The 60,948-nt window shown below is 43.1% G+C and overlaps 1 protein-coding gene across 1 annotated transcript; it reads right to left on the bottom strand.

Moving 5' to 3' along the window:
- Positions 1-261: 261 nt before the first annotated feature.
- gprc6a (G protein-coupled receptor, class C, group 6, member A) lies at positions 262-29,755 on the bottom strand. The gene is made up of 6 exons (XM_059981344.1): positions 29,562-29,755; positions 16,114-16,417; positions 12,057-12,893; positions 8,862-9,065; positions 3,239-3,362; positions 262-1,346 (listed from the first exon to the last, which is right to left on the bottom strand). The coding sequence occupies exons 1-6, from the start codon at positions 29,753-29,755 to the stop codon at positions 262-264; spliced, it is 2,748 nt and encodes a 915-aa protein (XP_059837327.1).
- Positions 29,756-60,948: the final 31,193 nt, after the last annotated feature.

The following is a 60,948-nucleotide window of genomic DNA, read 5'->3' as shown; positions in this document are numbered from 1 at the left end:
TTTCACCCAGAGAGTGGTGGATCTGTGGAATACTCTGCCCCAGAAGGCAGTGGAGGCCAAGTCTCTGGATGCATTCAAGAGAGTTAGATAGAGCTCTTATAGATAGCGGGGTCAAGGGATATGGAGAGAGGGCAGAAACGGGGTACTGATTGTGTATGATCAGCCATGATCACAGTGAATGGCGGTGCTGGCCAGAAGGGCCGAATGGCCTACTCCTGCATCTACTGTCTATTGTCTAAATCTATTTCATCATTTAATCATTTACATACTGGCAAATCTCTTCCTTGAAACCCGATTGCTTTTGTTGTTATTGTTGAAGGAAATAGAACTTGAGTTTATTACTGGGGTTTGTGAGCTGTTATTTTCCAGGCACAAGGGGGGAAGAAAGCTAGGTAAAGATTTTGAGGAAGTCACATTGTTTGAAATATCTTTTACATTTTTCATGGAGTAGTCACAGAGATTTTTCAAAAATGAACTCTTGGTGTTATTTTCTTTCTTAAACAAAATAATGTAACATTTCGGGAAAAATTGGCAGCACAATATTCCATAGGTTGAAGATAGAATTGTAACCACTTCCACTGCAGGGAGAAACTGACCTTTAGTGGTGACATAGACAGGTACAAACGTAATCCACGAAATGAAGTATATTAACATGCTGAATGTAATAAACTTGGCCTCATTATAATTTTCTGGTAGTTTTCTACCTTTAAAGGCAAATATAAAGCAAATCAGTGCCAGAAATGCTATGTACCCCAACATAACTGCAAATGCTACATAAGAACCCTCGTTACATTCCAACAAGATTTCTCTGGGGTGTCTGTTAACATCCCGGAAAGCCAGAGGACCATTAAAGATTAACCACATTACACAAGTAATAACCTGAAGTCCTGTACAGAAACTTATGATGAGCCATGGATTGTAGAGAGTTTTCAAATAATCTTGATTGGCCGGGTTAAAGTTAAATGCTAATAGTATTGCGAGTGACTTTGTCAGAGCACATGAAACAGAGAGAGTGAAACTGATGCCAAATAAGCACTGCCTAATTTTGCACGTGACGTCGCTCGGCCTTCCAAGAAAGAAGTAAACACTTGCAAAACTGAGCATCAAAGAGGAGAGCATTATGAGTGATAGGTTACCGCCATTGGACTTAACGGCTGGCGTGTCAATATTCTTGATGAAGATAACAACTATTACTAAGCTTAAAACTATTCCCAGTGCTGAAAGTACCAGCAAGACTATAGAAAACGCATTCCTCCGCTCAAGAAATACGATGGATTTTTTGTTGCACGAAGCACTTCCCGATGGAGCCCACTCATCTTCTTGGCAATAAAAGCATTCCTGTGCATCTGAAATGAAGGGAAAAAATGATACAAGTTAGTATATTAAATTATTTGGTTATATATACTTTTAGTGCAGGGGTTCCCAACCTGGAGTCTATGGACCCCTCAGTTAGTGGTAGGGGTCCGTGGTATAAAAAAGGATGAGAACCCTTGTTTTAGTGGGGAAAAATATCATTAGGGCCTATCCAAAGGATTTGCTGATGAATGAACACATGCCATGCCATTACTGAGACACTATTACAGCTTGGACCATTCCGGAGGTCAGAGTTCAATTCTGTAAGGAGTTTGTATGTTCTCCCCTTGAACCACGTGGGTCTGCTCTGGTGTCCTCCCACAGTCCAAAGGTGTACCAGTTAGGAGGTTAACTGTCCTGTGCTTAGGTTAGGGTTAAGTATGTGGGTTGCTGGATGGTGCAGCTTGTTGGGCTAAAGCTGCATCTGTAAATACGTAAACAAGAGATTCTGCAGATGCCGGAAATCCGGAATAGCACACATAGGCAAGATCATGGAGGAACTCAGTAGATCAGGCACCAGTTTCATCAGGGTCACAGCCCAAAACGTTGACTACTTATTCCCCTTCATGGATGCCACCTGACCTGCTTCCAGCATTTTGTGCGTGGTATTGATGAGCTTGCCCAGTGAACAACCTAGCAACACATTATTGATAAAGATAGCAATTAGAAAGACAGCGTGCAGTGGCCACTTTATTAGTTACACCTGCTTATTAATGCATTTAACTAATCAGCTAATCACGTGGTAGCAACTCAAGTGCATAAAAGCATGCAGACGTGGTCAAGAGGTTCAGTTGTTGTTCAGACCAAACATCAGAATGGGGAAGAAATATGATGTAAGTGACTTTGACTGTGGAATGATTGTTGGTGCCAGATGGGGTGGTTCAAGCATCTCAGAAACTGCTGATCTCCTCGGATTTTCACACACAACAGTCTCAAGACTTCACAGAAAAAGTGTGCACCATTTTGTTAATTAGGAATTTAACTAATCAGCTAATCACGTGGTAGCAACTCAAGTGCATAAAAGCATGCAGACGTGGTCAAGAGGTTCAGTTGTTGTTCAGACCAAACATCAGAATGGGGAAGAAATATGATGTAAGTGACTTTGACTGTGGAATGATTGTTGGTGCCAGATGGGGTGGTTCAAGCATCTCAGAAACTGCTGATCTCCTCGGATTTTCACACACAACAGTCTCAAGACTTCACAGAAAAAGTGTGCACCATTTTGTTAATTAGGAATTTAACTAATCAGCTAATCACGTGGTAGCAACTCAAGTGCATAAAAGCATGCAGACGTGGTCAAGAGGTTCAGTTGTTGTTCAGACCAAACATCAGAATGGGGAAGAAATGTGATCTGAGTGACTATATTGGCTATAAATGAATTGATTCCACTGCATTCCTTATTAAAAAGGGAGTTATTCAGAAATATTGCCACTATGCTTGGACTTTTGTACTTTACAATTGTGAGAAGTAAGTATTTCAAAGGGATCTGAGCGGTAGATTTTTAATATACAGAGATTATTTGATATATAGAAGTGTTGCCAGGGAAAGTGGCAGAATCAGATACAACAGTTAGGTTTAAGAAATACTTAAATAGGCAAGGCTTAGAGCAGGGTGTGCCAACCCCTTCTTATGCCATGGACCAATGTCATGAAGCAAGGTGTTTGCGGACCCCAGTTTGGGAATTCTTGGTGTAGAGGGACATCTCCTTAGAGCTGTAATAGCCTTGTGCTAACAACAACACTACCTTGATGCCTCTGATTAGTGTAGGTGGGTCAAAGGCCTCACTTTTATGCTGTACCACTTTGCTGTTCTATGGTAAAGAGTTTGGCTATACAAATGGACAACACAGACAAATAATTTACTGGTAATTTTGTTTGTTCCTTACCAGTTGTATTCGAGAATGTATCGACACTGCAGTTTTTACAGTTGTAACAGCATGTGTGTTGGCCTTCAGAAGACAGTTTTAGCTGCCCAGGTTGGCAGGGGTTCGAACATATTGATGTCACATTCTTCAAAACAAAAATTGAAACAACTGTTTAAGAAATTTCAAAAAATATGTTCTCTATCTGTTCCAACAACTAGGGGTGATATGTTCTCAGGGTAATATACACTAGTAATATAAAACAAAGAATAGCATTCTGATGAAGGCACACCATCAATTCTAATTTAATTAGGATTTTGAGGAGATCTGGTATATCACCAAAGACTGTGGAAAATTTCTACAGCTGCATTGTGACTGGGTATGGGGGAGGAGAAGAGGGCACTGCACAGGATTGAAATAAGCTGCAGAAAGCTGTAAATTCAGCCAGCTCCATCATGGGCACTAGCCTCCCCAGCACTGAGGACATCTTTAAAAGGAATGTTTCAAAATCAGGGCATCTATCATTAAAGGCAAAAACCATCCTGGATGTTCTTACTACTACCATCAGAGAGGAGGTACAGGAGCCTGAAGACACATACTCAACATTTTAGAAAATGCTTCTTTCCCTCTGCTATCAAGTTTCTGAATGGACAATAAAACCATGAACTTTTTCTTACTATTTTTGGTCTTTTTCTGCACTACATATATATCGAGTGATGAATAGAGGTACACACTGTATATGCATGTATACATATTTTAAAATCAGAATCAGGTTTAGTATCACTGGCATATGTTGTGAAATTTGATGTTTGCAGCAGCAATACATTGCAAGACATAATAAAAAACTACAAATTACAATAAAAATATAAAATTAAATTAAGTAAGTAATGCAAAGAGAGAGCAAAAAAGGGGGAAAAGCCAGTGATGTAGTGATCATGTGCTGGTTCATTATCCACTCAAGAGGAAGGGAAAAAGATTTTTCTAAAATGTTGAGTGTGAGCCTTCAGGCTCCAGTACCTCCTCCCTGATAGTAGCAAAGAGAAGAGGGCACGTTATGGGCAATGGGGTCCTTTTTGAAGATGTCCTGGATCCTAGGGAGTCCGGTGGAATCACTTCAGAGTTAAGGTGACTGATGTTATCCGTGTCAGTTCAGGTGCTTGATGGTTGTAGGGTAATAACTTGCTTTCACCAAATAAATCATATACAAGTCCATTATCACATCTTTTCAATAAAAATTGATATGATATTCTTAGCATTATTTATATACATCAAAGTTCAAAGTACATTTATTATCAGAGCAAATGACTGCGAAATTTGGTGTGCAGTTTGTATTTAGTTTCACTTTTTGATATCTTTCAGGAAGAATATTAGAGGCAGAGGGAAACCCGAGTAGACCATTCCCTGCTCTGGCATTCAATAAAATCAAACCTGCTCTTTAAGCACAGCATTAATCCCAAGGGAACCTTAATAGCTAAAGATCTATCAATCACTGTCTTCAATATACTGTGAGCTGAGCAGGATCCTACAGCACTCCTGGGCAGAGAATTCCAAATATTCAACACCATCTGGAGAAGAAATTTCTCTTCGTTTCAGTCCTGAATGGCTTTATTTGAGACTTTGAGCCCAGCCAGTGGAAACCAAGGCTCGGAAGATAAAAATCTTTAAAATTAATTTTCACCTGATTTATGAAAAAAACTGACTGCCACACCCAAATTAAATTATAAAACTAGTTTACACACACACAGACACACTGTATCTATATATATATATTTGCATAAATAACCAAACTTCTCCATGTTTCCATGCTTGAAAGATACATGGAAATTAAAATCATGCTGAGCTGTGGTGGTTCATGGCATCTGGCAAATCGCATTAAAAAATACAGAATCTGGTTGTAGATCCAACCCATCAGTTTCATATCATAGGTGTCTAAATTATGTGTTGGGAGCAGACAAATACGGTTAGGAAGCAATAACTGAGGAATTGGCCCTCTGAGATTTCTCCAGCATGTAATAGAATCATAGCTGATCTGGTTCTGACCAAAATTCATCTTCCCTTCCAACCCCAAGTAATCTTTCACCCCATGCATACCGAGCATATACCCTCAGTCGCCACCACATTTGGTATCTAATAAAACGTACACTTAGTGTACGTTCATGGTCTTCTGCTGCTGTAGCCCATCCACTTTAAGGTTCGACGAGTTGTGCATTCAGAGATGCCCTACCGCACACCACTGTTGTAATGCAAGTTTATTTGAGTTACTGTCACCTTCCTGTCAGCTTGAACCAGTCTGGCCATTCTCCTCTGACCTCTCGAACTAACAAGAGCTGATACTCACAGAACTGATACTCACTCAATTTTTTTTCTCCTCACACCCATTCCCTCTAAACTCTAGAGACCGTTGCATGTAAAAATCTCAGGAGATCAGCAGTTTTTGAGATACTCAGACCACTCTATCTGGCACAAACAATCATTCCACGGCCAAAATAATTTAGATCACATTTTTTCCTTATTCTGATATTTGGTCTGTTTGACAACTGAACCTTCTGACAATGTCTGTATATTTTTATGCAATGAGTTGATGCCACATGATTGGCTGAATTGAAGGATAAAGATGCCCACTCAGTGGCCACCCTAATAGGTACACCTGTTCACTTGTTCATTCTCCCTTTCTGCTGCCCTTTAGGGAAGCTCAAGGAACTGATGCTTGGCAGCTAACTTTTCAGAAGAATTCCAAATAGATTTGTCAATCAGTTTCTATTCATGAAACTGTGCTCTCTTTAACTACTGTAATTTTCTGACTTTTGTCAAGAAGCAAAGAGCCTATGATCTCCTGGTCCCCATTATTTGCTACAGAAAATGCAAAGGAGATGGATTAAGGAGACTATTCGTTGGAGAGTAAAGAAGATCGAAATTATTTCAGGTAATGTTTTCAGAAGAGGGTATGGTGTGCAATCAAATCTAATGTTAGGAAAATAAATTATAAGACAAGAGGATTGTAAATCTTAGATACAGAATTAGGCCATTCAGCCCATTGAGTCTGCTCCACCATTCAATCATGGCTGATCAACTGGTATCGACTACATTTCTAGGACATGAGATTCAAAGCTGGATAGAAGATTAAGTGAGGGATTGTCAGGAGATTAAGGCCTTGGCTGATGTCAAGATCATCAAAGTAGAGAGAAGGAAATGGATAAGGAAGTTGTTCATTGGGAAAATATATAGTGGTGGATATCATACTAAAGGCAAGTTTAATAGTTAAGAGACCATAAGATAAGATGTAGGAACAGAATTAGGCAATTTGTCCCATTGAGTCTACTCCACCATTCCATCATTAGAAACATAGAAAATCTACAGCACAATACAGGCCCTTCAGCCCACAAAGCTGTGCTGAACATGTCCTTACCTTAGAATTACCTAGGCTTACCCATAGCCCCCTATTTTACTAAGCTCCATGTATCCATCCAGGAGTCTCTTAAAAGACCCTATTGTTTCGGTCTCCACCACCATCGCCGACAGCCCATTCCACACACTCACCACTCTCTGCGTAAAAAACTTACCCCTGACATCTCCTCTGTACCTGCTTCCAAGCACCTTAAAACTGTGCCCTCTCATGTTAGCCATTTCAGCCCTGGGGAAAAAGCCTCTGACTATCCACATGATCAATATCTCTCATTATCTTATAGACCTCTATCAGGTCACCTCTCATCCTCAGTCACTCCAAGGAATAAAGGCTGAATTCACTCAACCTATTCTTATAAGCATTGCTTCCCAATCCAGGCAACATCCTTGTAAATCTCCTCTGCATCCTTCCTTTAGCAAAATGCTGTAGGGGTTCACTGATAATGTAATGGGTTCTCTGTAGCAGCAATGTTTGGGTTGTGACTAGAGATAACGGGGTTAGGAATGCTGTTGTTCTTTCTTGTGAGCTGGAAGAGAGATTTTCACGGTCTTTTGCCGGGGAGAGAGGTGGAGAGAAGATGCGAATGGAGAGAGTTGGTAGCCTGCCAGACAGGGTGGACATGGATCCAGGATCCGAAGGGCAGTGACGATCGGAGGGGGTCGATGGTGGACAATCGGCTTATCGGTGAGCTCCAACATTGCGCAACAGACTGTTTCATAAGAAATCTGTTAACTTAGCAGCAGCAGTTCAATACAATACATAATCAAGCAGAGAGAGAGAGGAAAAAAATAAAACATAATAATAATCAAACATGTAGATCAATTACATATATTAAATAGATTTTTTTAAATGTGCAAAAACAGAAATACTGTAAATTAAAAAAAGTGGAGTAATATTCTCCATCGCTCCAAGGAGAAAAGGCCGAGTTCACTCAACCTATTCTCATAAGGCATGCTCCCCAATCCAGGCAATGTCCTTGTAAATCTCCTCTGCACCCTTTCTTCCTGAAGTAAGGTGACCAGAACTGAGCACAGTACTCCAAGTGGGGTCTGAACAGGGTCCTATATAGCTGCAACATTACCTCTCGGCTCCTAAATTCAATCCCACAGTGGATAAAGGCCAATGCATCGTATGTGTTCTTAACCAGAGAGTCAACCTGCGCAGCAGCTTTGAGTGTCCTATGTACTCAGACGCCAATATCCCTCTGATCCTCCACACTGCTGAGAATGCTATATTCTGCCACCATATTTGACCTACCAAAATGAACCACCTCACACTTATCTGAGTTGAACTCCATCTGCCACTTCTCAGCAGAGTTCTGCATCCTATCAAAGTCCCGCTGTAACCTCTGACAGCCCTCCACACTATCCACAACACCCCCAACCTTTGTGTCATCAGCAAATTTACTATCTCTCCATTTCTCTGAATCTCATTTTCAAATGGATGCCCCTCTACCCTGTAGAGGCTGTGCTGTCTTGTCTGTGACTCTCCCACTATGGGAAACATCCTTTCCACATCTACTCTGTCTGGGCCTTTCAACATTTGAAAAGTTTCAATGAGATCCTCCCTCATCCTTCGGAATTCCAGTGAGTACAGACCCAGAGCCATCAAACGTTCCTCGTATGAAAACCCTTTCATTCCTGGATAACCCCTCAACTGTTAGGCTCTCGAACAAAAGAGAATAATTACACTCATCTATTGTCAGAATCAGAATCATGATTAATCTCACTGGCATATGTCAGGAAATTTGTTAACTGAGCAGCAGCAATTCAATGCAGTACATGAAAATATAAAAATATAAATAAGTAAATCAATTACAGTAAGTATATATATGAATATAAGATAGTTAAATTAAAAATACTGCAAAAACAGAAATAGTAATAAAAAATGAAGTTCCCACAATCAATGATCTCACTTTAAAGACTCTTTTATTTTGTTATTTAGGGCACTCGTTATTTATTGCTATTTATTTATATTTTGTATTTGCACGGTTTGTTGTCTTCTATGCTCTTGCTCTTTCATTGATCTTGTTTACAGATACTATTCTATAGATTTGCTGAGTATGCCCACAGGATAAAAGATTCTTAGAGCTGTACGTGGCAGCATGTAGGTACTGTAATGATAAATTTTACTTTGAATTTTGAACTTAGTTGACATGTATATTTGCTTATCAGCTATACGCAGGTTAGCTCTACATTTATACCTGTAGTTACGAGGGTGTATATTACAATCTATAATAATTACCTTTAAAATATTGAACTGTGGATTCCTAATTATAAGTTTATCCTTCTCGATATCATACTCTCCAACTGTGTTATTAAATGACATCTTTCCATTGATTGATTTCCACAGGACGATATCATATCCAGAGATAAAATCTCCCGAAGTATTAAAGTGGATTCTACTGCCATCTTCAGTTACGTTCACTTTCTTCAATGAGTCCAATAGCTGTAAGAAAATTCAAAGAATACAATGTATATTTTTTGTTAAGGGAACATTGCTTTGGTTAATATTGTCTCGTAATAACATGAATCAACATCGAATTACTGCTCTAATATTGTACAATAGAAGTAATGAAAAAGAAACCCTATTTCTAATATATTGCTGGTCGACATGATAGTGTAGTGGTTAGTGCATCTCTTTATAGCGCCAGCGACTGGGAATCAATTCCCATTGCTGTCTGTAGGTTCATTCTTGCTTATTTCTGCCAAGTGTCACTGAGTCATAGAAAAGTACAGCATAGAACCAGGTCCTTTGGCCTATCTAGACCATACCAAACCATTTAAACTGTCTTCTCCCATCAACCTACACCAGGATCATAGCCCTCCTCACCCCTACTATCCATGTACCTATCCAAACTTCTCTTAAATGTTGAAATCGAGCTTACAAGCACCACTCGCGCTGGCAGCTCATTCCACACTCTCACGACCCTCTGAGTGTCCGACCCAGCCTCAGTGGAAAAAGCCTGCTTATGTTGACCCCATTCACATCCTTCATAATTCTGTTTCTTCTGTCAAATCTCCTCTCAATCTTCAACGTTCCAAGGAATAAAGCCCTAACCTATTCAGACATTCCGTATAACTCAGGTCTTCCAGACCTGGCAACATCCTTGTAAATTTTCTCTGTACTCTTTCAACCTTATTTACATCTTTCCCGTAGGTAGGTGACCAAAACTGCACACACAATACTCTGAAGTGCTCCGGTTTCCTGGCCCATTCTGAGGATGTGCAGCTTCGGAGGTTAATTGGTCACAGAGGTGTAATTGGGTATTGTGGACACTTTGGGCCAGGAAGGCCTGTAACTGTGCTGCGTCTCTAAATTTAAGAAAAATTAATTAAAAATACACAAAGATCGACAAACAATCAAAGCACGAAAGAAATGAAATTGTGCAAATGAAAAAAATACTGAGAACATGAATTGGAAATAGTCTTTGAAAGTGAATTTGCAGGTTGTAGAGTGTGTCAGAATGTTAATGAATACGAATGCTGAGAAATAATTGTTACCTATAAGACCATAAGTCTATACAATATAGGAGCAAAATTAGGCCATTTGGCCCATTGAGTCTGTTCATCATGAGTCATTTCATTGAGTCATTTCATCATGGCTGATCCATTTTCCACTCAGCCCTAACATCCTGCCTTCTCCCCATGTCCTTTTGCCTGACTAATTAAATAAAATCAATCTCTGCCTTAAATATACCCAATGACGGCCTCCACAGCTGCCTGTGGAAACGAATTCCACAGATTCACCACTATCTGCCTAAAGAAGTTCATCCTCATCTCCGTTCTAAAAGAACGTCCCTCTATGCTGAGGCTGTGTCCTCTGGTCTTAGGCTTCCCCACCATAGGAAACATCCTTTCCACATCCACTCTTCTGAGGCCTTTCGCCATTCGATAGGTTTCAATGAGGCCATTTCTTATTCTTCTGAATTCTATTGAGTAGAGACCCAGAATCAACAACACTCTTCATTTAATGAGCCTTTCAATCCCAGAATCATTTTTGTGAACCTCCTTTGAACCCTCTCCAATGTAATGTAAATGTTTTGAGAGGCTGGTTAAAGACTACATCTGCAGCTTGCTACCATCCACTGGACTCCCTACAATTCAGCTACTGATGGAACCAGTCTATGTCATAGGCACAGCACAACACATCATCCTCACTCACCTGGAGGAGAGGGATGCATACCTTGCTGTTCCTGGACTACAGTTCAGCATTCAACACCATAACTCCCTCCAGACTTGACAGGAAGCTCAGAGACCTCAGCCTGCACCCTACCTTGTGCAGTTGGATCCTAGACTTCCTATTAGATCACCGACAGGTGACAAGGATGGGCTCCCTCACCTCTGCCCCTCAGCACAGGTGCCCCCCCAGGGTTGTATCCTGAGTCCCCTCCTTTACTCCCTTTACACCCACGACTGTGCTGCCAGTCTGCTGTTCAAATTTGCAGATGACATGACCTTGATTGCCCTTATTTCTAGTAGTGATGAGATAGCCTACAAGACCTTCTACAGGGGTACCTTTGAGAGCATCTTGACTGGCTGTATCACACTCTGGTATGGGAACTGCACCAATCTTGTTTGCTGGACACTGCAGAATGGTACATTCTGTGTCCAGCACATCTGTGGATGTGAACCTCCCTCCACTGAGGACATTTACAGCAGCAGGTGCAGAAAGAAGGTCTGGAGGATCATCGAGGACACCAGTCACCCTGACCATAAACTGTTTCAGCTGCTTCCATCTGACAAACAGTATTGTGGCATTTAAGTTTGGACCAACAGGCTACGGGACAGCTTCTTACTACAAGCCAATAGACTTATAAATTCACATGCTTGTACATTGCGATGGAGTCATAACGCAAAGATCTAAATGCCCTCACATTGTGGGATGGATGCAGGATTTGAATAAATAAATATATAAAGTTAATGAGGGGCCCAGATCTGCTCATAATACTCCAGGTGAGCCCTCACCAGTGCCTTACAAAGCCTCAACATTACATCCTTGCTTTTATATTGTAGTTCTCTCGTAATTAGGGCTAGTGTCACATTTACTTAGAAAAGAGGACCAAAGCACATAGCTTTGTTAAAGGTGATCTCATTTACAATAACAAGATTCAAGATTCATTTATTATCAAAGGAATGTATAAATTATACGACCTTGAGGTTAACTTGCTCACAGGTAGCAAGAAATCTGAAAGAACCCAATTAAAGAATAAAAATAAAAACAAAAGACCAACCCTCGATGCCAGGAAAAAAGTAAATCATGCAAACAATTGAAGCGAACAGCAGCATTCTGGCCCAAAATTGAGTCCTCAGATCCGAACCCTGGAGTAGGCTCAAGGAATCGATGATCAATTCATCACATGAGCATCGCATTGAGTATCTGCATTAATTATACAATTAGTCTGTGAGAAGGGGTATTGACCTATAAATAAAGACTTACCTCCCAAGGTGCAAAATCTAATGACCGTTGGCAAGTTCCTTCATCGCATTGAAGGAGAGCGTGGAGTGCGTGTGCAAGAGCAACAACTGACCACTGTATGCTTGAAGTAACACCTGGTTCAATGTTTCTCAGAAGGAAGTCATTTTGCTGGGATTGCAATGTCATATCATTGGTGACAGCATCACCATTCTGAAATCTCTCATCTGAAATACAAGTATCTATATCGTTATTTTGATTGCCCTGACAAGAGTTGTAAAGCATGGAATATTTCTTTAGAAAGGTGTTTGGATGTGTCAAACTAAGTGACAAATTTTTCACATATTTTTCAAACTTTGAGATATTCCCTTTTTGAAATGAAAATCCCACAATATCCCCAATGTTATGAACTTTTTCCAGGCGAGTGATGTTATTGTTACTTGACCAGCTGTCACTGGCAATCCAGATTTTCTTCAGGTTGTGAACACTTAATATTTCGAATAGCTCGACGACATGAGACGCTCTAGCGAACATAATGATGATATTCGCCCGTGTCTGGTTGATGATGGTGCTTGCTACTTCTCTTATCCTGGAAGTTGTTACCTGATCAGACGAGTAAAATGGAATAATCTCATGGAAAGCGATGCATATACCCAGTTTCTCTGCCTCGGAAATGAAGCCGTCTATCCCTGAGCGGCTGTAGTCATCGTCACTTGCAATCGCTCCCACCCAGTTCCAACCAAATTTGTGAACCAAACGGGCCATGGCTTTACTCTGAAAGGCGTCGCTCGGAATAGTTCTCAGGAATGCCGGGAATCGAGTCTTATCGCTCAGAATTCTAGCCGAAGCCGAGTAGCTGATCTGTAAAAGATTCAGATGGTCAAAAGTAAAGCCTCACTTTGAAGTCTAAATTTATTTGTTTATTGAGGTACAGCGCGGAATAGGCTCTTTCCGGCCCTTCGAGTCTCACTGTCCAGCAATCCTCCCATTCACAGGACAATTTACAATGACCTACCAACCAGTAAGTCTTTGGGCTGTATGAGGAAAGTAGAGCACCCAGAGGAACTCATATGGTCACGTACAAACTCCTTATAGGCATCAGTGGGACTGTAAAACGTTGTACCAACTACTACCCTCCAGTACCACTGTATATCTATATTCCAGATAAAGGAATGTGATTAAATTAAAACCAGCCACTCACGAACCAAGTTAGAATATGTTAAATTAGGGAATAAGGAAATGAATGAATGAATGAATGAACAAACAAACAAATAAATAAATAAATAAACGTGTCTTTAGTTTCACAGAAGAATAAGAATCAGGTTTATTCTTATTCTCAGCCCGAAAAGACAGCTTATTCCCTCATAGACGCTGCTTGATTGTGGAATTCCTCCAGAATGTTGTGTATGTTGCTCTGGGTATTCTGATAACTTTTAGTGGGTTTGTTCAAAATTGACTTTTACCTATGACTTACCCTTAGTATTTGTGGTTTATCTTGTCATCAGCTGAATTGTTGGTCTTGTATGGGTGTTGGGTGATGTTCCCTCTAACTTGTAATGACTATGTGTGCAAAAACCTTGTGCTGGGCAATTTTTTGCCCTATGACAACAACATGTGGCACTGAACAATTTCTTCAATAAAAACAGTACAAATAAGCCAGTTCTAATATCTCCAGACAGATCATTGCAAACTCCACGTTGTCAACACTGTCTACATCAGAAACCGGAGAAGGAAATATGATTGTGTACGATTGTGAAATATACTTAACATGCCAATGAGGTAGATGGTGACAACCTTTCACATGTAGTTTGAACTCCTTTGAGCACTACCAGCAAAAGATGTGTGTGCACTCACACTCGCCCACCTTACAGGGAACATTGGTGGCAGGATGGAGATACATTTATACCAAAGGAGGTGTAAAGTGCTCCTTCCTTCTGCTTAGGTAAGGTGTAGCATCTGCTTAGTGCCCTTCCCCCCATCCAGGGTCACATGAAGCCATGGGAGCAGGTGGTGGATGTCCTGGTTACGCGACTACTGATGCCAGGCAGACAGAAGAGTATTGATAATGGCGGGGGTCACCCATCGTGTAAAGAAACTGCCCTGAGGAAGGCAATGGCAAACCACTTCAGCGAAAAAGTTTGCCAAGAACAATCATGGTCATGGAAAGATCATGATTCTCTACATCATACAATAGGGCACGTAATGATGATGTCACATGACATGGCACATGTTGATGATGATTTTGTGCAATGTGTTGTTTTGCAGTTGCAACAGCACAGAGAGATAAAATCACTAAAGGCATCAAAAATTAAATAATGAAAAAAGGAGTAATGAGGTAGCATTCATGAGTCCATGGACTATGGAGAATTCTGATGGCAGAGGGAAGACGCTCTTGGAAATGGCAATGTAATATATAATACTCACTCAGCAAATCTCACACACACGTATACACAAAGTATATATATATAGCTAGGGTGCCTCCTACTTTTATATATCCAGTGAGGCACCCTGGCTATATGTGCCTAAGACTTTTGCACAGTACTTTTGTAATTTCATGTATCGCACCATCCTGTTGATGTAAAAACAAAACACACATTTATGTGAGTGATGATGAACCTGATTCTGAGACAGGTCTCTATTGAGGACTGAGAGTGGGAAGGGAGAGGGGAGTCATTTATCTATGTTTATTGAGTTGCAGTGTAGGATATGTCTTTATGGCCCTTCGAACCATGCATCCAGCAACTCCCCCAATTTCATCCTAGCCTAATCATGAGGCAATTTACAATGGCCAATTTACCCACCAAGCACTGTGGGGGGGGGGGGGGGAAGTGGAGCATCCAGAGGAAATGCACGTGGTCACGGGGAAAACGTACAAACGTCAGCGGCGGGAATTGAACCCGGGTAGCTGGTAAGCGTTGTGCTAACCAGTACATGACCATGACAAAGGGAAGGGAGGGAGCGGAGCAGCAAGCACCAGATAGGCATTCTGTAATGATCAATAAAATAATTGCTTTGAATCAAATAACCTTGCCTGGTGTTTCAAGGCTGGGTGTATAATATAACGTACAGTACTATGCAAAAGCCTTAGCCACCCTAGCCATATATATGTGCCCAAGACTTTTGCACCGTACTGTAGCTCTAGAATATATTCACCTAATCATTTATCCTCTTTCTAATTTTAATTTTCTTTGATTCTAAACATGTATAATCTAGTAAAATTCTAGCTATGTACCGCTCTGTACAGTACAAATGTAAACAGAACCATCAAAGATTGTAGCAGCACACACAAAATGCTAGAGGAACTCAAAAGAGTCAGCCGACATCTGTAAAAGAAATAAACAGTCGATGATTTGGGCCATGACTGGCCAGTGGGACTGGAAAGGAAAGGGGAAGGAGCCAGAATTAAAATGTGAGAGGATGAGAAGGAGTACAAACTGGAAGGCGATAGGTGAAGCCAACTGGATGGGGGAGGGAGGATGAAGAGAGAAGCTGGGAAGTGATAGGAGGGAAAGCTGAAAGGCTGAAGAGGGTAGAATCTGATGGGAGAGGAGAGTGGACCATGGGAGAAAGGGAGGAAGGATGGGCACCGAGGGGAGGGAGCAGGCAGGAGAGGAAAAGAGGTAAGAGGGGAGACAGAGTGAGGAATGGAAGAGGAGGGATGGGGAAGGGGATCAGCTGTTGTGTTCATTATTGAGGGATAGTGTAGGCACAACAGATGGCCAACCTGCAAGATAATCAACTGACTTCTTCCGCCCTTCTCCACCCATCTAGCTTCTCTTATCACCTTCAAACTTGTACTCCCCCCTCTTCCCCCTGCTTCTTATCCTGGCTACTTCCCCCCCTTTCCTTTCCAGTCCTGATGAAGGGCCTTGGCCTGAAATGTTGACCGCTTATTCCCCTCTGGAGACGCTGCCGGACTTGCTGAGTTCCTCCAGCATTTTGATGTGTCTCTCTGGATTTCCAACGTCAGCAGAATCTCTTGTATTTCATGATCAGCAAGACCAAATGAGCTCAGTGTAGAAGTGAAAAATGAATATTTTATAGGTAACTGTAAATGATCAGACTCCAATGATTTCATTACCTGAGGCATAAGGTTTATGTTCAGTAACCGTGCCACTGAAATGCTAACTTCTGATGTAGCAGCTCCAATAACTGCCTTAACCGCTGGCAGGTAAGCGGTATAATTGCAGTGAACTTCAACGCAGTTATCTGAAGAGTTGGCTTTGGAAAGGAACTTCAGGACTGCCCTCAATGCCATTGTGGGTTCTGTACAGGTGTCATATATTTTGTATCCTAGTTTGATTCCAGGTAACAGAGTCGAATTGTTTATCATCTCTATGGAGTGGATCATGGCAAGAATTTTCACCAGACCTCGCACGTCAAACCTGAAGATCAGAGAGGAAAGTGAAGAGAAATAAAGATAACTAAATTATGCAGTAGACATACGTTAATGTTAGTATAATCACTGTTCCCTCTGAGCTGCGCAGGTCCGCGGCCGCACAGTAACTGAAATGCTCCGGCGCATGTAGTCTTTGTTGTTGTGCAGCTGGAATTCCCTTTCATATATAATGACAATATAACTTTGAAATTATGCTAACATAATTTCAAAGCAGCGTAGACCAAGGAGAATTGGTTGATGTTCTGTAATTGGGTTTTCAGAAGGCTTTTGACAAGGTGCTGCACATGAGGCTACTTAGCAAGTTAAGAGCCCCTGGTATTACAGGAATGATTCTAGCATGGATAAAGCGGTGGCTGATTGGCAGGAGGCAAAGAGTGGGAATAAAGGGAGCCTTTTCTGGTTGGCTGCTGGTGACTAGTGGAGTTCCATGGGGGTCTGTGTTGGGACTGATTCTTTTTATGTTATATGTCAATGATTCAGATGATGGAATTGATGGCTTTGTTACGAAGTTTGTGCATGATATGAAGATAGGTAGAGGCTGGTAGTTTTGAGGAAGTAAAGAGGCTACAGAAGGCCTTAGACAGATTAAGCGAATGGGCAAAGAAGTGACAGATGAAATACAGTGTCAGGAAGTGTATGGTCATGCACTTTAGTAAAAGAAATAAAAGGGTAGACTATTTTCTAAATTCAAATAAAGTTCAAAAATCTGAGGTGCAAAGAAACTTGGGAGTCTTTCTGCAGGACTCCCTAAAAGTTAATTTGCTGGTTGAGCCTATGGTGAGGAAGGCAAATGAGATGTTAGCATTCATTTCAAGGGGACTAGAATATAAAAGCAAAGATGTACTGTTGAAACTTTATAAAGCGTTGGTGAGGCCTCACTAGGAGTATTGTGAGCAAATTTGGGCCCCTTATCTTATAAAGAATGTGCTGAAACTGGAGAGGGCTCAAAGGAGGTTCACAAAAATGATTCCAGGATTGAATGACTTGTATTTGAAAGTGTTTGGTGTCTCTGGGCCTGTATTCTCTGGAATTCAGAAGATTGAGAGGTGACTTCATTGAAACCTATCAAGTAGTGAAAGGCTGTGACAGAGTGGATGTGGAAAGGATGTTTCCTATGGTGGGAGAGTCTAAGATCAGAGGACACAACCTCAGAATAGAGGGACATTCAATGAGATGAGGAGAAATTTCTTTAACCAGAGAGTGGTGATTCTGCACAATTTGTTGCAGAGGCAGCATTGGAGGCCAAGTCTTTATATGTACTTAAGGCAGAGGTAATAGATTCTTGATTGATCAGGGCATGAAGGGATATGGGGAGTAGGCAGGAGACTGGGGTGAGAGGAAAATTGGATTATCCATGATAAAATGGTGGAGCAGATTGAATGGGCCAAATGGTTTAATTCTGCTTCTATATCTTATGGTCTTAGAATTTTGAAATCTATGTTAATATAATTGTGAAATACCATTATGTAATTATGTATTAATGAATATAATCCACAAATTTTCTAAATATAAATGTTTACCTTTACTTTGAAACCTTTTATAGCTTTGATATATTACATTGTCAGTGTTTCAAGTTACAATACTGTTATAAATTGTAACAATAAACACAGAACGGAAGTTGGTAGTTCATTGTTAATAAACTACAAGCCCGCTGAACGCCAATGCCAACTAGTCCAAATATTTTACTTTTATCTTTGTGCCTATCAGTTGTTTTGACTATCTGACATTGTTTAATTGTCTTGTGGTTTGTGTTTGATGTGTATATTACAAAAAAAATTAAAATACAATACAGTTTACAGACTATGTAAATCTTTCATGCTAAGAGCAATGGTTGGTCTGTTCAGCTCTAAAACGTAGAGGGAACGTTGATTATAATCCTTGTATTGTGGACGACACGGTAGTGTACAATGCCTACAACCTGAATTCAATTCCACCCACTCCTGTAAGGAGCTTGTCTGTTCTCCCTGTGATGGGATGGATTTCCTCCCACATTGTAAAGACATACAGGATAATAAGTTGGGGCTAGAAGTATGCTAACACTTACAACTCCCCCCAGCACAATCCTTGGACTGTATTGGTCATTGAGGCAAACGGCACTTTTCACTGTATGTTTCAAAGTTCAAAGTAAATTTATTATCAAAGTAAATATATCACACCAAGTACTACCCTGGGATTCATTTTCTTGCAAGCATTCCCAGTAGATTAAAGAAATGTAATAGAATCAACGGAAAACAACACACACAAACTGACAAATTGTGAAAATCCAAAAAGAAACAAGTAATGATAATAAGTAGATAAATAACACTAAATTATTATTAAAGTACTAAAACCATGATACTACATCAATATACATGTGAAAAATAATTTTTGAACTTTTTGTTATTTCTATTTTTATCCTGATCATGAAAGCTACTTGGCCAGGATGATTATTATTCTGATCAACACAAAGAACATCTAACTGTGCATATTCTTTCACAATCTCAAGATCTTCCAAGATTGCATCAGCAAACAACAATAGCAAATCTCTTACATTATTTATTTTTTATGCTTTCTGCCTGTTCTTCATGTCTTGTTTGTGTTACGGAAACTGTTGGACCCTGTGATGGGTAGTTTGGAACTTGATCGAATGATCTATGCTCTGCTGTGCCCGGAGATCAGAGACGTGGACCCCAAAAGGACCAAGAACATGAGCTGACTCACGGAAAAGACCAGAGGAGGGACGTGGGGGTCATGAACCACTCCATCTCGAAGTGGCGAGGAAGATTGAAACATCGAGGTGAATGCGGAGGAGATCAGTGATTGCTCGCAACAGAGGCTGCTGGGTTGGCAGCATTCTGACCCAGTCAGCAAACAGTCCCTATGGAGCTCACCAAGGTGAATGCGGAGGGGGTCGGCGATCGTACCCAATGCAGGCCAGGCGGCCAGCGATCGTTCCCTATGGAGCCCACTGAAGTGAATGCGGAAGGAGTCAGTGATCGTACCCAATGCAGGCCAGACGGTCAGTGATCATTCCCCAAGGAGACCACCTAGGCGTTCTGAGTCATGGAAGGACTATTCAATGTTCTGACTATTCAATGTGATTGGACCGTATTTTATATTGGTCTCCTTCAGTTTTTTTTTAGCATTTTTTTGCTTGTGACCAATCGGTGGGTGGATGATCTATTAATTCTTTGTGCATGGGGGGGGGGACAGGGGCGACGGTTTTTGTCGTAGTTCTTTTTTGTGAGTGAGGGGGTAGGGGATTGTCATTGTCACTTCTTTCTGCAGGGGAGGGGTGGAGGATTTGATGCTATTGTTGCTGTTTTTTCTGTGGGGATGGGGTAGGGGATTTTGGGGTTCACAAATTATGTTTCTTTTTCTTTTTTTGATGTGGGGGCAGAGTTGATGCATTGTCTTTCTGTATTTCCTGGCCATCTGGAGAAAACAGATATCAGAATTGTATTGTACATGCATGCCTTAACAGTAAAATCAACTTTTGAACCTTTGTTGAGTGGGCAAGTCTAGGATCAGAGAGTCCAGCCTCAGATTACAAGGATATCTGATAAAACAGAGATGAGGAGGAATTTCTTTAGTCAAAGTGTGATGAGTCTGTGGAAATCTGTGCCACAGACAGCTGTGGAGGCTAAGTCATTGGGTATATTTAAAGCTGAGGTTGATAGGTTTTTGATAAGTCAAATGTTACAGGGAGAAGGCATGAGAATGGGGTTAAGAGGGATAATTAATTAGCCTTGATGGAATGGCAGAGCAGACTCAATGGGCCAAATGGCCTCATTCTGCTCCTGTGTCTTACGGTTTAATTGTGGTGTGACCAAAGATACTGAGTCACTCAGGCCAGTGCCTGCTGTTTTAACTGTGTTGGGGCTGCTGCTACAAACTACAGGGTGTTTACTGGGCAAGGACAGTGTGGCTGAAGGCTCCAGTATTCATCGAGTAACCTAGGTGAGTTGAGTGAAAACCAGATTAAAATTAGCATTATTTATCCCATTTACATTAAAACACTCAGTAAAATGCACTGCTTGTGTCAAGAACCAATGTAGTCTGAGGATGTGCTGGGCACCACCTGTAAGAGTCACCATATTTCTGGTGCCAACATACCCTTGCGTACAACTTACTGACCTTAAACCATATGTCTTTTGGATTACGAGAGGAAACCAGAGCAGCAAGAGGGTACCCAGATGGGAAGAACAGACATATACCCTACCGACAGCGGCAGCAATCGTACCCTGATCACTGGCGCTGTGAACATTACACTAACTGTTATGGTGGGTGACCGTATGAGCAGCTGGTGTATATCACAAGTCCTGGTTATGTAACCACTGACACCAGGCAGACAATCTCTGAAGAGTATTGATAATGGCTGGAGTCACCTGCCTTGTAAAGACACTGCCCAGAAGAAGGCAATGGCAAACCGCTTCTGTACAGAAATTTTCCAAGGACGATCACAGTCATGGAAAGACCATGATCGCCCACATTATATGACATGGCACATAATGACGATGACAGCTTTTTGTTGTTTGAATTCAACACTGACCTGCTCTAAGACTCTCTGCATGACCTAGGTGCCTCTGATCTGCTGTTTAGCTATTTAAATGCTGGAGGTTTATTTTGTTGGCCCACAGCTCTGTCAGGTATTGTTTTTCTTTCCGTCTTCAGTACCTGTCATTGCCAGTATATGTGACTGGTTCTACTGGTTTGTCAATCTCGTTTCTGATTTAATTCCTGGTTAGGATTTCACACAACATTTCATACATACAGTACATTTCTCATCAACTCCCCTCACCTGATGTTCTTCCTCCTTCCCATTGTCCCATGGTCCACTGTCCTCTCCTACCTTCTTCAGCTCTTTACCTTTTCCACCTATCACCTCTCAGCTTCCACCTTCATTGTCCCCTCCCCCATCCCACCCACCTTTCCCTTCACCTTTCAACCTGCCCCGTGTGGTCCTGTCCCTCCCCTCACCTTCTTATTCTGGCTTCCTCTTTCTTCCTTCCCTGTCCTGATGAAGGGTCTTGGCCTGAAATGTCAGCTCTTTATTCCCTTCCATAGCTGCTGCCGGACCTGCTGAGTTCCTCCTGCATCTTGTGTGCTGCTAATTGTTTCTTTGCTCTCTCTGGACCTTATGCTGGCTCCCAGCTCTTTAGTTCTCAGCCTGCTCGGATCCAGAAGATGATCACTAATGAAGATATGTTAGCACGATATCAATACGCAGCAGCCTCTCCGGACTCTGGATTTGGGGATTGCCAAACGTTACATGGATTTTCTGGTGTAGTCTGTTTTGTCATGTGCTTTTGTGATATCATTCTGGAGGAATGTTGTGTAAGGGGGTTTCTCCTTTTGTGGGTTTTTTTGTGTGTAAGGGGGTTCTTTTGTTACTGCGTATGCTAATCAAAATGGCTTCTTTGCTTTGTTAAAAGTAGGAATGCTTCTTTGTTATGATAACTGTGTTCTCTCACAGTTTGTTTGGGTTAAAATTACTGATATTGTGAATTGTATTCATTTGTTAACCAATTGGGATTAATGTTATTCTTTCTTCTGGGTCTGTAAACTGATTGTTGGCAGGCATTTTGGGGAGTCAGCGTGAGGGCCAGAGAGAGAGAGGGCACGATGCTGTAAACCAGGAGATGGAACAGGAGTCCGAGGCCAGGAGGTTCGGCGAGGAGAGGAGACGAAGACAGGCGTGCCGGGGGTGCTTGGTTGATCACTTCGGGTGGTCCTGAGCTGTGAGTCGAGGAGGTCTGAGGGATCGAATGGTGGCCAGAAGACTTTGTTCATTGAGCTCCAACAGTTGTACATGAAGTGGTTTGGACTTTGATAAGTTTTGGCGCCTTTTTTTTAATTTTATTTTCCTTCATATATACTGTATCGTTATTAATCACTTAGTTCTAGTAAGATCGATAAAGTGTAATCATTTAATCGCATATGGTGTAGTATCTGTTATTTGGCAGGGTGGGGACATCACACAGCATCCGCACCAGCTGATTACCCAGTCTGGCGGGGCCGAAGGCTGCTCCCCCCTAGACGGAAGTGAGCTGAGCGAGCCTGAGGCGACCCAGGGGGCGACAGTTGTTTCATTTTTTAACTGCATTGTAGTTGTGGTTTCTAAATGACAATAAACGGAAATCCAACCAATTCAATTCAATCAATCAATTTTAAAGTAGGATCCATGTACCTATGCAAACTTTCCTTAAACATTGAAATAGAGTTTGCACTGGCAGCTGGTTCCACGCTCTCATGGCCCTCTAAGTAAAGAACACTCCCCTTAAACTTTACAACTTTCACCCTTAACCCATGACCTCTAGTTGTCTCACCCAACCTCAGTGGAAGAAGCCTGTTTGCATTTACCCTACGTATACCTCTCAAATGTTGTATACCTCTACCAAATCTCTATCAAAACATGTTCTGACTCCTCACAGTCCTTGCTCCGGTCTGCCATCTTTCCTTGCCTGAATGACTCGACTTGATTCTCTCTCTGACACAGTACTGTCTCTGCCCTTTTTATTAAGCATTATTTATCACATGTATAACAAACAACGACTAACGTAATAAAAGGGTGGCAATTGCCAGCATGTTTCCAGTGCCAACATAGCATGCCCACGACTTACTGACCCATAGCTCTTTGGAAACCGACTTGCACCTGAAGAAAACACACGTTGTCATGGGGAAACATACAAGCAGTGACAGGAATTGTACCCGGACCTTTGGCACTGTAAAGCGTTATGGTACCATTCCCTATTAAAGTTACTGATGACATAGTATGTGGTGATGACAAAGATTATTCAACTCTCTAAACCTTTGACGGTACTACCTTTTCTCTTCCTCCTCCTGCTGTCAAGTTCCACGAGACTGAATGGACCACATTTGGAATATTGTGTTCAGTTCATTGTAATTATTGGGATAGAGCACCGAATAGGCTGAGTGATCCAGTGTCACACGGTCTTCCCATCGTTCTCCTTGTCATTTCTAAAAATCTCCAACGCTTTCTAACATTTACGCTGTTGCTACCAGTTGACATTATCTGCATGTGATCCTCTTCAGATACCTTTGCTGGGACAAAGTAATTCACACAGATGGCCTAAAGATCTCAGACACATAAGATTAATGCAGTAAGGGCTGACTCTCTGCATACACAAATATACAAACTGTTGATTGATCAACTATACCTGTGACCATGTTTGATGTGCTAAGTAACAACATCAGTCTAGTCTGCAAGCTTCCTTGAACTCAGTCACAACGGCACAAACCAGTGTTGGCTGGTTTGATGCAGGCCTATTAACATATCCCTGTTATCTTACACTGATTAAATATTGGCCTACAAAACCTCACTCTTTACTTGTTTAGAACAAAAGGCTGAGAAAGGAATATTTATTAAAAGTTTATCTTAGTCACCAACCACGCTGACCCTTTGGAAAGGTCAGAAAGCTGAGGTTGGCAATAACCATCTCGAGCCCTGGAAAGTGAATACCTATTACAGTTCTCAACACTTTCTTCTGTCTAAGTTGTTGGCCTAATTCTCAGATATCAGACAAGCAGATGTTTCTTGACACTAAATATTGGCAAGACCAGAGCCATTACATTCAACCCAAATGAGAAACTCCACTGCCTGTTCATTGGCCTTCTATTTCTCCCAAGGTCATCATCTGGAGGCTTAATTAAAAATTATTATTAACAGTAAGATGATTTTCCAGTCCTATAGCCAGATGACCACTTTTCACTTTTATTGTCAAGATTGAAGTTTATTGATCACCCATACATGGAAACATCCAGAGCAATGTATTGATTGCATTAATAACCAACACACCCAAGGGTGTCCCTCCGGGCAGCCCACAAGTGTTACTACACAATCCGCCACCAATATATCATACCCACAATGCTCAGCAGAACGAGTCAGAGCACAATAAACAACAAACTACAGCAGCATAAGCAAGCCTTGTTCCTCCCTCCCACTCACACTCATACACAGTCCTTCAACACAAGTCAGGTCTCCAACCACCAGCCTCGGGCCTGTGACTCCAGGCCTTGACCTCCCCAGCAGACTCGCAGGGATTCATTGCTGAACTTTACGCCTGTCACCTACAAAGCCTGCTGACAATTTCCAATGTACAACAGTGAGTGAGTGAGGCCCTCTGTTGGTCTTGGTCAACCATGGATGCTGCATCCAGCTGTCAAACGCAAGCTTGGGTAGTACGATTGCTGCCCAAGTAGCGAGCTTCCTGTCTCCACGCACCTGATGAACCCAAAGGAACGGCAGAGACCGATAATTTGGTGCCAGCAATGTCGCAGGACTTGCCAGTCAGCGTTGAACTCAATGTGGGACTGCCTTAGCGACCTCAGCTCCGTAATTTTCCTTGGGGTTTACTCCCAAAGCCTTCCCCATGAGAGGGTATAGCCACAAGGTAGTGGAGGTTTGAGATCAGAATTTTCCTTCTCCTCAATGAGCTGCCAACCACGGTTGAAGAGCCCCATCTGCTCGAAATGACTGGTTTTAATGTGCTGGTAACCTGCTTTTGCCCCTTCTCCTGTCAGTTGAAGTGGTTCCGCTGGGCTTAGTTTCTGAGTTGTTTTTAGTTGTCAGAGGCTATTTGAGACGCACCTCCTCCCGGTTATAACAACCTTAATGAACCACAAGAACACACCACAGAACAATGCAAGCAACACCAACTAAACCAGTACAAAACAATAGATCCCCAGCAAATCAAATCCCTTTACCACCCCCCACAAACACAAACAGGCCTCTAATATGAGAAAACAAACCCCCTTACCAACCCTCACACACAGACAGGCCTCTAATATCAGACAAACAAACCCCCTTACGACCCCTCACACACACAGGCCTCCAATCTCAGGAAAATAATCCCTTTACCTCCCCCCACACACACAGACAGGCCTCTAATATGAGAAAACAAACCCCCTTACCAACCCTCACACACACAGGCCTCCAATCTCAGGAAAATAATCCATTTACCACCCCCCACACACACAGACAGGCCTCCAATCTCAGGAAAATAATCCCTTTACCTCCCCCCACACACACAGACAGGCCTCTAACCCCAGCATAGGACAGGGAAGTAATTTTTGAGCCATGCAGAGCACTTCCATATCATAATGTTCCAATGAAACAGTCTCAGCAAATGAAATAAACTACTCTGTTGCACAAAAAACTCTGAGCATGTTGGCCTTAAACGTTCTAATGCACGCAAGAAGACACAATGGATGGGATTGAGTAGAGAACCAAAAGAACATTTCAGTCGTGACATGCCACTTCTGCAAGCTTTCTGAGGCTGCCTCCAGAATTCAATACAATCACGGCTGCTTATCTCCCTCAGAACTATATTCCCGGATTGTCCTGTTATCTATCCATACCTTGTCTTATGAGAAAACCAGAATATAAAATCAGGGATGTAACGCTGAGGCTTTATAAGGCATTGGTCAGATACACTTGGCGTATTGTGAGCAGTTTTGGACCTCGTAGGTTCTTGATGAGTGAGAGCTTCAAAAGTTATGGAAGAAGTCAGGAGAGTGGAGTTGAGAGGGAAAATAAATCAGCCATGATTGAATGACAGGGATGAGACTCCATGGGCTGAACATCCTAATTCTGCTCCATTCCCTTTGGTCTTAATGTCTTATGGTCATGTTGATCCCGGGTATATTGCCTTAGGTTATCATTCTCTTCCTCGTTTTCATAGCCTTCCTTCATTATATGCCATGTCGTATGATGTGGGTGATCATGGTTTTCTGTGACCATGATTGTTCTTGGCAAATTTTTCTACTGAAGTGGTTTGCCATTGTCTTCTTCTTTAGAGTGTTTTTAAAAGACGGGTGACCCCAGCCATTATCAATACTCTTCAGAGATTGACTGCCTGGCATCAGTGGTCGCCTAACCAGGACTTGTGATGTCCATCAGCTGCTCATACAACCATCCACCACCTGCTCCTATGGCTTCACGTGACCCTAATCGGGGATCTACACAGGTGCTACACCTTGTCCAAGGGTGACCTGCAGGCTAGCAGAGGGAAGGAGCGACTTTCACCTCCTCTGGTAGAGACGTATCTCCCGTCTGCTACCAAGTCAGTATTCATGTCATTCACCCTCATTCACAAAAGTAAGCCACAGGGTTTCAAAGGAGCATTCTCAACCAAAATTTAATTTAGTACCAAAGAAGACATAACAGGACAGATGATCAATAACTTCATGAAAAAGTATGGCTCTATGACTGACCTTCAGGCTGGAGTGAAATGGTAAATCAGTAAAGTTTGGCGTGAGTGGTAATTTGTAGCTGTGCTTCTGGTCAATAAGCAAGGGAGGTGCCAGTGATGTACTGAAGAAAACTGGGGCGCAGAGGAGCTCAGAGTTCAACGAACCCAGAGAGCTGAGATTGGAAATGACCACAGAAGTATATTGAGAAGGGTCCATTAAAGGAATTGAGGACAAAGATGAGTATTTTAAAAATTTCCCTCCACTCTTCTCTATTCCCCACACTGGCCTCTTAACCTCTCCTATTCGATTTTATCTTCTCCAGCCATTGATCTTTCCCACCCACCTGGCTTCCCCAATCACTCTCCAGCTGGTCTCCTTCCCCTCCCCCACCTTTTTATTCTGGTGCCTTCCCCCTTCCTTTCTAATCCTGAAAAGTGGTCTTGGCCTGAAGGGCAACTTTGAGTTCCTCCCCCATTTTGTGTGTGTGTGCAAGCGTTGCTTTGGATTTCTAGTATCTGCAAAATTTCTTGCGTTTGTTAAGTATTTTGCCAGTAGCAATGACAGCATTCATTATAAAGACGGAAAACAGGCAAAGTTGGTAGAGTCAGGAAAAGCCCCAGACCCAAATCTTTTACACTTAAGCATCTCTGAAATGGATTCAAAATCCATTTCGTTTCATCAAACTAACGAACAATAACTTGCAGACAAAGCTTGGGGATAGTTATGCTGAGCTTTTACGTTGCAGGTTTAATATCACTGAAATACGCCATCAACAACAAATTTCATGACATATGTCAGTGATTTCCTGGATGCAACTACAAAGAAGGCATGACAGTGGCAACATTTCATTAGAGTTTGAGGAGATTTGGAATGTCACTAAAGACTCTCACAAATTACTACAGAGGTACCGTGGAGAGTATTTTAACGAACTGCATCACCAACTGGTATGGGAGGCCCACCGCACAGGATAGAAATAAGCTGCAGAGAGTTGTAAAATCAGCAGCTCCATCCTGAGCACTAACCTCCTTAGTAACCAGGAGAACGGTGCCTCAAAAAGGTGGCAGCCATCATTAAGGACCCCCACCACCCAGGTCATGGCTTGTTCTCATTGCTACCATCGGGAAGCAGGTTCTGGAGCCTGACGGGACACACCCAATGATTCAGGAACAGCTTCTTCGCCTCCACCATCCAATTTCTGAATGAGCCCATGAACACCACCTCACTACTTTTTGTACTATATATTTAATTTAACTACTTATATACTTACTGTAATTCATGTTTTTTATGCTGTTATTTTGTATTGTATTGTACTGCTGCTGCGGGGACAACAAATTTCATAACATATGCTGATGATATTAAACCTGATTCTAATTCTGATTCTAAATCTCCATGGTAAATCATGCATAGGTGTGTAGATATATTACTGAAGCATGTACCTTTGCTGCTAATTAAAAGCTTTAATCTGATCCTGGGAAGGCTCTACTGAAGGAGGTACAAGACACTCCTTTCCTCCGCTGGCCTGCGGGTCACCTTTGGGCAAGGTTTAGCAGCGGCTTAGCCCCTCCTCATGAAGCCATGGGAGCAGGTGGTGGATGGTCGCAGGAGCAGCCGGTGCATATCACAAGGTCCTGGTTATGTGACCACTGACACCAGGTAGACAATCTCTGAAGAGTATCGACAATGGCTGGTGGGGGGTGTCACCTGTCTTGTAAGGACACTGCCCAGAAGGAACCAATGGCAAACCATTTCTGAAGAAAAAATTGCCAACCTGCATGGTCAAAGACTATGATCATCCACGCCATATGATACAGCTCATAATGATGATGACATATGGTATGGCATGTAATGATGATGATGAGGATGATGAGTAGGATCACAGCTAATATGTCCCCCATCTAACTGTGCTGTCAGGGGAAGACTCTAAATATCTATGAGCGTTAAATGAATCTTTGCAGCTTTGATCTGAATTTTGTAATCTTATAAACTGCCCAGTGCATTACTGGCACCCGCCTACCTCCCATCAAGGACATTTATACAGAAAGGTGCCAGAAAAGGGTATTAACATCATGAAGGTTCCCAGCCACCCTGCTCATGGACTGTTCATCCCACTCCCATCAGGGAGGAGGTTATGTGGCATCCACCACAGGACCATCAGACTGAAAAACAGTTACTTTCCAAAAGCAGTATGACATCTCCACCCACTAACCCACTCCTCCACACCCTGAACAACCACGACTTTATCATCTCCTGTCAGAGTCACCTTATATACAGGCTCTCCTGTGCCGAGTGTCACTTTATGGATATACATTTAATCTAAGTATATAAGCTGTGTTATGTATTTATATTTATCATAGTTTTTTAAAATTATTGTGCACTTTATCTTATTGCATTTTCTTTTTGTGCTGCATCGGATCTGGAGTAATAACTATTTTGTTCTCTTTCACACGTGTACTAGAAATGATATTAAACACACAAAATGCTGGAGGAACTCAGCAGGTCAGGCAACGTCTACGGAAAAGAGTAAACGGTTGACATTTCGGGCCGAGACCCTGAATCTGTGTGTGTTGCTGTGGATTTCCTGCATTGCAGATTTTCTCATGATTGTTTCTATTACAAAGGCAGAATTATTTCCTTGACTTAACACATTAAATAATCAATAGACAGATTTAATTTGTATTACTAACTCTAAAAGAGATGATAGGAATTCTACTAAATTACTTGTGTTACAGAATATACTATCATGGTCAATGTCACCTCTCCCCTCTTCACTACAAGAAAAAAAGTAAGATAGAAAATAAACTTGTATCACTTACCTTATTTTATGCCATTTATTAATTCATGAATTACTTGTAAAATTTAAACCGATGGCTTCATATGCCATATAGACTTTAGTTAACTTAAAATGCCTTTAATAATATTTTAAATCAGTCACTCACCCTTTGCAAGTTTGACCCTCTGGTTTTTTGGCATCCAGTTCATTTACAATCTTCACATGTACTGGGAAGAGACCTCCAATCATGATATCACCTGGAGACCAGACCTGGTAAGATTCATACATAGTTTTGCAGGTACTTGGTGCTTTGGTTGATGAGGCATGCACCACAAACAAGACAAGAATTAGAAGTGCCATTATGGGAAATTTTGCCATTTTCTTTCTAATTGGAGCGGTTAGCTCGGGTAGTGATTACCTTCACAGAGTTCACAAGTTCCTGGTATCTCATGGTTACATAGAAAATCATGTCGTAAATATTTAACCACACCCTATTTAAATCTGTTTTAGCTTCTCTTGTTGGTTTGGTAGGTGATTTCCTGGATTACAGAAACACTATCGGTGTCAATCAAACGAGCTCGGTGGATTCGCATTATGCAGGCATTAAATTATGATTTCATATTATGTTTCACTCAGTTGTTCTTAGGCTGATAAATATTCAACATTAAATGAGGAACAAATTCTCCATAAGTGGACAGGACCACAAAGATATTAAGTGAATTGTGAAGCCATGTTTACTCAGGCTTAAGCACAGAGTTGGAAAAAGCTGGACAGGGTTCTAAACTCAGCTGGTTCCATCAGGACTGCTTCTTTCCAGCTCTCATCAGACGGTTGTGAGAGTGTGGAACGAACTGTCGGCACTAGTCATGAATGCAAGCTCAATTGCAAAACTTAAGAGAAGTTTGGGTAGGGGTATGGAGGGCTATGATCCTGTGGAGGTCAAAGGAGTAGGCAGTTTAAATGGCTCAGTACGGACTAAATGGGCTGAAGGGTTTGTTTCTGTGTTATGGCTTTATCACTCTATGGCACTATCCTCCCCAGCATCAAGGACAACTTCAAAAGGCGATGCCTCAGAAAGGTGACATCCACCATTAAGGAACCCCCCACCCAGCCGGGACATGCTCTCTTCTCATTGCTGCTATCGAGGAGGAAGTACAAGAGCCTAAAGCCACACACTCAACATTTTAGGAATAGGTTCTTCCTCTCCACCATCAGATTTCTAAACAGACAATGAACCCATGAGTGCTACCTCACAATTTTTGCACTACTTATTCAATTTATATAATACTTATTGTAGTTTACAGTTTTTTATGTACTGCACTGTATTTCTTGGGTATTTAGCTCCCAATGAAACACAGGCCATTGATGACCTCCCATCTCCATTGTCTAAAGTCGAGTTCATCAACGTTTCTGTAATCCACTGTATCCACTGTACGGGGGATTGGCCAGTACAGCTTCACCTGCTGGCCGAGCTTACCCATTTCCACCTCTCCTGACGAGGACATAGAGTTAGACATTGCACTACACTGCTGCTGCAAAAACAACAAATTTCATAACGTATGTCAATTGTAATACGCTCAATTTTGATCTGGACTATTGGGGTCTAATTAGCAGAAAAAAACTCATTTGGGACTTGGCAATAAGAAGAGGGATGGCTGTTTTGATAATGTTTAAATGAGCTGTTATCACTAGTGTTGAAGTATAACACTGTGCACGTATATATAGTTAGTTTGCCCGAGACTTTTTCACAGATCTGTAGTAATTTTACGTATTGCACTGTACTGCTGCCACAAAAAATACACGATTTATGACATATGTGAGGGATGATAAACTTGATTCTGATATGGGTCTCTATTGTGGACAGAGAGTGGGAAGGGGGTAAGGAGAGGGGAAATCATGGTTGGGAAATGGGAAGGGAAAGGGGAGAGAGTAGGAAGGACCAGAGAGACATTCTGTAATGATAAATAAGCCAATCGTTTGGAATCAAATGACCTTGCCTGGTGTCTCAGGGCTGGTTATATCTGCACCCATGCCACCCACCTGCTGCTGGCTCTCCTTCTCTGCCACCTTTCCCACAACCCTCCCACGAGGCTTCATCCTCGCCATTCCCAACATCCTTTGATCCCTTTACAAACTTGTTCTCTGCTCCACGTGGACCAGTACAATATGGTGCAAAAGTCTTAGGCATGCTAGCTATATGTATGTGCCTAAGACTTTCATTACAGTACTGTATGTGCTTAATGTGTCATGGATATTTTATCAGTCAGCCAATTATCCACCAGTAGCTGACAGTTTTATAGTTGTTTTCTATAAAAAGGGCCTATACTGTGCTGTACTATTCTATGTTCCATGTTCTATGTTCTATGTAATCTCAGGATTACTGCCTGTGACAGTGAGAATAGGAATAGGATGAAGTGGAGGATAAACGCATGCTTGAGGGATTGGAGCAGGGGGCAGGGATTCAGATTTCAGATTTCTGGATCATTGGGACCTCTTCTGGGGCAGGTGTGATCTGTACAAAAAGGACGGGTTGCACTTGAATCTGAGGCAGACCAATATCTTAGTGGGGAGTTTGCTAAGGTTACTGGGGAAGAGTATGGTTGACTCACAAATAGAGAAATCTTGTAGACAGTAAGAGAGGGAGGATAGGCAGGTGATAGAGAAGGGATGAGCTCAGATCGATGGTTTGAGATGTGTCTATTTTAAAGCAAGGAGTATTGTGAACAAAGCAGATGAGCTCAGAGCGTGGATCAGTACTTGGAGATATGATGTGGTGGCCATTACAGAGACTTGGATGGCTCAGGGACAGGAATGGTTACTTCAAGTGCCGGGTTTTTGATGTTTCAGAAAGGACAGGGAGGGAAGAAAAAGAGGTGGGGGCTTGGCACTGTTGATCAGAGATAGTGTCACGGTTGCAGAAAAGGTAGACACCATGGAGGGATTGTCTACGGAGTCTCTGTGGGTGGAGGTTAGGAACAGGAAGGGGTCGATAACTTTACTGGGTGTTTTTTTATAGGCTGCCCAATAGTAACAGGGATAACAAAGAGCAGATAGGGAAACAGATCCTGGAAAGGTGTAATAATAACAGAGTTGTCATGATGGGAGATTTTAATTTCCCAAATATCGATTGGCAACTCCCTAGAGCAGGGGTTTAGATGAGGTGGAGTTTGTTAGGTGTGTTCAGGAAGGTTTCTTGACACAATATATAGATAAGCCCATAAGAGGAGAGACTGTACTTGATCTGGTATTGGGAAATAAGCCCGGTCAGGTGTCAGATCTCTCAGTGGGAGAGCATTTTGATCATAATTCTATCTCCTTTACAATAGCATTGGAGAGAGATAGGAACAGACAAGTTAGAAAAGCGTTTAACTGGAGTAAGGGGAAATATGAGTTATCAGGCAGGAAATTGGGAGATTAAATTGGGAACAGATATTCTCAGGGAAATGTACGGAAGAAATGTGGCAAATGTTCAGGGGATATTTCTGTGGAGTTCTGCAGAGGTACGTTCCAATGAAACAGGGACATTATGGTAGGATACAGAAAGGCTGTAATAAATCTAGACAAGAAGAAAAGCTTACAAAACTTTCAGAGAGCTGGGCAATGTAGACATCTAGAAGATTATAAGGCAAACAGGATGGAGCTTAAGAAGGAAATTAGGAGAGCTAGAAGAGGCCATGGGAAGGCCTTGGTGGACAGGATTAAGGAACAACCCAAGGCATTCTACAAGTATGTGAAGAACAAGAGGATAAGACGTGAAAGAATAGGACCTATCAAGTGTGACAGTGGGTAAGTGTGTATGGAACCAGAGGAAATAGCAGAGGTACTTAATGAATACTTTACTTCAGTATTCACTATGGAAAAGGATCTTGGTGACTGTAGGGATGACTTGCAGCAGACTGAAAAGCTTGAGCATGTAGATATTAAGAAAAAGGATGTGCTGGAGCTTTTGGAAAGCATCAAGTTGGATAAATTACCATGATCAGACAAGCTGTACCCCAGGCTACTGTGGGAGGTGAGGGAGGAGATTGCTGAGCCTGTGGTGATGATCTTTGCATCATCAATGGGGATGGGAGTGGTTCCGGAGAATTAGAGGGCTGCGGATGTTGTTCCTTTATTCAAGAAAGGGAGTAGAGATAGCCCAGGAAATTACAGGCCAGTGAGTCTTACTTCAGTGGTTGGTAAGTTGATGGTGTTACACAACTCCGTCCTTTTTGAGAATCGCAAGATCACTATTAATTCGGGTCTGGGACCCAGGAAATGAGAGAGAATCCACAAGGTTTGGAATGTGTCCTGGCCTCAGCGAAACAAAGCCACTGATAATGGCTATTGTCTCTTGGAGACGGAATTGTGTATTGAGTACTGTATTATTCATTGAAGCCCTCAGGGGATGACCACAGTGCGCTGGTTGAGGGATTGCATCATCCCAACCTGATTGACATCTGAGACCCCGTGAGTAAGGATAAAAGAGGGTCTGGGGAACAATCCCTTTAGACGCACCAGGAGAAACGCTAGAAATCCTGTGACAGCGTTTAATAGCGACAGCCGGTGGGGGGCTCGTGTGCGTCCCTCCCTTGCCTGGGATTGGTGGGCTCGCCACAGAAGAATGGCTTAGCTAAAGGAGAGGCCACAAGTGAACGGCCACAGCAATGGGACTCCCGACGGATCAAAATCATAAAAGGAAAGCCGGCAGGTTTTTCTCCCAAAAAAAAATCTCTCTCTCTCTCCAACCATTGAAAACCCAGCGGTCCCCAAAAGGCTGCAGCCTGCATGAACTGAGTGACTTTTATATTTCCATCGGACAATACATTATCCCCTAGACAACGATAGAGCTTATTTCATATTGATTATTATTATACCTGCACTTTTAGATTTAGTATTGACGACGTACATTACCTGTATATTTGCATTGATACTATTTTTGTGTATTTTTACTAATAAATACTGTTAAAAAAAGTACCATCAGACTTCAACGGACCTCTCTATCTTTGTTGGTAAGTGACCCAGTTATGGGGTTCGTAACCATGGAGAAGATCCTGAGAAGCAGGATTTATGAACATTTGGAGAGGTATAATATGATTAGGAATAGTCAGCATGGCTTTGTCAAGGGCAGGTTGTGCCTTACGAGCCTGATTGAATTTTTTTGAGGATGTGACTAAACACATTGATGAAGGAAGAGCAGTAGATGTAGTGTATATGGATTTCAGCAAGGCATTTGATAAGGTACCCCATACAAGGCTATTGAGAAAGTAAGGAAGCGTGGTATCCAAGGGAACATTGCTTTGTGGATCCAGAACTGGCTTGCCCACAGAAGGAAAAGTGTGGTTGTAGATGGGTCATGTTCTGCATGGAGGTCAGTGACCAGTGGTGTGATTCAGGGATCTGTTCTGGGACCCCTACTGTTTGTGATTTTTATAAATGACCTGGATGAAGAAGTGAAGGGATGGGTTAGTAAGTTTGCTGATGACACAAAGGTTGGAGGTGTTGTGGATAGTGTGGGGAGCTGTCAGAGGTTACAGAGAGACATTGATAGGATGCAAAACTGGGCTGAGAAGTGGCAGATGGAGTTCAACCCAAATAAGTGTGAAGTGGTTCATTTTGGTAGGTCAAATATGATGGCAGAATATAGTATTAGTGGTAAGACTTTTGGCAGTGTGGAGGATCAGAGGAATCTTGGGGTCCGAGTCTATAGGACACTCAAAGCAGCTGCACAGGTTGATTCTATGGTTAAGAAGGCATGTGGTGTATTAGCCTTCATCAATTATGGGATTGAGCTTAAGAGCTGAGAGGTAATGTTGCAACTATATAGGACCCTGGTCAGACCCCACTTGGAGTACTGTGCTCAGTTCTGGTCGCCTCACTACAGGAAGGATGTGGAAACCATAGAAAAGGTGCAGAGGAGATTTACAAGGATGTTGACTGAATTGGGGAGCATGCCTTATGAAAACAAGTTGAGTGAACTCGGCCTTTTCTCCTTGGAGTGACGGAGGATGAGAGGTGACCTGATAGAGGTGTTTCAGATGATGAGAGGCATTGATCTTGTGGATAGTCAGGGGCTTTTTCCCAGGGCTGAAATTGCTGCCACAAGAGGGCCCAGTTTTAAGGGGCTGGGGAGTAGGTACGGAGAAGATGTCAGGGGTAAGGTTTTCACTCAGAGAGTGGTGAGTGCATGGAATGGGCTGCTGGCAACAGTTGTGGATTCGGATGCGACAGGGTCTTTTAAGAGACTTTTGGATAGGTACATGGAGCTTAGAAAAATAGAGGGCTATGGGTAAGCCTAGTAATTTTTAAGGTAGGGACATGTTCGGCTCAACTTTGTGGGCCGAAGGGCCTGTATTGTGCTGTAGGTTTTCTATGTTTCAGGCCAAGACCCTTCATCAGATCTGGAATGTCAACTAGTTCCTCTTTTCCATAGATGCTGCCTGACCTGCTGAGCTCCTCCAGCACTTGGTGTGTGTTGCTTCTTGTGAAAAACATGATTTTCCCCTCTTCCATAGACTTGTACTTCCCGACCTTTATCACAACATTCCTGTGGATTGGTTCTCTTATAATTTCTCAGAACAATCCTGCTCTGAATTAATGACATTTTATCTTGCAAACTAACATTTTATTTTAGCATATATCAAGGAGTATTCACATTTAACTCTTTTCTTACAGGATCATGGTGTGAGGGTGTATGATCTGAATGAGACAGTGACATGGGAACCTAACTGTCAATCAACAAAGATAATTTATCTCTGCTAACTCCCCCCACCCCAAATTTATATGTTCGATTTACAAATGCACATTGAACCCATGAACACTACCTCACTACTTTTTTACTTCTGTTAATTTGTACTACTTATTTTAACTTAACTGTTAAATAGACACATATATACTTAATGTAACTCCAGTTTTTTTCTCTATATGTATTTATGATGTATTTCATTGAACTGCTGCCGTAATTTCACGACGTATGCTAATAGTAGTAAATCTGATTCTGATCCTGATCCTGCCTGTTTAACTTTTGTCTTGATGCCTTGGGGAATTGACATAATCAAGACTATTTCATTTTAATTCCTGACTGTAGAAATAGAGCAAGGAAGGAATGAAAATCCTCCATATTCCATGTATTTTTACCTTTCATTCACATCTGAAAGCATCTACACATGTCCAAAAATTCACACTTGAAAGCACTCCACAAGGCCAGATGATTTCAGAAGAGAGTGGACTCCCTCAAATGTGGACCATTACAAATCACATCATCTCCTTTCTGGGAAGCCTCCAACCTGACAGCATGAGCATAGATTGCTCCAACTTCCAGTAATTTCTACCCCCTCCGCCTTCTTCCTTTTCTCATTTCCCATTTTGGCTCCCCTCTTACCCCGTCTCTTCTCACTTGCTTATCACCTCCTTCTGTGCCTTCCTCCTTCCCTTTCTCCCATGGTCCACTCTCCTCTCCTATCACAGTCCTTCTTCAGCCCTTTTCCTCAACCACCTATCCCCTCCCAGCTTCTTATTTCATCTCCTCTCCCCTTACCCACTTCTTCCTTACCTGGTCTCATCTGTCACCTGGCAGCTTGTACTCCTTTCCCTCCCCACACCTTCATTTGACTTCTTCCCCCTTCCTTTCCAGTCCTGATGAAGGGTCTTGGCCCAAAACATCGACTGTTCATTCCCCCTTTCGATGCAGCCTGACCTTCTGAGTTTCTCCGGCATTTTGCTTGTGTTGCTGTGGATTTGGCATCTGTAGAACCTCTTGTGTTTATGTCCTGGGAAAGACATAGAACATAGAACATAGAAATCTACAGCTCATTACAGGCCCTTCAGCCCACAATGTTGTGCTGACCATGTAACTTAGTTTAGAGACAGCCTAGAATTTCTATAGCGCATAGCCCTCTATTTTTCTAAGCTCCCTGTACCTACCTAAGAGGGTCTTAAAAGACCCTATTGTATCCACTTCCATCACCAGCAGTGCATTGCATGCATCCACCATTCTCTGTGTGGAAAACTCCCTCTGACATCTCCTTGGTACCTATTTCCAAACATCTTGTTGGCTGCCTCATGTTAGCCATTTCAGCCCTGGAAAAAAGTCTCAGACTATCCACATGATCAATGCCTCTCATCATTTTATAAACCTCTATGAGGTCACCTCTCATCCTCTATACCTCCAAGGAGAAAAGGCCAAGCTCACTCAACCTATTTTCATAAGATTTGCCCGCTAATCCAGGCAACTTCCTTATAAATCTCCTCTGCATTCTCTCTATAGTATCCACATCCTTCCCGTAGTGAGGTGACCAGAACTGAGCCCAGTACTCCAAGTGGGGTCTGACCAGGGTCCTATATAGCTGCACCATTACCTCTTGGCTCTTGAACTCAATCTCATGGTTGGTGAATGCCACACACCATACCCAAACAACTTCTTAACAATACAGTCAACCTGCGCAGCAGCTTTGACTGTCCTATCGACATGACCCCAAGATCTCTCAGATCCTCCACACTGCCAAGAGTCTTACCATTAGTATTCTATTCAGTCTTCGGATTTGACCTACCAAAATGAACCACTTCACACTTATCTGGGTTGAAGTCCCACTTAGGGAATGCCTTGGGATTTTCCTTAATCCTGCTCATCAAGGCCTTCTCATGGCCCCTTCTGGTTCTCCTAATTCCATTCTTAAGCTCCTTCCTAGCAAACTTGTAATTTTCTGGAGCTCTAACAGTACCGAGTTTCTTGTACCTTTCATAAGCTTTTCTTTTCTTCTTAACTAGTTTTTCTATATTCTTTGTACACCATGGTTCTTTTACCTTACCATCCTCTCCTTGCCTCAGTGGAACATACCTATGCAGAACTCCACGCAGATGGTCCCTGAACATTTGTCAAATTTGTGCCGTGCTTATCCCTGAGAACATCAGCTGCCAATTTATGCTCCTAAGTTCCTGCCCAATAGCATCATATTTTCCCCACCCCATTTAAATGATTTCCCAAATTGTCTGCTCCTGTCCCTCTCCAGTGCTATGGTGAAGGAGATAGAGTTGTGATCATGACCTCCAAAATGCTCCCCCACCAAGAGACCTGACATCTGACCAGGTTCATTTCCCAATGTCAGATGAAGTACAGCCTCTCCTCTAGTTGGCTTATTGTGTCAGGAAACCTTCTTAAACACACCTAACAAACTTCACCCCATTTAAACCTCTTGCTCTAAGGAGATGCCAGTCAATGTAGGAAATTTCAAATTACCCATCACAACAACACTATTGTTATTGCCTCTCTATCTGCTCCTCGATATCCCTGTTACTTGTGGGGGGGGGGGGTCTATAAAAACTGCCTATAGAATTATTGTCACTTTCCTGTTTCTGACATTGTATCTGCTTGCTCTTGCCCCAGCAAACTTACCTCTACATACTTAGAATCTATCCTTCTCCCCTTGTCCATGTCCCATCAACATCTGGGCTATCCCTCGTGCCTTCTAGTATTTTGACAACTTCTAATTTTCTAATCTTCAATGCCTCATCATCCCCATGGATGCCCAATCTTTATGCACCTCCATTCTCTATTATGAAAGTCTTTAGCGCCTCTGTTTCTTTTTAGTATAAAGACACAACCATATCCCTACCATCAGTACTCTCTTCATCCTTGCAGAACTTGTTTTTGCCCTTAGCAATTTCTCTTTCTATTCTCTCAACTTGTAAATGTCAAAGGTATAGCTTTGGGGCTCAGTTTACACCTAACTTTTTGTCAACTATGTGGAACAAAACTTGTTCCAAAGAGATTCTGGCACCACTCCCGAGCTCTTTCTTTGTGACATTGATGATTGCATAGATGTGACTTAAGGCATGAGGAACTCACTAATTTTATCTCCTTCTACCCTGCCTCAAATACACTTGAACTATTTCTGACACTGTGGCGACCCATTTCCTGGCACGTCCGAACCGACTCACAATCAGATAGCCTACGGGGGTTTGCGAGCACAGAGCTTTGGAGCCTCTGCGCCACGAGGGAGGTTTAAAAGTGAGGCTGAAGATTTCGAATAAAGTTTTTTTCCTTCGACTGCAGTTACCAACTCCGTGTCGTAATTTTAGCGCTGCGTGTAGCACACCGCTACAATTGGTGACCCCGACAGTCCAAACGATTTTTGGACCGGAAATGACCGACACCGCCTCTGTTCATGCGGTTTCGTTGAAACTGCCGGGTTTCTGGACACAGTGCCCGAACCTATGGTTCCAACAAGCCGAAGCCCAATTCCACATTTGCCAGATCACCTCAGAAGACACCCGCTACTACTACGTGGTGAGCTCTACCACACCGGACCGCTACCCTGTGCCGCACATTCAGGACTTTGCAGCAAACCTGCACGGCGCACGGATCTTCTCCAAGGTAGACCTCGTCCGAGGGTACCATCAAATCCCGATGCATCCTGACGACGTCCCCAAAACGGCTCTCATCACCCCGTTTGGCCTTTTCGAGTTCCTCCGCATGCTGTTCGGCCTGAAGAATGCCGCACAGACGTTCCAGCGGTTAATGGACGCGGTGGGACGGGACCTGGACTTCGCGTTCATCTATTTGGATGACATCCTCATAGCCAGCAGCAGTCGTCTTTTTTTTTATTACAAAATCCTTTATTACAAATATCGGTGCTATACAATATATACAAAACAGTGGCAAACACAATTACTGCACTACAAATAGACAATAGACATTACACCAGAATGTTGACATCCCTATCCACGATGGCATTTACACCCCGCGGAGCCCAACGGTCTCGAAACTCCTCCAAGGCCGCTGTGGACTGCGCGTGTTCCTTTTCAATAGTTACCCGGGCATGAACATACCCCCTAAACATCGCCAGGCAGTCTGCCCGGGGAGATCCTCCCGCCACCCATTTCCAAGACCCACGGATGGCGGATTTCGCCAGCCGCAGGAGCAAGTTGACTAGGACATCCTCATCCCTCCTTGCCCCCTTCCTTACTGGATGACCATATATAAACAGGCTGGGACTAAAATGCAGCCAGAAGGCGAGAAGCAGCCCACGCAAATATGCAAAAAGAGGCTGCAGCCTCACACACTCCATGTACATGTGGTACACGGTCTCCTCCAGCCCGCAGAAGTGACTGCAGCCTCAGGAGCATCTGTCCCACCTCCGTCAACTCTGCGCCCGACTGAATGAGTACGGTCTGACAATCAACCCCGCCAAATGCCAGTTCGGACTCGATACCATTGACTTCCTGGGCCACAGGATTACTAAAGACGGGGCAACCCCTCTGCCCGCTAAGGTAGATGCGGTCCGCCTCTTTCCCCGACCCACCACGATCAAAGGCCTTCAGGAATTCGTAGGTATGGTCAATTTCTACGGCCGCTTCCTCCCTTCAGCTGCACCAGGCGACCCATTTCCTGGCACATCCGAACCAACTCACAATCAGATAGCCTACGGGGGTTTGCGAGCACAGAGCTTTGGAGCCTCTGCGCCACGAGGGAGGTTTAAAAGTGAGGCTGAAGATTTCGAATAAAGTTTTTTTCCTTCGACTGCAGTTACCGACTCCGTGTCGTAATTTTAGCGCTGCGTGTAGCACACCGCTACAACACTTCTTTTTTAAAGATCCAAAGATTCGAAGTCCATTTATTATCTAAGTTTGTATACAGTAGACACTTTGAATTTCATCTTACCGCAGACAGCCACAAAACAAAGAAACACTTTGGAACCTGTTCAGAGTAAAACATTCAACCTGCAAAACAAGAACAAATTGTTCAAAATACCAAAAACAAATGAGTGAAAAATACAGAAAGTAAAACATCAAACTACAGAGTCATTGAAACAGTCTAGGACTGTTCAGTTCAGATCAGTCTAGTGCTGTTTTGTTCATTGGCTGCAGGCTGCAGAGACAGTCAGCCTCAATCAAAATCATGTAAAATAGCAATAAACAAAAGGAATAACCAGAAACCAAAAATAGATATAATAAACTGCAGTCAAATCCCCAAACCACACCAGCTTTATGGGTCTCCCTGTCTACAGCTCAAGAAACAAGCTATCCATTAATACCCAATGTAAACTTATTGACTCCCACAGCTACCTCCTCCCACCTTAAAAGGACACCATCACTTTCTCTCACTTTCTGCACCTGCGCCATGTCTGTCCTCAAGATAAGTCTTTCAAACCCGGGACATATGAAATTAAAATTCAAAGTAAGTTTGCTATCAAAGCACGTGTATGACACCATATAGTTATCTTGAGATTCATGTTCTTGCAGGTGTTTACAGAAAAGACCATTAGACATGGGAGCAGAATTAGGCCATTCAGCCCATTGAGTCTGCTCCGCCATTCCAACATGGCTGATCCCAGATCCCACTCAACTCCATACACCTGCCTTCTTGCCACATCCTTTGATGCCATGACTGATCAGGAAGTTATCAACTTCCACCTTAAATATACTCAAGGACTTGGCTTCCACCGCAGTCTGTGGCAAAGCATCACACAGATTCACTACTCTCCGGCTAAAAAGATTCCTCCTTACCTCTGTGGTAAATGGTTGCCCCTCAATTTTGAGGCTGTGTCCTCTAGCTCTGGATACCCCCACCAAAGGAAACATCCTCTCCACAAAAGAAAGAAAAGAAATACAAGACGATTTTATGAGAAGCTACACATAAACAGACAAAGAATGACAAACAACCAATGTGCGAAGGAAGATAAACTGCGCAAATAAAAAGTAATGCTTTTAACATGACTTGTAAAGAGTCCTTGAAATGAGTCTGTAGTAATCAGTTCAGAGTTGTGGTGAACGAAGTTATCCATATTAATTCAGGACTCTGACAGTTGTGGGGTATTGACTCCGTGAGCCTGGTGGTGGAGGACCCAAGGCTTCTGTATCTCCCGTACAGAAGAGGCCATGGCCTGGATGGTGGGGGTCCCTGAAGAACATGCTCTCTTATAGCAGAGCTCAAATGAAATGTATTCAATGGTGGGGAGGCCTTTGACTGTGATGGACTGATTGCATCTACCACTTTTGGTAGCCTTTTCCATCCTAGGCATTATTTTTCTTTACTTTTATTTATTTGCTGTGATACAGTGTGGAACAGGCCCTTCTGTCCCTTCGAGCTGAGCCGCCCAACAACACCCAATTTAATCCCAGCCTAATCTTGGGACAACTTACAAAGACCAATTAATCTACCAACCAGTACGTCTTTGGTCTGTTAGAGGAAACCGGAGCACCTGGAGGAGACTCACACTGTCATAGGGAGAATGTACAAACTCCTTACAGGCAGCAGTGGGGATTGAACCACGGTCAATGTAAAGTGTTGTGCTACCATGCTGCCCTGGTATCGTTGTGATGTTACCAGTTAGGATGTTCTCCATTGTACATCTATGTAGTCTCTTTTAAGGAAACGTGGCCTTCTGTTTACAATCTTTGATGGAGTTCTCACCAGCTTCATTTCCTGGCCATCTGGCCTCATCCTGTCTCCCACCAGATCGACAGAGATCGAGCTCCTTTTGCGTCACCATCCTCAAGATCCAGCATATCATCTTTCACCATTTACCCCACTGCCTATAACATCGTCCCCTCTCCTTCATTTTATGCTTTCCACATGATCATGCTCTCTCTGACTTTTTGGTTCAGTCACCACTCCTCCACCACTGCTTCCCAGTTGCGAAGTTTGTCTAAGTGCCATCTCCCTTGGCATCGTACAGAGACCTACATATGTTTCCAAGTGAGACTGGCATTCCCGTGCAGACTCTCCATTGGCTTTGGGGTCCAGAAGATGGCGAGTCCAGAGGTAGAAGCCTGAAGATCGAAGACCGAAGGTGAAGGACTGACAGAGTCATAAGGGCCCGAGTCACTGGAGTCAGGGGTCTCTGTGCGTCCATAAGTCAAGTCCTAAATGTCAAAACCATGATCGACAAGTCCTGGTGTGAAGTCCAAAGTAGGAGGATGAACGTCTGTGACACTGGGAGCCCATTGCTAAGGACTGAATGTCACAGTGAGTACGGACAGTGACTGACCCCGGGTGCGGAGGGACGACAGACCCTGTCACGGTGAGTACGGACAGTGACTGACCCCGGGTGCGGAGGGACGACAGACCCTGTCACGGTGAGTACGGACAGTGACCGACCCCGGGTGCGGAGGGACGACAGACCCTGTCACGGTGAGAACGGACAGTGACTGACCCCGGGTGCGGAGGGACGACAGACCCTGTCACGGTGAGTACGGACAGTGACTGACCCCGGGTGCGGAGGGACGACAGACCCTGTCACGGTGAGTACGGACAGTGACTGACCCCGGGTGCGGAGGGACGACAGACTCTGTCACGGTGAGTACGGACACGGACAGTGACTGACCCCGGGTGCGGAGGGACGACAGACCCTGTCGCGGTGAGTACGGACACGGACAGTGACTGACCCCGGGTGCGGAGGGACGACAGACTCTGTCACGGTGAGTACGGACAGTGACTGACCCCGGGTGCGGAGGGACGACAGACTCTGTCACGGTGAGTACGGACAGTGACTGACCCCGGGTGCGGAGGGACGACAGACTCTGTCACGGTGAGTACGGACAGTGACTGACCCCGGGTGCGGAGGGACGACAGACTCTGTCACGGTGAGTACGGACAGTGACTGACCCCGGGTGCGGAGGGACGACAGACTCTGTCACGGTGAGTACGGACAGTGACTGACCCCGGGTGCGGAGGGACAACAGACTCTGTCACGGTGAGTACGGACAGTGACTGACCCCGGGTGCGGAGGGACGACAGACTCTGTCACGGTGAGTACGGACACGGACAGTGACTGACCCCGGGTGCGGAGGGACTACAGACCCTGTCCCGGTGAGTACGGACAGTGACTGACCCCGGGTGCGGAGGGACGATAGACCCTGTCATGGTGAGTACGGACAGTGACCGACCCCGGGTGCGGAGGGACGACAGACCCTGTCATGGTGAGTACGGACAGTGACAGACCCCGGGTGCGGAGGGACGACAGACTCTGTCACCGTGAGTACTGACAGTGACAGACCCCGGGTGCGGAGGGACGACAGACTGTGTCACGGTGAGTACGGACAGTGACTGACCCCGGGTGCGGAGGGACGACAGACTGTGTCACGGTGAGTACGGACAGTGACTGACCCCGGGTGCGGAGGGACGAGACCCTGTCACGGTGAGTACGGACAGTGACTGACCCCGGGTGCGGAGGGACGACAGACTCTGTCACGGTGAGTACGGACAGTGACTGACCCTGGTTATGGAGGGATGACAGACTGTGTCACGGTGAGTACGGACAGTGACTGAGCCCGGGTGCGGAGGGACGACAGACCCTGTCACGGTGAGTACGGACAGGGACTGACCCCGGGTGCGGAGGGACGACAGACCCTGTCACGGTGAGTACGGACAGTGACTGACCCCGGGTGCGGAGGGACGACAGACTCTGTCACGGTGAGTACGGACAGTGACTGACCCCGGGTGCGGAGGGACGACAGACCCTGTCACGGTGAGTACGGACAGTGACTGACCCCGGGTGCGGAGGGACGACAGACGCTGTCACGGTGAGGGCTTCAATAACTGGACCAGGCGCAGAGGTACAGTACACCCATGCAGAGATGTAAAGAAGAAGTTAGAGATAGGAATTCTAACAGAACATCGGCGGCACGACCGGGCAACGCCAAGAAACAAATCACTCTCCATTGTTATGTACCCAGAATCGTGTAAAACTATCAGCAGCATAACAACACACCTGGAGTCTGGTTTTGCTGTTAACAAAACACTATTTTATTAGTAACTACATCATATAGTAACTTAAACCGGGTAAATTAAGAGGTAACAGTGTTATGCATATGTAGTTGTAAATATATAAACCCCCAAAACTTCTTCAAGCTCAGGTGGTAAGTGATACAGTCTTAGGATGATGTGTAAGAAAGTTCAGTTGAAATGCACAGTTTAATTAATGTGAGATATTTGTAATCCAAGGGCGAATGTTGTGAGAGGGCAATTATGTCGATATTCCCCAGATTCCACGACAGCAACACAAAATAACAACAGCAGTAGGTTTTATCTCCGAAGTTGTTCCACTCCCCACACAAAGTATCACCGACAGTGATCCTCAATGTATATCCTTTCAACACAAGTAGAATTCAGCTGACACACCAGTGCTCAGACAGGGCAGACTGGAAAGCTCCTCTACTCAGGTGTTTTGGGTGGGACTGAGAAAGGTATAAAGGGGTTATATTAAAAAAAAGTAGAATTCAGCTACGGGACATCTCAAAGTGGTAGCCACAGGATACCCAAACAGAATCCACGTATGGATTATCACTAATAGTAGTTTATCACAAAGGGGACCATCTTCAAGGGAGCCACCACCCAGGGAAGTGTCGACACAGGGGTAGATTCCACAAGGTTACCCAATCACACACAACGTGATAGCCACTTATCCAGTTCCACCACATATGAAATAACTCCAACAGTGATTTGCCACAGGTGTGCCTTTATTAGTGAACTACCACAACCAGACAAAGGGTAAACACACAAGTGGTATTCACAAAGGTTTTCCCCTCACCAGAGAACCCACTCCTGTGGGACAATCACACCTTCATAGCTGAATGGAATGAATCTCACCTTCACGGGCTACTTAGAGAGAGAGTCTGAACAGTGATCTCTTTGTCACAAGGTTTCTTCTGTTTCAAACCTATTTCTCCTCTCCTCTTTTCCTGCAAACTTCTTCTAGTTGCAGAAAACTTGTGAGAATCATTTATCAATACTCTGGATCGCTCTCAACTCACCCCTTTTGGGCTCCTGAAAGTTTAAAGCAGCAACCACTGTGTCTTCCATTTTGACATGACATTTTGACTCTGACTGTGTCTTTCTGTGTGTCTGTGACTGTCCTTGTACAAAGTATATTAAAAAAAAACTGCAGAGAAATCACAACATCAATTGTCCATCAAATAACACCACCTCTCTCTGTCTGGAGCAGCTCAAACAGTGTCCAAAAGTCAGTCTCATTCTCCCAGCATTTTAAAGTGACAGTCTACAGAAAAGTGAACCCTAGGGGTACATAACACCACAAACACAAGGTTTCTGTGATCAGTGCAAAGGAGGAGTCTGAATTAAATAATCACAGAATGCTAAAACCCGAGTCAGTCACAATAAACTTTAGAGGATTAAACAGAAATCTCATTAAGACAACAATTAGGAGATAAAGGTGCTTGAGAAACCTGGAAGGCCAACCCTCTATGGCTCACACTAGAGACATGCAGGGCTTATAGAAACATAAAAACGTACAAAACCTACAGCCCAATACAGGCCCTTCGGCCCACAAAGATGTGCCGAACATGTCATTACCTTAGAAAGTACCTACCGACCTCTATTTTTCTGAGATCTATGTACTTATCCAGGAGTCTATTAAAAGACCCCATCATATCTACCTGCACCACCATTGCTGGCAGCCCATTACATACACTTACCACTCTCTGCATAAGAAACTTATCCTTGACACCTCCTCTGTACCTACTTCCAAGCACCTTAAAACCGTGCCCTCTTGTGCTAGTCATTTCAGCCCTGGGAAGCAGCCTCTGACTATCAACACAACCAATGCCTCTTATCATCTTATACACATCTATCAGGTCACCTTTCATCCTCCGTCACTTCAAGGAAAAAAGGCAGAATTCACTCAAACTATTTTCATAAGGCATACTCCCCAATCCAGGCAACATCCTTGTAAATCTCCTTTACATCCTTTCTATGGATTCTACATCCTTCCTATAATGAGGTGACCAGAACTGAGCACAGTACCCCAAGTGGGGTCTGACCAGGGTCCTATATAGCTGCTACATTACCTCTCAACCTCTAAACTCAATCCCACAATTGATGAAGGTGAATACACCGTATGCCTTCTTAACCACAGAGTAAACCTGCGCAGATGCTTTGAGCGTCCTATGGACTCGGACCCTGAGATCCTTCTGATCCTCCACACTGCCAGTCTTACCATTAATACTATATTCTGCCATCATTTTTGACCTAATAAAATAAACCACCTCACACTTAACTGGGTTGAGCTCCATCTGCCACTTCCCAGTTTTGCTTCCTATCAATGTTCCGTTGTTACCTCTGACAGCCCTCCACACTATCCACAACACCTCCACCCTTTGTGTCATTAGCAAATTTGCTAGCCCACCCTTCTATTCTTCATCCAAGTCATTTATACAAGTCACAAAGAGGAGGAGATCCAGAACAGATCCCTGTGGAACACCACCGGTCACCGTCCTCCATGCAGAATGCAAACCATCTACATCCATCCTTTTCCTTCTGTGGGCACACCAGTCCTGGATCCACAAAGCAATGTCCCCTTGGATCCCATGCCTCCTCACTTTCTCAATAAGCCTTGCATGGGGTATCTTGTCAAACACCTTGCTGAAATCCATATACACTACATCTACTGCTCTACCTTCATTAATGTGTGTAGTCACATCCTCAAAAAAATTCAATCATGACCTGCCTTTCACAAGGCCATGTTGACTATTCCTAATCACATTATGCCTCTCCAAATGTTCATAAATCCTGCCTCTCAGGATCTTCTCCATCAATTTAACAACCACAGAAGTAAGACTCAGTGGTCTATAATTTCTTGGACTATCTCTACTCCCTTTCTTGAATAAAGGAACAACATCCGCAACCCTCCAATCCTCCGGAACCTCCCCTGTCCCCATTGATGATGCAAAGATCATTGCCAGAGGCTCAGCAATCTCCTCTCTTGCCTCCCACAGTAGCCTGGGATACATCTTGTCTTATCCCACTGGATGCTTTCCAAAAGCTCCAGCACATCCTCTTTCTTAATATCTATATGCACAAGTTTTTCAGTCTTCTGTAAGTTATCCCTACACTCGACAAGATCCTTTTCCATAGTGAATACTGAAGCAAAGTATTCATTAATTACCTCCACTATCTCCTCCAGTTCCCTACACACTTTTCCACTGTCACACTTGATAGTTCCTATTATTTCACATCTTATCCTCTTGCTCTTCACATACTTGTAGAATGCCTTGGGGTTTTCTTAACCCTGTCCACCAAGGCCTTCTCATGGCCTCTTCTGGCTCTCCTAATTTCTTTCTTAAGCTCCTTCCTGCTAGCCTGATAATCTTCTAGATCTCTATCACTACCTAGTTTTTTGAACATTGCGTAAGCTCTTCCTTTCTTCTTGACGAGATTTACAACAGCCTTTGAACACCACAGATCTTTTACCCTACCATCCTTCCCCTATCTCATTGGAACATATCTTCGCAGAACCCCACAGAAATGTCCCCTGAACATTTGCCACATTTCTTCCGTACATTTCCCTGAGAACATCTGATCCCAGTATATGCTTCCAAGTTCTTGCCTGATAGCCTCATATTTCCCCTTACTCCAATTAAACATTTTCCTAACTTGTCTGTTCCTATCCCTCTCCAATTAATTCTGATCACTATCTCCAAAATACTCTCCCACTGAGAGATCTGGCACCTGACCGGGCTTATTTCCCAATACCAGATCAAGTACAGTTTCTTCTTTTGTAGGTTTATCTACATATTGTGTCAAGAAACCTTCCTGAACACACCTAACAGACTCTACCCCATCTGAGCCCCTTGCTCTAGGGACATTCCAATCGATATTTGGGAAAATAAAATTTCCTATCATTACAACCGTGTTATTATTACACCTTTCCAGGATCTGTTTCCCTATCTGCTCCTTGATGTCCCTGTTACTACTGGACGGTCTGTAAAAGACACCCAGTAGAGTTATTGACCTCTTCCTGTTCCTAACTTTCACCCACAGAGACTCCGTAGTTTCTCTCCATGTCTTCCTCTTTTTCTGCAGCCGTGACACTACATCTGATCAACAGTGCCACGCCCCCACCTCATTTGCCTCCCTCCCTGTCCTTTCTGAAACATCTAAAGCCTGGCACTTGAAGTAACCATTCCTGCCCTGAGCCATCCAAGTCTCTGTAATGACCACAACATCATAGCTCCAAGTACAAATCCACACTCTAAGCTCATCCGCTTTGTACATAATACTCCTTGCATTAAAATAGACTCATCTCAAATCATTGATCTGAGTGCATCCCTTCCCTATCACCTACCTATCCTCCCTCCTTCTGTATCTGTGATGCAACCACCTCTTCCTCCGTCTCTTCAGTTTTGTTCCCACCCCCTCACCAGTAATGCTATTTAAAAATCTCCCCAATCTGAATCCCTGCCCCCCGCTCCAATCCCTCAGCCACACATTTATCCTCCACCTCATTCTATTCCTATACTCACTGTCACGTGGCAAAGGCAGTAATCCCGAGATGACAACCTTTGTGGTCCTGCTTCTCAGCTTCCTTTCTAACTTCCTGTAGTCTGCTTTCAGACCCTTCTCCCTTTTCCTGCCTATGCCTATTTCCTGCTCATAGTTTCCTGGACTTCCCATATCTGACACTGAGCACAGAACACCATCCTCACACACATACTTCCCCTCTCTAATCTACACAGATAACCTACCTCACCTCCACCCATTATCACCCAAGCCCCGCTGAGCCAAAGCCTTCCTACTCTGTTTCCCTCTATTCTTTCGCCCGCTCTATAAAGCTGACGCCTTTTAAACTCTTCTCGTTGTTCTCTGGCTGACGTCCATGTGCTTGCGCAGTCGTCCCCTGATCAAACTGCTGAAGAAATGATGGGAAGTTCAGAGGTGGGTGATTGTGGGGTTGGAGGTTTGTTTTTATGTGTGAGTGGGTGTAAGGGAGGCTTGTAGGACACTTCTTGTCATGTCTTGTCAACAAGGCAATACCCAATTATACTTACTATAAAACTACAAGATGTAGGAGCAGAATTAGGCCATTTAGCACATGGGGTCACCTCCACCATTTCATCATGGCTAATCAATTTTCCCTCTCAGTACCAATCTCCTGCCTTCTTCCCAAATCGCTTCATTCCCTGACTAATTAAGAAACTATAAACCTCTGCCTTAATTATACTCAAGCTTGTCTAAGTGGTTGAGGAGTGATGATTGTACCAAGAAGTCAGAGAAAGCATGATCCTGTGGAAAGGAATTATACCCAATAACTGTGAATTCCACAGATTCCACATCACTCTCTGGCAAAAGAACATCCCCCTCGTTTCCATTCTAAAAGGACACCTCTCTATTCTGAAGCTGTCTGCTCTGGTCTGGAGCTCCCCCATCACAGCAAAACATCCTCTCCACATCCACTCTATCGAGGCCTTTCAACATCGGATCGGTTTCAATGAGGTCACCCCCATTCTTCTGATTTCCAATGAGTAGATGCCCAGAGCCATCAAATGCTCCTCATATGACAAACCATTCAATGGCAGAATCATTTTTGTGAACTTCCTTTGAACCTCTATCTCCTGCTCACCAACCAATCTTCTACCCATGGCAATGTGTTATTTGACTCAACATTTGATGTGGCATTTTATCAAATACAATCTGGAAATCTAAATAAATACACACAGTTTCCCGTTTATGCACTCCTCATAACTTCAAGGGACTGAAATTAATTGACCAAATGTAATTTCCCTTCCACAGAACTATGTTGATTTCATGTGATTACCTTAAATTTTACTGAGTGCCTGGCGATTACAATTTTAATAATAGCTGCCAACATTTTCCCTATAACAGATGTTGTTAAATCTCCTGTAGTTGCCTGTAACCTGTCTCTCTTCCCGTTTGAGTTAAGTTTCTTCAACTTGGAGAAGTATGAAGTGAACCACTTTGAAAGGTCAGATTTGAATGTAGAATACCAGGGCTGCAGAGGCATTCCTGCACATGTCTGGAGCAGGGCTTGAAAAACCCAGTCTCCATACGGGAGAGATACTGTCTAGTGCGGGGGTCGGCAACCCGCGGCTCCGGAGCCACATGTGGCTCTTTTACGTCTGTGCTGTGGCTCCCTGTTACTTTGGGAAATAATTGGTCAGTATTTAATTAAAATGTATTTTATGTTAGTTTGTTAGTTTTTGAAATGTAATTCTAAATTTGAAGATTATGGTGATCTTGTACAATCTAAATAAGACATTGTGGCGACCCATTTCCTGACACATCCAAACCGGCTCACAATTAGCCTGCGTTCAGGCTAAGGGAGATAGCCTACGGGGGTTTGTGAGTACGTGTCTTTTGCAGCATCCGCGCCCATGGGGGGCGGGTTGAGGGAGGCTTAAAAGCAAGGCTGTTTAGTTCGAATAAAGCTATCTTTGACTGCAGTTTACTGACTGCGTGTAGCACACCGCTACAAAGTGTTTTTATCGCTGGCTGTCCAGAGTGGAGGTGCTGAAACGCTTTGTCGCGTGTCTGGAAGAAGTGAAAACTTTCCTGGGCAGCAAAGGGCTCACCTTTCCTGAGCTGGAACAGCCAGAGTGGCTGGAAAAGCTACACTTCATGGTAGACATGACAGCGCACCTGAACACGCTGAACACAGCTCTTCAGGGGTAAGGACGTACAGCCCTGCACATGTTGGAGGATGTTTTGGCATTCGAGCGCAAGTTGACGTTGCTTGCCAGAGATTTACAGAAAGGCACATTGTCTCACTTCCCCAATTTGAGAGAGTTCAAACAAGGTCATGACATGATAAATTCGGAGTATTTACGTTCTGCAATCATCGCAATGCAAACATCGTTTGGGAAACGCTTCTGTGAGTTCAGAGAGGAAAAAAACACATTATCCTTCCCTTTCACTCCCCTAAGCATCGATCCATCCCTACTGAATACGACTGCATTGTCAGGTGTGAGTCAACCTGACCAAGTATGATAAATATTTTAATTGCCTATTATTTTACGTATATTCATATGTTTTCATTGTTCAGTGAAATAGTCCTTTTATTTTTCAGGTTGACAGCTGGCTAACGTTATTTTTGGTTTGCTGCTGGCGGCAAATTTAAGTTTGGCGTTTTTCATAAATACAAGAAGGACTCAAATAGACGTTGAGTATTTTACCTAAAAGTAACCTTCAACCCAACGTCTTTTTTTCGGAGTTCAAAATGTTTTTGTTGCATGCAGAAATGTAATTTCGTTTTCTCTGCAGGAGTTCATCAATTTCATAAATGCAACACATTATAGTTTGTTTATACATAGCATAAAGGCAAAACAAAACGTTGTATGCAGTGTTATTTCATTTTAAATGTCAAACGGGTTTTGCGGCTCCCAGTGTTTTCTTTTCTGTGGGAAGCGGGTCCAAGTGGCTCTTTCAGTGGTAAAGGTTGCTGACCCCTGGTCTAGTGGAATGGTCTTCCTCAGAGTTGGAGTAGTAAGACTTAAATGTTAAAAGTGAGCCCATCACTTCATCTGGCAGCTCATTCCACACTCCCACCACTCTCTGTGTGAAGAAGCCCCCCCCAATGTTCCCTTTAAACTTTTCCCCCTTCACCCTTAACCCATGTCCTCTGGTTTTTTGCTCCCCTAGCCTCAGTCGAAAAGCCTGCTTTCATTCACTCTACCTTTACCCATCATACCTCTATCAAATCTCCCCTCATTCTTCTACGCTCCAGGGAATAAAGTCCTAATCTATTCAACCTTTCTCTGTAACTCAGTTTCTCAAGTCCCGGCAACATCCTTGTAAAAATGCTTCACAAACAGTACAACACGTTGAATTTAACAAACTAAAGCCTTGGTTTTTATGGTTCTTCAATTCTTAGCATTAACCTGTCAGCTTTAATAGAGCGGTTTAACTGCAGGAAAAGTGATTTTGTTTTGTGTTGTAATGTTGTTTCTTCCATCGTTGTGAAGGATTTACTCAAATTACTTTGAACATTTACAAACCAGCTTTTAGTAATATCAAAGCCAATTAATAGCATTAATGTTGTTTATATATTAAAATAGGCTTTCTACAAATTGAAGTGGTAAAAAAGTAATATTAGGTATTATAAATTCTCTGCACTCTTTCAACCTTCTTAATATCCTTCCTGTGATTCGGTGACCAGAACTGCTCACAATACTCCAAATTCGGCCTCACCAATGTCTTATACAACCTCACCATAACATTCCAACTTCTATACTCAGTACTTTTGTACTGTGTATGTTAGTCAAAATGGCTTCTTTGTTTGTTAAAAGTAAAAATGCTTCTTTGTTATGCCAACTGGTGAGAGAGTGCTTTTCTTGCAGAGCACTCTCGAAGCTTCTCAAAGCTTGTTTGGGTTATAGTTACTGATAACATGGGATTGTATTCATTTGATAACCAATTGAGTTAGATGTTATTTTCTCTTGTGGGTCTGTGAGCTGTGATTGCATGGACTTTTGGGAGTTGGGAAGAAGACCACAAGGAAGACGGACGGATGCAGCACTGCTGATTGGTCACCAAGGGTGATCCCAGGTGCGCGGGTCGCGGAGGTCGGAGGTCGACGAGTGGTCGGAAGATTTGGTGTTTGAGCTCCAACAATGTGCACTCTCATAAGTTTTGGCGCCTTTTCTTTATTTTCTTTCCCTTCATATATATTGTATCGTTATTAATCACTTAGTTCCAGTAAGATTTATAAAGTGTATTCAGTAACCGGACCTGGTGTGAATTTGATATTGTGTGTGCGAGTTTGTATTAGCATGTATTTCACAGCATTCACATATACAGGAGACGCGGTTTGGCAGGTGGATGAATTTTCCCCTAGACATACACCAGCCGGTCATGTAAGCATTACACTTTGATTTATAAAAGCCAATGTATCAAAAGCTCTCTTTACGACCCTATCTACCTGTGACGCCACTTTTAAGGAAATATGTATCTGTATTCCCAGATCCCTCTGTTCTACTGCACTCCTCAGTACCCCACCATTTACCTTGTATGTTCTACCTTGGTTTGTCCTTCCAAAGTGCAATACCTCACACTTGTCTGCATTAAACTCCATCTGCCATTTGTCAGCCCATTTTTCCAGCTGGTCCAAATCCCTCTGCAAGCTTTGAAAACCTTCCTCACTGTCCACTACACCTCCAATCCTTGTATTATCAACAAATTTGCTGATCCAATTTACCACATTATCACCCAGATCATTGATTGGACCCAGTCCTGATCCCTGTGGCACACCACTAGTCACAGGCCTCCACTCAGAGTAACAATCCTCCACTACCACTCTCTGGCTTCTCCCATTGAGCCAATTCTAATCCAATTTTCTACCTCACCATGTATACCTAGGGTCTGAATCTTCCTAACTAACCTCCCATGCAGGACTTTGTCAAAGGCCTTAACTATTGAAAGAATAGGGAGTATGTCTGCAGGGCCAGTGTTCTGTTTTGGGTGTCAGATGTGGGTTTTCCAGACCACTTTCAGCCTCCCCGATGGCCACATCTGCACCAGGTGCGTCAAGCTGCAGCTCCTTAGAGATCGCGTTAGGCAACTGGAGCTGCAGCTCGATGACCTTCAGCTTGTTAGGGAGAGTGAGGCAGTGTTAGACAGGAGCTAGAGGGAGCTGGTCACCCCAATGCTACAGGAGACAGATAAGTGGGTGACAGTCAGGAGAGGGAAGGGAGAACATCAGATAGTGGAGAACACCCTTGGGCTGTGCACCTCCATAGTAAGTACTCCATTTTGAGTAATGTTGGGGGATGGTGGGGAACCTATCCGGGGGAAGCAACAGCGGAATGCCTCTGGCACCGAGTCTGGCCCTGTGGCTCAGAATGATAGGTGATTCTGTGGACACAAAAAAGAAGTTTGCCTCCCAGGCACCCAAGTTTGTGATGTTTCTGTACGCATCCACAATGTCCTGAAAAGGGAAGGTGAGCAGTCCATGGTACGTATTGGTACCAACAAGTAGAAAAAGGGAGGAGGTCCTGAAAACAGAGTACAGACAGTTAGGAAGGAAGCTGAGCAGCAGGATCTCAAGCGTAGTTATCTCAGGATTACTGCCTATGTCATATCACAGTGAGGATAGAAATAGAATGAGGAAGCAGATAAATGTGTGGCTGAAGAATTTGAGCAGGGTGCAGGGATTCAGATTTATGGATAATTGGGACCTCTTCTGGGGAAGGTGGGACCTGTACAAATGGGAAGGGTTTACACTTGAACCTGATGGGAACCAATATCTTCACAGGCTGATCTGATTGAGCTGTTGGGAGTGGTTTACGCAAATATGGCAGGGGGATGGGAACTAGTATGATAATGCTGAGGATGAGCAAGCAGATTTACAAGTAGATGATGGGTGTAACATGAATATAAGGAAGGACAAGCCAATGATTAGGAGCAAATGCAGCAGAGCAAAGAGTTAAATTGTACCACAGAGACGAAACTCAAAAGGGTGAAGAATGCAGGACTGAAGGTGCTAGATCTAAATGCACGTGGTATTCAGAATAAGGTGGATGAACTTCTGGTGCATTTAGACTGGTCAGTATGTCGTAGTGGGCATCAATGATTTGTGGCTGAAAGAAGGACACAGTTGGGAGCTTAATATCGAAGGATATACTTTGTATTGAAAGAACAGGCAGGAAGGCAAAGGTGGTGGCATAGTTCTGTTGGTAAGAGATGGAATTACATCTTTAGAAAGAGTTGACATTGGGTCAGAGAACATAGAATTTTTGTGGGTGGAGTTAAGAAACTGCAAGGGTGAAAAACCATTATGTGAATCCTATATAGGCCTCTGAATAGTAGCCAACATGTGGGGTTGAAAAGGCATGTAATAAGGGTCATGTCACAATTGTAATGGGGGATTTCAACGTGCAAGGGGATTTGGAAAATTAGGTTGGGGTATCGGATTACAAGTGAGGGAATTTTTTGGGTACCTATGAGATGGTAATTTGGAGGAGCTTGTTCCTGTGCCTTCTTGGGAAAGGTTATCTTAGATTGGGTGTTGTGGTGTAATCCGGATTTTATTACAGAGTTTATGGTAAAGGAACCCTTAGGAGGCAGTGATCATAATATGATTGAATTCATTCTGCAATTTGAGAGAGAGAACTATAAGTCACGTGTATCAGTATCACAATGGAATAAAGGGAATTTCAGAGGCATGAGAGAGGAACTTGCCCAGGTGGATTGGAGGATACTGGCAGGGATGACAGCAGGGTAGAGATGGTTCAAGTTTCTGGGAATAGTTCACAAAGTTGAGGTTAGATATGTCTCACAGAGGAAGAGGTTCTCAAATAGCAGGGGTAGACAGCTGTGGTGACAAGGGAAGTTAAAGAAAAGCATAAAAGCCAAATAAAGAGCATGTAAGGCAACTGAAGGCAACTGAAAAAGCTATAAGAAGGGAAAAGATGAAGTATGAGGGCAGACTAGCCAATAATATAAAGCAGGATACCAACTGTTTTTTCAGTTATATAAAGAGTTTTTACTCTTTAGTGAGAGTTGATATTCGACCACTGGAAAATGATGCTGGTGAGGTAGTAATGGGGGACAAAGAAATGGGAGAGGAACATAATGGGTACTTTGCATCAGTCTTCACTGTGGAAGACACTAGCAGTGTGCCAGAGGTCCATGAGTGTCAAGGAGCAGGAGTCAGTGCCATTGCTATTACAAAGGAAAAAGTGCTAGGCAAATTCAAAGGTCTTAAGGTGGATAAGTCAGCTGGACCAGATGGACTACATCCCAGAGTCCTGAGAGAGGTTGCTGAAGAGATAATGGATCTTTCAAGATTCACTTGATTCTGGCATGGTCCCAGAAGACCAGAAGATTGCACACGTCACTTCACTCTTTAAGAAGGGAGGAAGACAAAAAAAAAGGAAATTATAGGCCAGTTAGCCTAACCTCAGTGGTTGGGAAAGTGTTGGAGTCCATTATTAAGGATGAGGTTTCGGGGTACTTGGAAACTAATGAAACTAATAAGTGGAAGTCCCAAACAAACGCAAATCTGCAGATGCTGGAAATCCAGGCAATACACAAAAAATGCTAAAGGAACTCAGAAGGCCAGGCAGCATCCATAAATGATGTACACCATCTGGCCCAGGTAACTTATTTACCTTCCAACCCTTCAGTTCCCTAGGAACCTTCTCTCCAGCAATGGTAACTTCATGGCCCCTGACACCTGGAACTTCCACCATACTGCTAGTGTCTTCTGCAGTGAAGACTGATGCAAAATACTTATTCAGTTCATCTGCCATTTCCTTGTCCTCCAATTTCTATCTCTCCAGCATGGTTTTCCAGAAGTCCAAGGTCCACTCTTGTCTCTTTTACATTTTACGTATCTGAAGAAACTTTTGGTAATCTCTTTAATATTACTGGCTAGCTTACTTTAGTATTCCATTGGAAGATTTAAACCAATGTGCCAACCATCTCAGTGGCCATTTCTTTTATTAGGATTATCAGGACATAGACATTCTCACCTCCAATAGTTAGCTCAATGCCAGGCCCCTGGTGGAAATCAGATCAAAACTGCAGATGCAGGAATGTTCGTTTGAGAGATACAGAGCGAAACAAGTCCCTCCGGCCCAATAAGATGCACCATCCAGCAACCCATGTATTTAATACCAGCCTAATCACAGGACAATTAAAAATGACCAATTTACCTGAACATCTTTGGACTGTAGGAGGAAACTCATGCTGTTACAGGGAGAACTGACAGTGCCAGCATCGAACTCCAAACTCCAATGTCACAAAATGTTATAGATTTATGCTAACCATTATACTACTGTGGTGCCCTTCGACTAATCAAAGTCTAAAACAGAAAATACTGGAAATACTCACCAGGTCAGGATGCTTCTGCAGGAAGAGGGACAGTTAACATTTCAGGTTGGTGACCCTCTGTAAGAAACCGGAACAGTGAACAGCTCGGGTCAGAGATCCCTTTGTAAGAAACTGGAACAGTTAACACTTCAGGTTGGAGATCTCTCTGTAAGAAACCAGAACAGTGAACAGCTCAGGTCAGAGGTCCCTTTGTAAGAAACTGGAACAGTTAACATTTCAGGTTGGAGATCCCTCTGTAAGAAACTGGAACAGTTAACATTTCACTTTGGAGACCCTCTGTAAGAAACTGGAACAATGAACAGCTCGGGTCAGAGATTCCTTTGTAAGAAACCTGAAGTTTCTTAGTTCTGATGAAAATTTTCAGACCTGAAAACACAGACACTATTTCTGTCTGAATAGATAAGAGTTGATCTCTTCCAAAGTGTCTTGTACTTATGTGCGTTGCTTGCTCTCTTTCATTTCCCAATTTACACAGTTTACTTCACAAACACCTACCAAACCTTTTATTTAGATTTCCATTATTTTTAATTGAAGTTTGAACAATTTTTCTGTATTTATTGAGTTACCTTTCACTCTTATATAAAGCATTTTAAATTTTCCCATCTATTGAATTTGTTGCATATAATCAGTTCTTAATAACTTTTAGTTTGTGATTACTAATGTCAGTTCTAACAACAGTGCAGAGGTAAACATACTATCAAAGTGATCAAATAATCCCTTAGTTACAGTAAATAGTTCATATTAGGAACAGATTATAGAGAGTTAAATATATTATTACAATCAGATATATAATCTAATTTGAAATTTCTTTCATATTCTACAAATTTTTGAGTCATAGAGCACTGTAGCACAGAAACAGGCCTTTCAGCCCATCTAGTCTATGCCTACCAATGCACACAAAATGCTGGAACTCAACAGGTCAGGCAGCATCTGTGGAAATGAATAAAAAGTCAATATTTCAGGCCGACTCCCTTATTCAGGACTCAAAGCTTGGTCCCATCTGTCCACATCTGGACTGGAGTCCTCCATATTTATCCCATCAATGTGCCTATCCAAACTCCTCTTAACTGTTTAAATTGACCCCAAATCCACTGCTTGTGTGGGCAGCTCTTCCCACACTCCCACCACCCTCCTAGTGAAGAACATCCTTCAGAGGTTCCCCTTATTGGACGCATTGTTTTATGTTCCTACTTCCTTCTCAGCAAACAATATATGATGTATTGAACACATTCTTTGAAAAAATTGTAAACCAAAACACACCAGAAATGATTGTTTTGGGGAATAAAAAGGATCATAAGCCATACTTCGCAGCACATCTAAGAGAAAGAAAACTCTGATTTCAAACCTCCGTTTACTCACGTTCTCAGTATTACAACTTGTTCAAAAGGGCAAAGTTACGATGGTCATGGGAGATTTCGGCAGGTAGGTCGATTGGGAAAATCTGCTTGGTAATGGATCTCAAGAGAGTGAATTTGTTGAATGCCTTAGTGATGCCCTTTTTATGTCGTTGAGCCTACCAGGGATCAGCTATACTGGATTGGGTGTTAGGTAATGAACTGGAGGTGATTAGGGAGCTTAAGGTAAAAGAACCCTTACTAGGCAATGCTCACAATATGATTGAGTTCAACCTGAAAATTGACAGGGAGAAAGTAAAGTCTGAATATTTCAGTGTGGTAAAGGAAATTACAGTGGTATGAGAGAGGAGTTGGCAAAATTAAACTGGAAGGAGATGCTGGCGGAGATGACAGAAGAGCAGCAAGGGTATGAGTTTCTGGGAAAAATGAGGAAGGTGTAGGATAGATGTATTCCCAAAACAAAGGAATACGCAAATGGCAAAATAGTTGAACCATAGCTGAAAAGGGTAGTCAAAGCTAATGTAAAAGCAAAAGAGAGGGCATATAACAACACAAAAAATAACGGGAAGACAGAGGATTGGGAAGTTGTTAAAAACCTACAGAGAGCAACTAAAAGAATCATTAGGAGGGAAAAGATGAAATATGAAAGAAAGCTGGGAAACAATATCAAAATAGATAGTAAAAGCTTTTTCAGGTATGTAAAAAATAAAAGAGAGTTGAGAGTGGATATAGACTGCTAGAAAATAAGGCCAGAGAAATAATAACTGGGGATGAGGAGATGGCCAATGAAATAATTGAGTATTTTGCATCAGTCTTCACTGTGGAAGACACTAGCAGTGTGCCAGATGTTGAAGGGTATGAGAGAAGAGAAATGAGTGCAGTTACTATTACAAGAGAGATGAAAGACCAAAGGGTACATAAGTCACCCAGACCAAGTGAACTTCACCCTAGGGTTCTGAAAGAGGTAGTGGTAGAGATTGTGGAGGCATTAGTAACGATCTTTCAAAGATCATTGGACCCAGACGTGGCACTGGTGAGGCCTCACCTTGAGTATTGTGAACAGTTTTGGACTCTACTTCTAAGAAAAGAAGTGAGGTGTACTGGCATTGGAGAGGGTTCTGTGGAGGTTCACAAAGATGATTCTGGGAATTAAAGGATTATCACGTGAGCAATGTGTTTGATAGCTCTGAATCTGTACAGTCTGGAATTTAGAAGGATGGGGGGGATCTAATTAAAACCTTTCATATGTGGAAAGGCCTAGACAGAGTAGATGTGGAAAAGATGTTTCCCATGGTGGTGGAGTCTAGAACATGAGGGCACAGCCTCAGGATCGAGGGGCATCCATTTAAAACAGAGATGCGGAGAAATTTCTTCAGCCAGAGGGTGGTGACTTTGTAGAACTTATGACCACATACAGCTGTGGAGGCCAGGTCATTGGGTATACTTGAGGAAGAGCTTGATTGGTTCTTGATTGGACGCAGCATCAAATGTTACAGGGAGAAGGCCAGAGAATGGGACTGAGGAGGGGAAATAAAAAGGATCAGCCACGATTGAATGGCAAACTCAATGGCCCAAATGGATTAATTCTGCTCTATGTCTAATGGTCTTTTGGTCTTCTGTTCATTGTTTTTTGT

Source organism: Hypanus sabinus, chromosome 10 (genome assembly GCF_030144855.1).
Source record: "Hypanus sabinus isolate sHypSab1 chromosome 10, sHypSab1.hap1, whole genome shotgun sequence".
Taxonomy (NCBI): domain Eukaryota; kingdom Metazoa; phylum Chordata; class Chondrichthyes; order Myliobatiformes; family Dasyatidae; genus Hypanus; species Hypanus sabinus.
This window is presented reverse-complemented; position numbering and strand designations above follow the sequence as displayed.

Coding starts and splice junctions, on each gene's coding strand:
- gprc6a (XM_059981344.1), bottom strand. CDS start 29,755: ATGGCACTTCTAATTCTTGTCTTGTTTGTGGTGCATGCCTCATCAACC. Junction 12,894..16,113: donor ACATAAACCTTATGCCTCAG/GTAATGAAATCA, acceptor AATCTTTTACAG/ATCAGCTACTCGGCTTCGGC. Junction 1,347..3,238: donor TACATTCTCGAATACAACTG/GTAAGGAACAAA, acceptor CCTTCATTTCAG/ATGCACAGGAATGCTTTTAT.